This window comes from Balaenoptera musculus, chromosome 4 (assembly GCF_009873245.2).
Source record: "Balaenoptera musculus isolate JJ_BM4_2016_0621 chromosome 4, mBalMus1.pri.v3, whole genome shotgun sequence".
In the NCBI taxonomy this organism is placed as follows: Eukaryota; Metazoa; Chordata; class Mammalia; order Artiodactyla; family Balaenopteridae; genus Balaenoptera; species Balaenoptera musculus.
This window is the reverse complement of record NC_045788.1, coordinates 30,666,547-30,738,635: the sequence shown is the minus strand read 5'-3', so window position 1 is coordinate 30,738,635 and position 72,089 is coordinate 30,666,547. Positions and strand designations below refer to the sequence as shown.

General features: G+C 36.9%; 1 protein-coding gene across 6 annotated transcripts; it reads right to left on the bottom strand.

Annotated features, from left to right (window-relative positions):
- Positions 1-18,423: 18,423 nt before the first annotated feature.
- TSC22D2 (TSC22 domain family member 2) lies at positions 18,424-68,348 on the bottom strand. 6 transcript variants are annotated; one of them, XM_036851684.1, is made up of 4 exons: positions 65,716-68,348; positions 52,809-52,880; positions 20,917-20,968; positions 18,424-19,885 (listed from the first exon to the last, which is right to left on the bottom strand). In XM_036851684.1, the coding sequence occupies exons 1-4, from the start codon at positions 67,692-67,694 to the stop codon at positions 19,625-19,627; spliced, it is 2,364 nt and encodes a 787-aa protein (XP_036707579.1). In that variant the 5' UTR covers positions 67,695-68,348; the 3' UTR covers positions 18,424-19,624. The 6 variants fall into 6 exon arrangements, 5 of the variants coding, with proteins under 5 accessions (XP_036707579.1, XP_036707580.1, XP_036707583.1 ...); XR_005019788.1 differs by lacking the exon at positions 52,809-52,880 and adding an exon at positions 41,223-41,381 and having other exon boundaries at positions 19,825-19,885; positions 65,716-67,830; XM_036851685.1 differs by lacking the exon at positions 52,809-52,880 and having other exon boundaries at positions 65,716-67,830.
- Positions 68,349-72,089: the final 3,741 nt, after the last annotated feature.

Sequence of the window (72,089 nt, the reverse complement as noted above, 5' to 3'; positions counted from 1 at the left end):
CAATGTTAACACCCGTGTTCACAGCAGCATTTTTGGCAATAAACAAAAGGTGGAAGCAACCCGAGTGTCCATCGATAAATGAATGAACAAACAAAATACGGTGTATACACACAATGGACTATTATTCATACTTTAAAAGGAAGGAAATTCTGACACATGCTACAACACTGATGAACTTTGAGGGCATTATGCTAAGTGAAATAAGCCAGTCACAAAGAGACAAATACTGTAAATGATTTCAATTATATTATGCACTTAGAGTAGTCAAGTTCATAGAGATAGACAGTAGAATGCTGGTTGCCAGGGGCTGGGGGTAGGCAGAATGTGGAGTTCCTGTTTCATGGGTATGGAGGTTTAGTCTTTCAATATGAAAAGAATTCTGTGGATGGATGGTGGTGGTGGTGGCACAGCAATGTGAATGTATTTAATGCAACTGAACCGTATACTTAAAAAACAGTTAAAATGGCCAACTTTATAATGTGTATTTTACCACACTTAAAAAGAGAAAAAGAATAGCTAATGTTAAAAGAGGTCGCAAAGGCACAATAACACAAAATCGAGGTGACCTATTCACACAAATTGGACATTAATTGAAATTCGAATAACTTTCTATGTGAGTCAATATAATTTTTTTGCTGGATAAATGTCTGCACAAGGTCATCTCACAGGGTGGGAAACTCTATCCTACAACATGTTAACTTCCCTAAAAAGATTTAAGACATACAGAGCCAGAGACAGGGCTTGAACTCAGCCCTTTGACTCAGTCTAGCACACTTTCCTTGTAACACAAAGGAAGTTTATTTTGAAATAATAACACCTGGTCCTTAGGTGTTGGACCAGGGGATAAACTGTGAGCCTGGTGCACTGTTAGGTTGGTGGTTGGCAGGGAAGCATTCGGAGGTGAAGGAGAGAGAAAGAAGAAACTCTTGGATGGTTGAGTTTCCAGGGGGAGGTCAGGGAGCTTTGAAGCAAAAGTAAAGAGCTGAGGAGAGAGAGACAGTGACCAGAAAAAATAAATACAGTCTCATTACAGTGCAATTGAGGGGGAAAAGCGAAGATCCATGCTGGAAAATTGCATAATGTAGGCCTCTTGGAAAACTGCAGTTATTTGATAGTTGTCTATTTTATTCCTGTTTTGATTGATCATTCTGGGGAACTGCAGCACGGGTGATTCAGTGATAACTGGAGACACAAGCTTAGAGGCGTTTAATCCAGAGTTAGAAGCAAGAAAGGTGAGAACAGTTTTGTTAAGTGTGAATGGGAATAGTGGAATATTTTCAGACCAAATATTATTTGAAACACTGTTTTTATGGGTGGATTGGAAGACATTTTAAATGTGGGTTTAAAATTAGCTTGGAAATTGTCTTTAAGCAGGGATTGCATAAGTTATTTTAAAAGCTGGGCCTCATTAAAAATGCATTAAGGAACAATCAGATACTGTGTGTCTGCCAATGTGATGTAGTCTGAGGCACAGAGCACCTCGTAGGAAGCTTCTAGCCAGGAACGAGGACTTGAGTCTAAGGAGGCCTCTGGAGGTGCTCTCCTAGTTACAGGAAATGGGGGAGGGGGGAGAAAAGAAAAGGTTAAATGATAACATTTGAGCTGAGATTTGCTGTAAAATACTTCAGTAAGGAAAAAAAAGTGAAAGGAATGTGCATTAGTTTCCTGTGGCTGCCATAACAAATTATCACAAACTTGGTGGCTTTAAATAACAGAGATGCTTTCTCTGTTAAGTTTGGAGGCCAAAAGTCCAAAATCAAGGTGTTGGGAAAGCTGCACTCCCCCCAAAGGCTCCCGGGGAGGAGTCATTTCCTGCCCCTTCCAGCTTCCACCGACTCCAGCTTTTCCTTGGCTTGTGGCTGCAACACTCCAATCTCGGCCTCCGTGGTCATATTGCCTCCCCTTCTTCTATGTCAAAACTCCCTGTATCTCCTTCTTATAAGGATACATGCAGTTGCATTTAGAGCCCCCTGGATAATTCAAGATAAGTACCTCCTCTCAATATCCTTAACTTAATTACATCTTTTGCCATATAAGATAATATCCACTCCTTTGCCACGTAAGGCAATATTATCTTTTATGGCAAAAGATGTGATTAGGGCTTCCCTGGTGGCGCAGTGGTTGAGAATCCGCCTGCCAATGCAGGGGACACGGGTTCTAGCCCTGGTCTGGGAAGATCCCACATGCCACAGAGCAACTAAGCCCGTGTGCCACGACTACTGAGCCTGTGTGCCACGACAACTGAACCCACGTGCCACAACTACTGAAGTCCACGTGCCTAGAGCCTGTGCTCCACAACAAGAGAAGCCACTGCAAGGAGAAGCCCGCGCAACATGACGAAGAGTAGTCCCTGCTCGCCACAACTAGAGAAAGTCTGCGTGCAGCAACAAAGACCCAACGCAGCCAAATATACATAAATTAAATAAATAAATTTAAGATGCACGCCCTTTCTTCTCTAGCTCAACAGACCAAACACAAAGTAGTTCTCTGAAAGTAGAATCAGAGGACTTTAGAATTAATTAAAAAAAAAAAGAAAAGGTGATTAAGTTAAGGATATTAGAATGCGGGCATATCTTTTGCAGGGCCACCATTCAGCCCACAAAATCTTGATAATCACTAAATTTTATTTACTTATTTATCCAATGTTATTGAGGAAAAATTGATATAATTATACATATTTAAAGTGTAGAACATGATGATTTGATATACCTGTACATTGTGGAATGATTACAAGATCAAGAAAATGAACACATCCATTGCTTCACGTAGTTAACTCTTTTTTCTTTTTTTTTGTGGAGAGAATGCTAAAGATCTACTCTCATCAATTTTCAGTTTTAAGGTATATAATACTGTATTGTTAACTATAGTCACCATGCTGTACATTAGATTCTCAGAACTTATTCATCTTGACAATTGAGAAATTTGAGTAATGGGCCTATACAGGTTTTAGTTTTGGATAAACTTGTAAATTTTCAAAATTAAAAAAAATTGGATTTCTACCAATGGCAATGATGGAGTAACTGAGACCGGATTATGAAACAACTGTTTCCAAACACTGGACAAAAAACAATGCAAAACTGTGATTCCCTGACAGGAGGAAAACAAATGAGATGAGCCCTACAATCACCCTAGATTTCTGCATAGAGGTCATTTCTAGGTCACTGCACAGGGAGGGAAAACTCAAATAGGGCACAGCAGTGTCACTGAACTGAGAAGACTGAGATGGGAGTTTGGGAAAGCCGAGGAGGTTGGAATTTACAGGGCAGAGTGCTGCAGAGGAAGGAGCTGAATGGAGACATAGCTCCAGAAAATTGCATAGGGTTCCCAGTGAGTATATTGCTCAATACCCAATTGTACATGTATGTGTAGGGCAAAATTATATGGAACTAGGCAAAGAAGCACCAGAGGGTTGAAAGATGGATGTCTCAGAGCTTATTTGAATTCCAATCAGCCAGAGTGTGAAATCCTCAGTGAACACCCAGGCCTTCTGTAGAGTCCACACAGGAGTCACACCTTAAAAGCGGGGGCTAAACTAGCTCCAGAGGAAAAGCTACTCTTGGGCTGCCCTTTCAAAAGGTTAAAAATCAGCCTCAGAAAGATTAAGCTTATCCTCAGCTTGCATAACTAACTGTCAGAACAAAGTTTGACACTCTTTTAAGGAAGTCAACAAAATTCAGTAATCAAGAATGTAAAATTTACAATGTCTAGCATCTAGTCAAATATTACTAGATGTGAAAAAGGAGGAAAATGTGACCCTTAATTAGGAGAAAAATAAGTAAATAGAAACAAACCCAGGGCTTCCCTGGTGGCACAGTGGTTAAGAATCCACCTGCCAATGCAGGGGACACGGGTTCGAGCCCTGGTCCGGGAAGATCCCACATGCCGCAGAGCAACTAAGCCCATGCGCCGCAAATACTGAAGCCTGCGCGCCTAGAGCCCATGCTCCCCAACGAGAGACGCCACTGCAATGAGAAGCCCGCGCACGGCAACGAAGAGTAGCCCCGCTCACGCACAACTAGAGAAAGCCCGCACGCAGCAACGAAGACCCAATGCAGCCAAAAATAAAGAAATTAAAAAAAAAAACGTGTATTAAAAAAAAAAAAAGAGAATCAAACCCAGAAAGGATGAACAATGGAAATAACAGGCAAGCACTTTAGCTATTACAAATATGCACAAGGATTGGCGAGAATGTTAATATAATGAAGAGGGAAATAGAAAATATAAAGGGCTTTTTTTTTTTTTAAAAAAAGGACGTCTACAAAAAAAGTCACAGCTAACAATATACTTAATCATGAAAGACTGAAAGTTCCTCCCCTATGATCAGAAATAAGACAAAGATATCCTCTTCTCTTCAACATTTTACTAGATGTTCTGGTCAGTGCAATAAATGAAATAATATTAATTAATTAATTAATTAATTAATTAATTAATGGCATTCGGACTGTAAAAGAAGAAGTAAAACTGTCTGTATTTGCAGATGACATAGGCCTGTATGTAGAAAATCCTAAGAAACCCACCCACCTCCCAAACACATACACACACACTGCTAAAACTAATAAATGAGTTCAACAAGGTTACAAGGTATAAGATCAATAAACAAAAATTAATTATATTTCTGTATAGTAGAGAGCAATCTGAAATTGATCTTGAAAAAAATTCCATTCACAAAAGCCTCAGAAAAAGTAATTAGGAATAAATTTTTCAAGAGAAGCGTAAGAATTGTACACTGAGAAGTACAAAATATTGGTAAGATGAAGATTTAAATAAATGGAGAGGAATTCCATGTTCGTAGATGGTATTTCTCCCTAACTTGATCTACATGTTTAATAAATCCCATCAAAATCTCCTCAGACTTTTTTTTTGCGTAGAAATTGACAAACTGATTCTGAAATTTAAATGGAAATGTGAAGAACTCAGAATAGCCAAAATGATTTAAAAAAAAAAAAGAAGAAATTTGAGAACTTAAATTATCCTATTTTAAAACTTGCAAACAACAAGGTCCTATTGTATAGCACAGAGAACTATATTTACTATCCTATGATAAACCATAATGGAAAAGAATATATATGTAAAAAGAATGTATACATATGCATAATTGAATCGTTTTGCTGTACAGTTCAATTAATACATTATAAACCAACAATACAAGGATGGCCTTTGGAAAAAAAAAAAAAACTTGCTATAAAGCTACAGAAATCGAGAGTGCAGTACTTGCACAAAGATAGACATATAGATCGATGGAACAGAATTAAGGGTTATATTTACATTGTAAGGGTTTTACATCTATAGTCAACCAATTTTTGACTAAGATGCTGAGATTCTATAGGGAAAGGATAATGTTTTCAATTGGAATCCATATGCAAAAGGGTAAATTCAAGCTGTTACCTCTTACTATATACAAAAATTAAATCAAAATGGATCACTGACCTAAATATAAAAGCTGAATATATAAAAATTCTAGAAGAGAACAAAGGAGAAAATCTTCATGACTATGGGGTAGGCAAAGATTTCTTAGATTAGACTGAAAGAACATGAACCATAAAAGAAAATTTTGATAAACTGTACTTCATCAAATTAAAATGTTCTGCTCAAAATGAAAAGACAAGTCACAGGCTGAGAGAAAGTATTTGCAATACCTATATCTAACAAAAGATTGTATACAGAATATACAAAGATATCTTACAACTTAAATGATAAGAAATCAAACAAACTAGTAAAAATGGGCAAAAGATTTGCAGAGATACTTCACAAAAGATATATTCATGGCCAATAAACACATGAAAAGATGCTCAGCATCATTAGTTATAAGGGAAATGCAAATTAAAATCACAATGAAATACCACTACAAACTTCTCTGAAGTCTAAAATTAAAGAGTGACAGTACTAAGTCCTTGCAAGGATGTGGAGAACTGCAACGCTCAGTGAGAAAGTAAAACATGTAAACACTTTGGAAAACATTTTGCCGTTTTAAAAATCAAGCGAACTATATATTCACCATATGAATCATTCCTGGGTATTTATCCAAGAGAAATGGAAACAATATATCCATACGAAGACTTGGACACAAATGTTCATGCAGCTTTATTCATAACAGCTCCAAATAGGAAGCAGCCCAATTTTTCATTATCACTGAGTGGACGCACTGTGGTGTATGCACTCAGTGATGCGAAGGAATGAATTACTGATAGAGCAATACATATGAATTTCCAAAAGTACTGCAATGAGCAAAAGAAGCCAGGTTCAAAAGATTAATTCTGCATAATTCCATTTATATGAAGCTTAACATAAGGGAAATCTAAAATTTCAAAAAACCAAAAACAAAACAAAACAACAACAACAACAAAAACAACCTTCCTAAAACCCAGACAACAAGAAAGAGCCCAGGGGCAGGAGATGGGTAGGACTCAACTGCAAAGGGACAGGAAGGGATTTTTATGGTGAGAGAACCACTCTTCATCTTGACTGTGGTTGTAGTTACATGACGATGTATACTTGTCAAAACTCATCAAACTCTTTATTTAAAAGGGTGTATTTTATTGTACAGGTTACACTTCAGTATAGTTGGTTAAAAGGTGTTAAAGTTAGAACTATTTTAAATGCTTTGAGTAGTCTCCCGGGAGCACCGAGATTCCCGCTATTTGTGCTTTTTTATCCACTCAGATTTTCACCTGGAGGCAGGTGGTTGTGTAGCTAAGTGGAATAGAGGGGAAGGGGTTCAAATAAAAGAAATATAGCCTTTTGATATCTTATCATTAGAATATCAATATATTCAGAGCATAAAGGAAATCTGGGCTTTGGTGTTAGGGAACTGAGTTTCTGTTCTAATAACACATCTTATAGCTATAGTTAATAATACTGTACTGCATATTTGCAAGTTACTAAGAGAGTAGTAGATCTTAAAAGTCATCATCACAAGAATAAAAATTTTGTAACTATGTATGGTGATGGGTGTTAACTGGACTTATTATGGTGGTAATTTTGCAATATATACAAATACCGAATCAGTGAAATATAATGTTATATATCAATTACAGCTCAATTAAAAATAAATAAATAAAAAGAATCACATAAAAAGGTATTTTATGATGTTTGACTCCCACCATAAATAAATGAAGATGACTATTTACCATATCTGTGCTAGGTTTGATAGTTACTACTTACAAAATGCTTCTTTGTTGAAGAAGAGTATATTTAGTCTGATCCCATTTATGTTTAAAAAACCCCACAAAATGTGTGTATGCATATGTATCTTAATTATATGCAGAGAAAACTGTTAGCAGTTTCATAGGTTAAAATTTATCTTATTGTTTAATTCTGCATGATTATGTGTAGCATGAATACGTACAAACCAAGCAAGAAGAAATCAGAGCAAAAGGCAGTCTTCTCCCATTATCAGCCTCTAATAAGTCCCAGGCAAGTATTTCAACAGACTTTTTAGAAGGTCACATAAGGGAAAATTCCTCAGAAGTCAAGAAATGTGGAGTAGCACAAGTGTATACTTACTTAGTTGTAAAACAAACACAGAAACAAAACTCTACTTTTTACCCTTTTGAACCTTAGTATCCTACTTTTTTTTTTTTTTTTTACAGTGAAATGACTTTATACCCACAGCTCAGACGTCCTCTTATCCACATGATGTGAAGGCAAAGGACTCAAGAAATTGTTGGCCAATACCATTCTTTTTTTTTTAATTTGAATTTTTGAATTGCATTTAATTTATTTATATATATATATATTTTATACAGCAGGTTGCCAATACCATTCTTATTCTGAAGAAATTTTCATGCAACTGGACAAAGATATACGGAGAAACAATTTTGATTATAGGAAAAAATTGAGTGCCATCTAATTGTTCATTAACAGGGGAATGCCATGGTATGGCTTATACAATACTACGCAATCACTTAAAAGAATAAAGATGATCTCTGTGCTGTTATGGAAGGATGTCCGTGATTACTGTAGATTTGTAGAAAGCAAGTTGAAGAAGAGTATATTTAGTATGATCCCATTTACGGTAAAAAACACCACAAAATGTGTGTATGCATATGCCTCTTAATTATATGCAGAGAAAACTGTTAGCAAAGATTAACTCTGCAGAGTGGGGTTGAGGATGAGTACGGAGAGGATATTTTGGCTCTTTTTTTTTTTAAAGGTAAGCTTCTTCATTGGAATTTTTTTTAATGAGTATGTGCTACTTAAGAAAATGCACACTTCAAACAAATAAACAATAGTCAGCACCCCTCCGCTGCACTGAGGCTGAAGAAATCAGCTATCAGTAAGCCGATTGCAGAGTGGTTGGTATTCTATGGATGGTGACTTACCTTTCTTCATCCAAGGAGGATATATCGTCATATATTGTTCAATTTACCCATCCCACATGGCCATCTTTTGAATCACAGATGCTGTGATCACAGACCTGCCTCAATGAAATCAAATAGATGAATCAATGAATAGGAATAATTTGTGTAAATCTTTAACATAATTCGTTCTAGATAATTTTTTTCTTCCTGTGACCTCTAACTCACTTGAGTACAATGGGGAGAAAAACATGGGATATGGTTTTGTTCCAGAGCCTGGAATCTAGTTCTACCACTAACCAGATCTGAGATCTTGGGCAGATTCCAACCTCTCTGGATTCTCTAAACCTGTTTCCCTATCTGTCAAATGAGAAAAATATTTGCTTTCCCAAAACTTACGAGGATAGTTGTGAGGATCTAACGAGATAAAGGGGGAAAAAGATTTTGGAGAAGGTGGTTTAACTTATCTAGGTGACCTCTATTATCATAGGTGCTATTCCCAGGTCCTAAAAATCACCCAATCTTTTCCTAGAGCTTTTGGTCAAGAAGTGATGAGGAAAGAGAGCATGGCTTAGAAGGAGGAAAAAATGAAAACGAGAGTAAGCATTTACTGCATACTCACTATGGGCCAGGTCCCAGTTAAGCGATGTACATATTTCATCTTGTTTTATCCTCACAACACACCTATGACTTGGTATCTCAGGCTACATTTACAGATCAGAAAACTCAAGAAGAAAGAATGTGTAACCTAAGTGCGAACCCTCATTCATTCATCCATTTAGTAATAGTATCAGGTACCAGGAGTACAACTGTGAATAAAAAAGCAGGAGTCCCTGCTCTCGCAGATCTTACCTTTGAGGGCAACCGGGTTTGAAGGTCCCCAGCTATCAAAGGCAAAGGAGGGATTCTCATTCAGTCAGCTTCTGGCTCTAAGCAATGGCACCCTCCTGCCCCACGTTTTTTGGACTATTTACTTTAAGTCCCATATGTTGGTCCCAGAACCCTGATGTCTTTTCTCCTCCTCCCCCTGAGACTCCTCACCCTGTGCCAACATTCTTGAATATCCAGCGGTAGAAGCCTCTATTAACTGGTTTTTTTCTCCCAAGGTGTGATCATCTGAGCAGAGGAAACCTCCAGGAAAACTGCATTCCCAGATGAGTCAGCTGTCATCACAGCCGTTACCTAATGCTGAACTGGATGGGTTCAGGAAGCTGAAGGCAGGGAAAAAGCCAAGACTCACAGGTTTGGAACTCAAGGCCGCTGGAAGTCAGGGGCTGGCCGTGTTTCTGCAGCTGGTGCTGTTTTCACTTGTTCATTCTCTCTGGAGAGCAGGACAGGGTAGACTTCAAGAGTCCAATTTAAAACAAGGCTGATATTCCTGGGAAGAGGTTCCTTCTCAATCTTTCCCAATGAGTGTTTACCAAGGACAGTCAACAGGGGGCAAGGTGGGGTGGGGAGAGGGGAGAGGAAGGTGGGTTGAAGAAAGGTGGATGGGAGGAGTGGTTACTAGGAGGTTCTTAAGCTCAGGTCTCAACACTGAAGCCTTTTCTTGGGTCCGGGGCAAGACCATAAAAATGATAAAGAAGCTGATCTTCGAGAAGAGTCAAGACACGGTTAACAAAGGCGATAAATAGAGCACTTGGGTACCAGTGTTGCTGACCTTCATTGCCTTGCTTAGAAGTAGTGCTGCATAAGCTAAGTGTTACCCATCCCATGCTGTGTTTCTTAGGAAATTTCCTGGCTTGTTGTCAGCTTGTAAGAGGAGTATCTCCAGTCTCCATTTGGCAGAGACTAAGCACACAATAATCCACTGCTTGTTTGCGTAACTCTTTACCCCCTGGATCCTCAGGGCACCCTGACCTGCTTTTTCTGGCCACTGATGTTGCTTCTGAACCAGCCCCGACTCTGCCCAGATATGGGCTTCCTTCCCGCATTCCCTCAAGGTACTCTTGACTCAGAAGTTACTTCCAGACTCAGCTGTAAACAGACAAGTCTTCAGGTTGCCATTTCCCATCCTCAACTTTTTGGGGTTATTATTTCCTGGTTTCTCCCTACCAACACCTGAAATATACCATCCCAAATCAACTCACTTTATTTTCTCTTCCTTCTTCTCAGAATAAAATATCTGAGGAAGTCTTCCTCAATCACTCCTTATTTATCTTTATTCCTTTCTAGACACTCAGCTTATTATTTTGAAAACTGAGAAATAAAAGCAAAGAATTAAGTCCCTGCAATCCTTATATGAACTGTACCTCAGGGTCACTGAGTAACTGAAAAGGGCAATTTTCTCTTTAGAGAAGTGTTTTGCTAATGAGTGAGAAGGAATGAGAGAATTAATAGGCTAATGGGTCTAGGTAATGCTTATCAAGGCCACCAAAATCACAAAATAGAGACAGCCAGACATTATGTGATGGAAGTATACACCACCACTGATGAATTAATCTTGACAAAATGTGAACCCAAATCTGATTAAGCTCCTAGAGCTTACTAATTTACCGGAAATACGGGGGTAGATGTCTCTACAAGAATGCAATCAGGAAAACTCGGACTTGGGGAAAGCTATTGGACAAAAAACTCTGATTTTTAAAGAATTTCAAGAGTCTGTACGTTAAAAGAGACTTAAAAGGCATGCCAACCAATTGCAATGTATGGACATTATTTTGATTAGAATTCAAACAAATGCACTATGAAAAAATTTAAGACAAGTGGGGAAAACATAGACATTAACTCTATTTTTAATGATATTAATGAATTATTGTTAATTTTGTAGTGGGATAATAGTATTATGGTTATTTCTTTTTAAAAAGAAACCTTATATTTTAGAAATGTTGTATTTTAGAAATATGTTAAGTGTTATGATATCTTGAATTTCTTTCAATATAATCCAGAGGATCATGGGGGAAATGGGTGCAAGTGTAAATAATACAAGATTAGATAACTGTTTAAGCTGGGTGATAGGTACGTAGGAATTCATTATACTCTTTACTTTTGTACATAATTGAAAATTTCCACAACAAGATGATAAAAAAATGTAAGATAAACCACTGGAAGAATGGACATAGAATGTATAACTCCCAACCATTAGAGGAGATTAAAAAATGAATAAGAAAACCATCAATTAAAAGACAGGAAAAGGGAAAAAAGAGGGGGGGAATCTAAAAAGCATTTCAAGGAGAAAACACAAAACAAGATGGCAGAAATATATCCAAATGCGCCAATAATGATAATAGATGGGCTCACATAATTAATCTATTAAAAGATGGATTGGGGACTTCCCTGGTGGTCCAGTGGTTAGGACTCCACGCTTCCACTGCAGGGGGCCCCGGCTTGATCCCTGGTCGGGGAACTAAGATCCTGCAAGCTGCGCAGAGCAGGCCCCGCCTCCCCTGCCAAAAAAAAAAAAAAAAAAAGATAGATTGGGTTAAAAAAAATACAGCCATATATATATATACAAGAGAAACGCCTAAAAAAATACAAAGGGGGAAAACGAAGAGGTAGAAAACTATCTGCTAGACTAAACAAGTGATAAGAAACTGAAATTAGGTCAAACAGTTCAATAAGATAAGAATGAAACATATTGACTGGAATGACGGTAGTAGAAAAGTGACCGTTGGTGACTATGACAAGAATGGTTGGGGTCACAATGGGGACCCCAACCAGATTGCATGTGACATGTGGTGAGCAGAAGAGAAAGTAGAAAGGCAGAAGGAACAGAAAAAGCAAGTGGAGGGGGCACGTTCCCAGCCTGCGTGCGTACTGATGAGACGAAGCCAGAAGAGAGAGCCAAGTAGAAGGAATGGGAGAGAGGGGGAAAGACGATCGTGGGGAGGAGAGAAGGCTGAAGATGATAAGATCCAGAGTACCACAGGAGACTTTAGCAACGACAAGAAGAAAACACCTTCTATTTGATTTTATTTCTAATTTATTAATTTGTCGTTACACAAACAATACATGAATGCATACTCCAAAACATCAGACATTACAGGTAAAGCTAATGCACTCCACCAAACTACTGTGAACAGTTTGGTTAGTACCCTTCCAGAGCTTCTCTGTACATTTTTATAATACACAATTAGGTACTTAAGATGTACACTATACAGTATTTGTGTATGTGAATGGATGTGGTATGTTTTTTAACATCAATGGTATCTCGTGGATTTCATGTATTGTCCTTCCATTTTCCCTTAAACTTTAAAAAAATTTAACATTGTATCTTAGAGATCATCTCATGTCAGTGCATGTAGGACTCTCCTTTTTCATTGATGCCTAGTATTTTATAACATGTACCATGCTCCGTCCCCTTGATGCATATTTTGGTTTTTCCAGTTTTATATTATTACAACCAACGGTACAACAGTCATCATTATACAAGCCACCTTGTGAACAAAAATGTGTAAAGTGTGTTTCATTAGAAATTGGAGTTATTGGGTCACAGGGCATGTGAATTTAAAATTGTAATGGATACCACTCAGCTGCCTTTAAAAGTGGCCACGCTAATTTATATGCTCACCAGCAATGTAGGATTCCTGTTTCCCCACACTCTTGATTCATATTTATTTTAAATACTTGCCAATTGGATCTGAGATAGTCTCTTGTGTTTTAATGTGCATTTCCCTTATTTTGCTAAAGTTGGGCATCTCTTCATAACCTATTTGTAAAACTTTTTGCTCACGTGCGTTTTCACAAGGATATTTCTAAAAGGAGTATGTGACCAAAAAGCATAAGGCTCACTGCTAGTCTGGCTTGAATTTAATTTTTGTGAGTTAGAGATCTAAAATTGTTTTTCCCAAATGGTTATGTGGTCTTAATACTATTTGTTGAATAATCCATTCTTCCCTTATTGATTTGAAATATCACTTTCATCATTTACTCAATATATACTTGTGTTTGTTTCTGGATTCTCAGCTTTATCAGATTTAATTTTGGCATCAGGTACCTGAGTTATTCTTAACTTGGTTCATTGAACGGTAGCTGATTTTATCAGCCAAGATAATGAATGTATTCCTTATGAGACAGTCGATGATGTAATTCATGACACACAAATTCTATTCAATTAAATCAGTTCTGTTATCTACAAACGGAGTATTAAGAAATGTGTAAACTTCTCTTTCAGATTAGTTCTTTTTTTTTAGGGGACACCTCACAGGCTAAATATAGAGATGGAATCCTTTTTACCAGCTCCCCTCTTTCTAGAAGTATTTGATGTTAAAGCTTGTTGGTGATTTAAAGTTTTTTCCTGGCAATGTCAAATGGTATCACGTGGCATGGCAATATTTACTGTTCATTTATAAGAACCTTTCATTCAACAAATGATCTGAGGTCCACAAACTGTGACATATACTTTGAAAAAAACAATGTGACACTCTAGCTTTTACTTTCACATTGGACCATGAGCTCCTGGAGTGCACAAATCATGTCTCATTCATCTTTCTATCCCCAAACATCCAGTACAGGGTGCAGCACCTGAATTGAAATAGAATTGAATTGCATTTCAACAATGTTTCTATAAAATAAAAAATAAATCTCAAGCTTCTCAAAAACAAAGCCTTTACTTTAGGGGCATCACAAAATTATACATATTTATTATTTTCTGTCCATCTGCCATCTGATTAAATTATATATATATATATATATTTTTTCTTTTTTAAAAGGAGGAACGCTAGATTTAGACACTGACCTGATAATTCATGCCCAAGTGTGAGAAAAATGTTCCCTTGCTGTTCGTGGACTTCCTCAGGTATAATCTATGTATAGATATGTTGCTTGCCTGTTAAATGACAGTAAGAACTGTGATCTGGAAAACATTTTGGATTGCAGTGGGCAAGCATATTTTACAGTTGTTATACAGAAATATCTCAGGCATGCAAAAGAAGGAAATAAAGAAGGTAAACTCAACTTTTTTTTATAGGAAAGTAGAAGAGTGACATTTGCCGTATTTTAAAATTCAGTTATTTTTATGATTTGAGTTAGCACACCTTTTCCTTCCTTCTTTCAAAGGGGTAGCTTTGGCTTTCGTGGGTAATGCCTTAGCCCATAAACTTCACTGCTCTGTTTTACAGCTCAACACAAGACATTAGCCCATGGGAAAATTCCCCAAACTACTTAAACTATCAGTTCCCCTGGTGAGGAGAAGGAAAAATAAAGCTAACTCACCACCCAAGTATGTTGAACAAATTCTGTGACCAAGTAAATCGTGCCAGTGCAAAATATCAACTCCTTACCTTACCATTACCAATCCTGAAAGACTGTCTTACTTTTATTTTTGATGATTCTCTTAAAAAAAAAGGATGTCTCTGACCTTTAACTTACTTTGTATAGTGCCTCACTTAGCATTTTTATTTGTGAACACAGCATGTCAGCCTAATTGTAGACCACTAAGGAAATCGTTAAACTACACTTTACAGTAATCTCTCTACTGACGAAAGGAATACTTGCATTTAAAGAACAGATTTTACCATTAAAAATTCTGTGAATTGGTAGAGAAATACATGAAACAGGAATGCATACTGGAATGTCAAAAAGGGAAAAATAGGATGCAAATACACATCACTAAATAATACACTATTAGTATTGCTAGAAAACAAAAACATGGATTACTAGGCAGGAGGAAGTGGGAGAAAAGGTCCAGTTTTGCTTACGCAGGGGGCTTATAGGACAGAAAGAAACCTTCTGAACTGTGTCAAAGAATGAAAGGTTAAAGCCTAGCAAAACCTGTTCTGACGGGCTGTCAATATCTGCAGTGGGGCTAGAACCCTTATTATCCTTTCTCGGGAGGAAGGGCTAGCTCTGAGGGGCAGACTTTGAATTCATGCTTCTGGGCCATTCTAACCCTAGTCCACTACAAAAGGACTAAATTTGGTTTACCTTTAGGGCTGGATTTACACAGAGGCATAAAGGGACAGCTAAGGCTCCTCTAGTCTACCCCTTTGCTAAATTCTTGAAATTCCTTTAACAGGAAACAAAGGCTTTCGTTTCATAGAGATATATGGCTGTTGGAAGGAAAAGTCTTGAACTTTCTAAGACTTGGAGCTCTCTGATCTTTCCTTGGAGCAAGAAATAACAGGCACCTGATGCTGGGAATGGAATGTTCACCGTGGAGAGAAAAATGGTACAGAAGAACTCAAGACAAACTTCCTTCACGAACCAAGATTGCCTATATAATTTTGCCTAGCCATCATTTCTGTTCTGGATTATTATTGTCTCTCCTAAATTATTTCTCAGTTTCTAGTTTTAGCTCTCCAACTACCTCTCATGTGCCACTGGAATGATTAATTTTTCTGAAATGCAATTCAGATTACAATCCCATTGCTTAAAATCATTCAATAAATCATCCCTGTTTTCCAAATTGATGCCAAACTACTCAGGTGAGTGAGACAGTCATTGCCTGCGTGCCTCCTGTGGAACAGTTCTGTGGCTTCTCAAGGAGCTTTGCTTATGCTCTCCTATAAGCCTTTGAGCACTGTTTTACTTTTGTGACCTTCAAGACTCAGGTGTCACCTCCTTGAAGAAACCTTCCCTAACAAAGCCATCCTTGACTGCGTATAACAAGTCTTTATTATTGCATCATATCTATTAGTTTGTCTATATCCTTAATTAAACTCTGAAACTTGAGGGCTGGGCTTTGTCCTTTTAAAGGATTATTGAAGAGAATTGAGTCATGTCACTAAGTGCCTGCCACTGAGCTATAAAGCTTCCTTTAAAATACGTGACTTCAGATCATCTTAAAAATTTGTTTCCAGAAAATTAGGTGATATTTTATTTCTGGTTCTACAAGGATGAATTCTCATGAACAGGTATTTTGGTTACTCTAATCGGAAGGATACTGCGCCCACCCTCCCCACTTCCCGTTTTTATAAAGGTCCAGAAGTGACTATGGTTTGGATCTTGGAGAAATACCCTGATCTCTGACCTGTGACAATTCTTTGTGAATAATGGCAGTTTTTTGTTTTTTTTTTTAACATCTTTATAGGAGTATAATTGCTTTACAATGGTGAATGGCAGTTTTAATTACCCATCGCTGAGGGCTTGATGGTAAAGCATTCCCGTTTTTATACTTATTTATGCTTAGCTCAGAACATTGGAAATATCCAGCTATTTTTGAACGAAAAATTATGAGTTAGAGTAACCATATATTTAGTATCTCACAATCCCTCTATTTCTTGGGGGGAGGGAGGTGTATATCAAGCTATAAAATCACATTGTAGCTACTTGAAATGATTTTTCTTTGGGGAAAATTACGTTTGTACTGAAGACACATTGCCATATCAGAAACAACATTTTCTACCTATGATTTTGTGGTTGGTTGAAGTAAACCAACAGAACACTTATGTGACACCTTGGTCTATGAGCATTTCACCAAGAAAATTACAGATGGCATTCATACAAGACTGTGCTCCTAAATTGGCATCTCAATAAATTAATATTCCAGCTAACTAGAGACCCTAAATATCTGAGGAAAAACTGAAATTTACTTAAGATCCTCAACTAATCATTTGGAGGAATGCTTGATGTTGTTTTCAAATATACAGTATATCTGATGCTGAAAAACACATAGCTTTCCCACCCTTAAGTTTGTCCCTGACTTTGGATTGGGGGCATGCCTCATGAGAGTAGGTTTGGATGTACAGGCTTCCTTTCACAGCTATTTTTGGGGGTGTACGGGGGGGATGGGTCATACAAGAGAAGGGGGGGGGGAGTTGGGAAAGCAGAGGACAGGCACTACTACTATAGTTTTGCATTTTTTGAAGAACATGGCACCAGTAGTTGAGTATCTTCTCATGTCATTAAGTTGAAAAGTTTATTATTTAAGGCTCGATACATTTTGCCATCTTACTTCCTAGAAGTTCACAGGAAAGCTTGCCTTTCTACATTAGGTCCTGCTATTTAAAGGACAAATAATTTGTTAAATATTAACTTATATTTCTTAGGTTACTAGAGGGTGAACCTTTAGAAACTGCCGTTTATTTCTTCTGTGAACTATTCATGTTCTCTCTTCTATCGTGATTTTTTTTTTAATGTAGAAGTAGTAATAATTGCTTTTAATTACCATTTAAAGCATATTAATCATTTCCTTTGTGACTATTACTTTAGCACTTATAATGTGTTTTTCTACCCCCAACACCAAAATTCATATTTTCACATAAACCCCAACCTTTTCTAATACGTTTTTTTCCACCTGTATTAAATATCACACTGTTCGCACTTGAGGGGTGCACCCGGTGAGCTTTTTGGTTAACATTCCAACGTGGAAGTTTCACTTTCTAGCTCACCTGGGATGGCTCTATTAAAAAATCTTACTCCATATCTTTAGGTTGCTTCTTCAAGCCTAAGTACTTAGTTCCTTTAGTTATTTCTATTAACATTAAAATTGCGTTTTTAGTGAATATATCCTGCAGCATAACTAGAATATAAAGTAATTGGAAATCCCATGTACACTCTGATTTTATGCATTTAGTTTGTGATTTATTTAAGTTTTAACTTTAGATAGATAAAGAACACTTACTTATCTTCTTTTAATGCAAAGACCTAACTATTGATTCTTATTAACTCCTGATTAGCTAGCTGGCTATAGATACAGAGCATGTTAATTTCTACAGGCACCTTTCTGAATTCAAGTAAAAGTTCTGGTAGACAAGGATTTCCTACTTAAATGTCATTGACATAATATGAATATTGAGTACAAATATTGCTCACCATTCTTGCATTCTTTAAATTATTTTACTTTGAAAATTTAAGAACCATCATTAAGTCATTAATAACATAGGTTTTCACTGAAGGAATATTTGGAACTCTGAAAATACAAATCTAATCAAATTAAATTTTGAACACATATAGAGCCAAATATTTCAACAAAACTGCAGTTTAATTTCAGAAAATGTGTTAAAATATATATTTATACATCAATTTCTGACATAGACTTAATGTGTTAGTATACACAAAATGATGCTTTCTCTTGAAACTGTATTTATGAAATGTACATTTTAATTTAAATACTCAGTATACACTGCACTTAATCTGCATGTTGCATTTATTAAATACATTAAAATCTGCAATGTAACAAAACGTTTTCTGCATACGAAATTCAAAACACCATTTTAAATGAACAAAAAGATGGCTCACTTCATTATTTTTTTTTTTTTTTTTACAACTAGTGTATAGTACACTAGCTCAGCTCCACCATACTACCTGTTCGTTCTTTTTTATTTGACATTGTTCACAGACTAGTACATATTACAATAAGAGTGCTGGATAAAAACATGAGGTACGAAAGTGGTTCAAAGATTATAGGTCATGCAGATCATGCTAGACAGCAAAGAAAATTGTGACCGAGAGAACACTAAATAAAAATACATAAAGAATGTGCATTATAAAAAAAAAAAAAACAGAAACAAAACAAAACAAAAAAAAACCTCCATTACACAGCTTTGCTTCTTTGGTTACAAAGTAGGTTGAACAATTTCACAGCTTTTTATTCCCACCCGAAAAAAAAGTCAGACGAAATGTCAAAAAGCAGAGGAATCGTGGCAATTTCTCTATTAGAAAGTAGAAACAAATGAACAAAGTTTTCTTCATCAAAATAGCCCAATTATTTATTATATCACAATAACTGGTGACTACCTGTACAGTTGCACTATGTTCTTCATACTTACACTATACAAAATTTACATTCAAGCTGGGTCTTTACTACTGAAAATAAATACCGAAGGTAAATTGCCATTAGTGTTAGAAATATGCCAGGATTCTTTTGTTCAATTATTGCCTAAACGTTTCATCTATTAAATGCAATCCTGTCTTTCAATTCCTTTACTGATACTTATAATTATTCAAAAAAATTAAAAAAGTTCTGTGACATTGTTCATGTACATTATGAAAATAGCAGCCCTGTAATAAATAAAACACAAATAAATGAAAACTTATGTAGGCAAATGTTACTGATATTGAAAGAAAAGTGGCTCTTTAGATGAACTGTTATTTATAATGCGATAGGAAGGCTCAGGGTAAATCCGTGGATAATAGGAAACATGGGAGAGCCACCAAAGCTCTTAAAAGACCCCACTCGTGCGCACCAGGTAAAACGCTAACTTTGCTCTCTTTAATACACCCCATCTATTATTCTCCCTGTGTACTGATGACATAAACTGGACATCAACAGCACTGCATGACATCTCAAAGAGAGGAAAAGCTCTTGCAGAATGATTGTCTAATACTGAAAAGGCCAAACACACAACTGAAGCATGGCTACTTGCTTTCGTATAAAGTGGAAAGAACACCAGTGGCACACAAGGATAGATTGCTTTCAGTTTTTTTCTTAATGAGGCAAGAAAGCTTTATGCTGAGGACACATTCGGCTGCTGCGGAGGCTGCGTTGGCTGCGGAGGCTGTGCTATCACTGCTTGCTGTTGAGAAGTGCTACCAGCATTGGCCTGTTGGGCTGGGAGTTGGGATAACTGATCATTGTTTGAAAGAGATTTTAACAGTGCATTTTCTCGTTCAAGTAAAGAGTTTCTTTCAACTAATTCTTTTATTTGTTCCTTTAGAACTTCCACTTCTTCTCTTACTGCATACATCAAATGGCTTTTCACCAGATCCTGTGAAGAACAAAATTAGGAACGTCAAAAAGAGTGAAAGGGAAAGGAGTTGCTATTTGGTTCTAGCCTACCTGGTGCCTTATAAACATTAGGCAGTTTTATATTTATATAGTTTTACATAGTTTATATTTATACTATAAATATAGTTTATTTAAACTACATTTATACAGTTTTCCTGCTCTTGCTTTTAATGTTTCTACTGTTTCTTGACTGACACTAAGGAAGGTGGGGTGGAAAAATCTAGTTCCCAACTAGGGCAGCAAGCCCAGGATTTTATTTTCAAAGTTTGGAGTGATTTCAAAAAATACCAGCTCCTTAAATTGTCAATTAATATAAGCTTAGAATTAAAAAAAAAAGTTTAAAATCATATATTCAGACGTCAGATGAAGAGAACAAAGGATATTAAACTGTCTGATAATAAACTAGTTATAGTACTGCTTTAAGAGATGAAGTGACCTGCAATTTCCAACTTTAAAACCTCAGGATTAAAAAAAAAAATAGTTTGAGACCAATGGCCTTTATTTATAATCTATCTATGGTTTTAATAACTTGAATCAAACTATTTTAAATAATATGAGTGGAATATCTTTAAGAAAACCAAAAAATTGATAGTAATAGCAGAAATCAGAATCAGAATCAACAGAAACAAGTCTGTTAATTAAAGCTGAGTGAAACAGTCACTGTAAATAACCAAAGGATGGAAAAGACTTCCAGCTGAAGTTTTCATTTTACTAGTCTTCTGTCTCTAAATTATTTTTGATGCTGAGATATTTAGGGGATCAAATGCATGTTGATTATGTATATTCCCCAAAAATGGCATGAAATGTAACATGTTCAAGGGGCACAGGGGAAATATCTATTCCACTGGTTATTTCTAGACTAAAAATTCTCAACATTCTAGCATTTTCAACCAAATCTCATTATCAAACACTACGCTTTGGTCATCTTGGTTTAAAGGAATTAGGTATGTGCTTCTTAGAACTGGTAGCCCCAACACCCTCTGAAACGAGAGGACGTAAAGCTCTACTTACCATCGCTTGTTCTATTTTGTTGTCAATGGCTACGCCACCTCCCCCAGATGCACTGGAAAAAATTAGAATATTTCATCAAGTTATTCTAAAAAATGTAAGCTCCCTTCCAACTCTTAAAATAATCAAAAACAACTGTGTTTTACTTAAAACCAAAAATAGTAATTTAAAGTAGATTATTAGTCTAGTCTCACAATTTCATGCTCAGAGCTCTCGTTTTGAAAATGATCTCAATAAACAGATGGCTTGTAAAAATCTTTGTAGTTTCAATATTTCGAATTTGCCAGTGACATATATATGCTACTTTAAAAAGTAACTCCCAATTCTATTCAGGAGTTCTCAATTCCGTGAACTTAAGATACATTTTGAATGAACAGTACCCTCTCCACATCTCTTCATTTACCAACTATATATTCTAATTGCCTTTCATGTGGAAATTCCAGTGGTTACTTATTGCATTAAATTCAGATGATGATTTTTCTACTATAGATTTTATATTTTAATGTCTGGTTTTTAAATTTTAAAAACTGGCTTATAAAAACGATTCAGAGGGCTTTTGGGCAAGCAGTACTTGCAGGGTTGGTTAACAAGGAGCTCAACATTCTGGCAGACCTGTATGCTTTGACTGTAGTTTACTAGCTGGCAAAAATCACCTTACTAAGGTATGTGGTTTAGACCAATTTTTCCTAGAAAAAATTGGAAATAGTCTAGCTGGTAAGTACATCCCAAGTTTAAATATCACCTTAGCATTTCTGTGATAATGACACAGGAGGTTGAATAATTGTTCTCTTTGGCAGTTTATATTTTTCCATGTATATAGCAAGGATCTAATATCCTTTTCTTGGTGTTTTTGTAAACTTTAAAGAATAGTTATTAGATTTTCTTTTAAATATAAATCGGATATGTTAATCTACTGTATCAATACAAAAGAGGTCTTTAAACCATTTTTATACAAAACTTTTACTACATACTCTTCATTTAGTATGTAGTGCTAAATTTAGGTGCTAATATATCTGAAGACTATTTTGCTTTAGATGATGTGGACCCTCAATGTTCTATCAGACTGAACCTCAGAAATATCCTGTCTGATGTAGTGGTGTCTTTTTTTATTATAATCTAAGTAGATCTGGTTATAATCCTGGTTCTGCTACTCAGTAATCAACTATTTAACTTCCCTGGACCTCAGTTTCCTAATCTGTAAAATGAAGGGGCTGGTGTCAATGCCTCAGTGGACTTTGAACTTTTAAATCCTGAGTCAATGTGTGGAAAACACTAAGCTTGTTTATCTGAGCATTAACCACATTAATTACAGATACTACTTCACTTCTTGCTGCTGTTGCTAAGATGAAAAGGGGCTTCTGTATACCTAATAACTGGAAAGGATATATAGATCATTAATAAATACTTATATATGTTAGGCTTTAAATGCTTGTAGAGAGCAAAGTATGGCTTCACGTAACTATAAACTACAGAACTGTATAAACTTTAATGTAAAGTTCAGTTCAGACACCATATAGATAAATTCACCAAACACTGGTCATAATTTGGCAAAAAAGATAGTGATAGGCATTTAGATTAGAATTTGCCTGAGAATCCTAGATTATACTTTATTTTTTACTTCTTTGTCAAGGAAAAAATCAAATAGTTTTAGTCATTTCATGACTTAAATACATTCAATTCTTTTATTAACACATCAGTTTTAAATAGAATATCTTAAATGCTAACTTTAACACCAGTTTTACATATTAATGAGCAAACAAAACAAAAAACCCAAATAAACCTCAAAAACCTTAAAAAAAGGTTTATTTCTTCTTCTTCTTTTTTGATAATTAAAACAAAACCTAGTCAGTTTCCAAACCATTCCCTCAGCTAAGGAACAATAATTAGCATCCTATTCTTTGCTGATATAATAACCTCTAGTCCTGACTCAGATCTCTTTTACTGCTACGGAGGAACAGGTTTGTAAAGTATAAATGGATCATGTTGAAGATATGTGTCTCTTAAAAGGTATTACTATTCCAATTTTGTTAAACACTGTACTTTAACAGAATCAAATCATTCACAGATACAATTACTATCACTATAGTCACCTTTGGCCACTCTGAACGCTGTTATCAGGAATCCTACAACCTACTGCAGAGGTTCTCAAACTTTAGCATGTACCAGAGTCATCTACATGTTTTATTAAAACACAGATTGCTGGGCTCCACCTTTCAGATTCAGTTGGTCTGGGGTCGGGCCCAGGAACTTGCATTTCTAACAAGTTTCCCGGTGATGCCAATTCTGCTGCCAGACAAATCATACTTTGAGAACCACTGGCTTAGAGATGAAAATTAGAAGAGAAATAATAAAAAAACACCTAACTCTACTTAAAAAATTTCTTAGCCTTGTATGCAAAACCCTTTACGACCTTGACCTCAGCCTTCTATGGTCTCCTTTCCTCTCATACCCCAGCTGGTATACTGTGTTATGGTCTTTCATAGCTATTTGCAGTCTGTGGAACATATGTCCTCTCAGGTTTCCGTGGCTTTGCAGAAACTGCTCCCTCAGCTGGAAACGCTCACAGTTCCAATTCACCTGGCTATCTTTAACTTGTTCCTTAAGATGCTCAGCGCTGCCTCTTCTGCAACACCTTCTGATTTCCTAAAGTAGAACCAAATATTCCATCCCTTTTGTGGTCCACTAAAATCATCACAAACTTTTTATAGTGCATAACCAGGAAATTCTGGCTCCTCCATATACCCACTGTGAATTCTAGGAAATTATTTAACCTTTCTAGACCTCGTTTTTTTTTTTTTTTTTTTTAAATCTAAAATAAGGATTATATATCCGAATCCACAAAACTCCTGTGAGGATTAAGTGAGTTTAAATAATACTACCACTGTTAACTCTATTAGACTGAGCTCCTTGAGGGAGGTGGATTATCTTATTCACCTCTGTGAAGAAGTGAACAGTGCTTGGCACATAGGAGCTCAAATGCATACTGAAAGAGTCAATATGGTAGTAATTGGATTAGAAACGATTACTGGTTCATGTTAGGAAGCCATTACATTTTTTTGAGTTTGAATAAATCAGTAGCTCTCCATGTGTGGTCCGGTCCCTGGACCAGGAGCCATCAGCCTCATCTGGGTACTTGTTAGAAATGTAAGTATTCGGGGTCCACTCAGACCTACTGAATTAGATACTTTTGAGGTGGGACCCAAGAAATCTATTTTAATAACTCCTCCAGGTAATTTGAAAGAAACTAAAGTTTGAGAACCACTGCTTTAAATAGCCTGATTTTTAATAAAGATACCAATATGGTAGTTTTAAATATAAACAAATAAGAGTGTATTCTATTTCAAGATCCCAGAACATGGTTTAAGATTACTGTTTCAATGAGGGAAACAAGTTTTCTGTTGTGGTCAAAGTCAACATAGTGGTTTGGGCTTTATGCTCTTTTAAAATGAGAACGATCAGCCAAAGCAGAATGAATAATTTTCTTTCATTTGTTTCCCTGACCTAAAGTTATAGTATTAGGCCTTGTTTTCTTTCTTATTATTGTATTCACCACACTATAACTAGATGCTTAACCTGTTTCCGCACTTAAGTTCCTTAAGGGAAGGCTTCCTAAGACTTTGTAACTATTCTGTTAAACTACAGAGTGCTATATAAAAAGGGGTAATTTTTAAAAATAAAGAAACTTTCTGTTACTATGGGTCTCTCTTTTAGAATAAAATCGTAACTGGATTAGCATTTACTAGATGAATAAAAAACTGGGGGTATGGAGGGAACGGACAGAAATACAGAACTATGGGAAAAAAAAGAATGACTAAATGACTTTTTATATAATGAATTTTCATCTACTGGAACTGCGGCTCCTGAAAGAACCAAATGAGCTTGAATTTAGTGTTTAAATAAAGTAAATTACAATCACATTCCTAAGAAAAGTAAAACTTAAAAGTATCAATGGTACACCAAGCTAGATTGGATTTCCATGCTGCTCATCTTTTAGTTCATCCCAACTGGCTCCCCACCACAGCTTTTCTTCCCAGGCCTGCTTACTCTCATCACAATAGATTACTTGCAATCTCACTGAGAAGACAAGAGGCCAGATAGGAACCTCTGCTCCGGCATCGCAAGTTTCTTACATTTGCATCCTTCTTAAAAGGCTAACTGTTTCATCCATGCTCTCAGCTCAGTGACTCTGCAAATCATCCCGTCTTGCCTCTCTAAAAATTAAAACCAGTGAGGGCACAGTTAGGCTAACTTGATCTCACATTTAAGAAAAATTTTTTATGAGAAATCAACTTTTTTCTTTATTAATGTGGACAGAGACATCATGGCTACTGTTTAAGATAAAAATAGTGCAAATTTCTTCTCTATTACATTTTGGCTACGTTGTCTTTCTTCTCCTTTCTCCTCATGGCCACAACCGCACAGCATGTGGGATCTTAGTTCCCTGAGCAGGGATCCAACCTGTGCCCCCTGCAGTGGAAGCGCTGAGTCTTAACCACTGGACCGCCAGGGAAGTCCCACAAATGCTTATTAACAGAGCAACAGGGTAGAGGGAAAGAACACAAACGACTGCCCACTTCACGGCAGCACACACCGCTTAAGTGAGTCTTTACTACAAGCCTGAGCAACACTCTCACTTTACAGTTGAGGAAACTGAAGCCAAGTAACTTATTCAGACACAACCCTAGGGAGAGGATTAAAACCTAACCTAATTAATGTCAAAACATATGCTTTTCCTATCATAACAGTCAGAGTGTGAAAGGAAGAAAGCAACTATCTATAATGACCTCAAAGAAATCCAGCATTGTGTACATTGTGAAAAGTGCTTTAACCAAGCACCAAATGTTAGTTGTCAAACCATAACCGTGGATCCAAAGATTAAACTATGTTCATAATATGCCATTTATCTTATCTAGCATATTCCTAGAAGAGGTTCAGCTCTGAGAAAAGACTTCTTAGAAAAGGGACTTGCTCAGTGATCTTTAGACAGCCAGTATAGTTCACCTATTGGCTAAGGACTAAAACGTTCTTTTGGTTTGTTAGAAAGATGAAGATATCTTAAGATTATATGGATCTATATGCAGAATATTATAAAAAAAAATTTACCTTGCTTTACTCCAAGACCCTCCTAACTTTCTCTGTTGAATCACAACACAATTAAAAATCCACTACAGGAATCCCCCAAATTACAAAATAAAATGTTTTGTGATGAGAACTTATTTGAGTTGGCAAATCTCGTATATCAATACTTATGTTAATGCTCCCTTACCCAAACCAGGTAAAATCAATTCTTCTTAAACTTACAAGTTGAAGCTACAATCTTTCTTGGAGGCCAGTCCTCAGGAATCAGGTACTGTTTCCAGTAAATCATCTACAACCTTAATCCCCTTGCCCTGCTGCAATAAGCTCTATAACATCATTAGTGCTAAAAATGCTTTAATTCTAATCTGGGCAACATTTTGCCTCTTCTCTAAGAAATGTATGTTTTGCTTTTTAGAAAGAAACTGTTAAGTCACTGATTGCAAAAAAATAAATCTAATGAATCTACAGCTCAGCAAGCCTATCAAGGTTAAAAAGAAAAAAATCCATCACCCTTCTGTAAGATGAATTTAAAAAACATTTACACTTTAACACAATTTAAGAGCAAATAACAATCCTCCTTCCAAAAAAGAGCCTAAATAGATAAAAATCATGTAGACAATCTCTGGCCAAATGCAAACCTCTGTGGTTAAGAATAAAACTATTAGACAAAGTTAACAGTAAATTAAGCTAAGAACTCAAAATTGTACATATTCTAATTATTAACCGTAAGTTCTACCAATGTAAAAACAACCTGTTTAATTTCATGATTTAAAAACTCACAAAAAGGCCCCATGGAGATTTTTATTATCAGTAACACAAAATAAGTGATTTTTGTGGATGATAAAAGCTATTATTCATGCTAAACAAGCAGGGAAAATGGCTACTCACAAAACTAAATGTTATTATTTGCTCAAGTAACCAATCTTACTGTGAAAAAAGCTTTTACCAAGGAACTACTAAAAACTGAGCTAAATACTTATATAAAGATTGATATTTGTTTTTATCATCTATAAAAACTTTGCTCACCAATGCCCTCAGCATATTTCACATTCATCTAATTAATTTCAGGTCAAAATCCTGACCAGAAAAGAATATTTAAAAAGAGGAAAAAAGGACACATGCTGTGGATTATACCAATGTCAATTTCCTGGCTTCAGGTATTATACTATAGCCATGCAAGATGTTATCACTGGGGGAGAACTGGGTAAAGGGGTACATGAGACCTCTCTGCACTTTTTTTTTTTTGCAACTTATTAATCTATAATTACTCAAAATAAAACTTTTAAAAAATATACATATACATGGTAAAGAATAAATTCAGAGAGTATACACAAAAAAGTATACCATCAATACAAAGTCCCTCTCCTACCTCAGACCCCCTTTGTCCAGAGTCAACCATATCATCTGTATTAATGACCTTAAAAAAGCCTATTTAGGAAGAATTTCTTTACTATTTTGGAGAGGAGTAGGAGAGGACTTTCTAACTATATGCCTCAAAATATATATATAAAGCATCTTAGGGCTTCCCTGGTGGCGCAGTGGTTGAGAGTCTGCCTGCCAATGACGGGGACACGGGTTCGAGCCCCGGTCTGGGAAGATCCCACATGCCGCGGAGCAACTAGGCCTGTGAGCCACAATTGCTGAGCCTGCGCGTCTGGAGCCTGTGCTCCGCAACAAGAGAGGCCGCGACAGTGAGAGGCCCGCGCACCGCGATGAAGAGTGACCCCCGCTTGCCACAACTAGAGAAAGCCCTCGCACAGAAACGAAGACCCGGGCTTCCCTGGTGGCGCAGTGGTTGAGAATCCGCCTGCCGATGCAGGAGACACAGGTTCGAGCCCTGGGCCGGGAGGATGCCACATGCCACGGAGCAACTGGGCCCGTGAGCCACAACTACTGAGCCTGCGCGTCTGGAGCCTGTGCTCCGCAACAAGAGAGGCCGCGATAATGAGAGGCCCGCGCACCGCGATGAAGAGTGGCCCCCACTTGCCACAAGTAGAGAAAGCCCTCGCACAGAAACGAAGACCCAACACAGCCATAAATAAATAAATAAAAATTAAAAAAAAAAAAAAAAAGAAACTGTAGGAGGATAAATGTTTGTGTAAAAAAAAAAAAGAAACGAAGACCCAACACAGCCATAAATAAATAAATAAATAAATAAAAATTAAAAAAAAAAAAAAGAAACTGTAGGAGGATAAATGTTTGTGTAAAAAAAAAAGAAACGAAGACCCAACACAGCCATAAATAAATAAATAAATAAATAAAAAAAAAAAAAAAAAAAAGAAACTGTAGGAGGATAAATGTTTGTGTAAAAAAAAAAAAGAAACGAAGACCCAACACAGCCATAAATAAAATAAAATAAATAAATAATTAAAAAAAAATAAAAAAGCATCTTTAATAATTTCCCTAAAATATAAAGTACTTCTAGGAATCTGCAAGACAAGAAGCCCAAATAGAAACACGGGTAGAATTCACATGAACATTCACAAGACATGAAAAAATACTCAACATCTCATTCATAATAAAAATAGAGATTAAAACTATAATGTGATATTATTTCCCTAAACAGACTGGCAAACATACTAAAATTTAATACATAGTTAGTGAGGCTGTGGGAAAATGGGCCTTCTCTTCAGTGCTGGTGCAAAGTGGTATAATGGTATAACCCTTATAGAGAGCAATTTGGTTATATCTAATAAATTTTACACACAACACACCATTCACTCTTTGAGCCAGCAATCCTAAAAGTGGGAATTTATCCTATAGATATTTTTGCATACATAGGAAATAATGTATTTACAAAACTACTCATTACAACACTTGATAACAGCAGGCTTTTGATTAGCAATAGGGAAGGGGTTAAATAAATCACAGTATAGTCATCCATTCAATTTAATACTAGCCATTTATTAAAAAATACCTACAAGGATGCTTTTCTGTGTACTGAGATGGAAACAATGTATCTTGAAGATCCTTAAAGGTAAAGGTACAGATGTGTGTATATTATCATTTGTGTGAAGAGGGAGATAACAGACACTGTATTTGCTTGTATATACAATAAAGAGACTAGAAGGACACATACACTAAGAAAGTGCTTATCTGTTTAGTTAAGTGCTTATCTGGAAGGCAGGCAGAAGGGGAACAGGGATAGAAGACTACTTTCTCTACACTTTGAAGAATACTGAAAAACACATTCCAAAATGAAAATGACTCATGAAGGAGTTATTTCCCTGTACAGTGTGAACTCAAGACATGAACAAATGGCAGACAGGAAACAAGAAAGGAAGAAAGGGAAGAGGATCAACAACTCCACTTGTACTTGGAACTATTTCCTTCTGAAAGATTAGGTACTATGTTTAACATACAAAATAACAATCAATATAAATAACATTTCTGATTTGTAAAATTTATTTCCTTAGCTTAGGGTGAATTAAAATCACTTAAAAATATGGTGTAAATAATGTTTATAACTCCCAGTATAGTTATTTCTGTTCAAAGTGACGCTAGTAAGTAAACAGTAAAAGTCTCTCCAATAAATATCTAAGATACAATAGGCTACATAACCTTACACAATGTTGCATTAAAAATGAATTCCAAAGAAGGTACAGATAAGATTAATACTAAGTTTACCTTCTTCTTCCAGATCTCTTTACACTTCAAAGTTATGATATTTTGGCAGAATTATTTTAGTATTTGGTAGTAAAATTCTGATATAATTATGTTTTTTTTTTTTTCTTGAAGAGCTACTCTAAGGAAACAACTTAAAAACTAGCCAAACTAAACATTTTTTTTCTGTTCAAACAGTCAAGATGGAAGATGTAAAAATTTAGTCTGGAAAAACTGGAGACTTATACAAAAGTAAAATAGCACAGCAATTTTACCATTACAGGCCAAACAGTCCAATAAACTCAGGAAGTTTGTTTAATATTCTATTACCTCAAGTTAAATACTTAAATGTAATAAGAACATGGAATCATATCTACTTAAGATAAATGAGCTTATACACTAGTTAGTTATTTCTTATTAGACTAACATTAGGCAAGCTTTGACACAACGAAAAAGTTATTTCCTTCCTCTGAGTCAGATTGAAAAACAAAAGGGTGTGAGAAAGGGGTAGGAGGAGGGGGTGGCATTTTCCCCAATGCTGGAGTGCTTACATTTAGAGCAGACTCTCTTGAAAGAGATTTCATTTTACTGTTTACACAGCAGCAACAGGTAATTTGATGATAGCATAATTATGGGGGAGTGAAGGATACATAACCAAGGGGCTTAAGTCCAAATTAAAAATTTGACACTATAGTCTTGGCTACTTTAATTTACTTCCTGGAGACTGGGAAAACAGTATTATGATTGACAATTATCTAGACTGAGATGTACACTGGTACCTGAGAGTAAAAAAAAGGAGAGGGATTAGAAAGGAATTTTGCCAACTGATGTCTAGTTCAGAATAACTGACAAAAACCTAAATAACATAGTTATATTGAAAAGTAATATAGTGGATGTATTGATAGTTTCATATATTCATTCTAGATATTCTAAAACCACTCCTTTAGTCTGCTGGGATAGAAGCTGATGGTTAACCAACTTCTAAAAACATCAGAATTTATGGGACCTCCCTGATGGTACAGTGGTTAAGACTCCACCCTTCCAATGCAGGGGGCGAGGGTTCGATTCCTGGTCAGGGAATTAAGAACTCACATGCCACACGGCACAGCCAAAAAATAAAATTAAAAATAAATAAATAAAACATCAGAATTTAGCGATTAAAGTACTGTATACTTTAGTAAAAGATCTATGGTTTTCAATACTATTTTAAGGACTATCTGTCCTACGAACTACAAAAGTTTAATAGAAGAGAAAAATTCAATGAAAATTCTTAATATGAATGAAGACATTAAAAACACATGAGTTCAAATTTCTCCAGCTGTGTTAGGAAAAGGATAAAGATTAAGAAAAAGCCTTCCAGGGAAAAGACTATGTTTAACAGCCATTTTGTAGTTAAGATGAGTTCTCCTTTAAAAGGTTAACAATATAGTATTCCTTCCCTTTGACTATGAGGAAATCACAGCACTTTCACCACCTAAGGAAATGTTCATGGTGTAAGTATATAAAAATGAACAAAACTGGAGAAAGAACATAATAAAATAGAATGTCAAGGGACACCAAGGGGGGAAAGTGGCGGGGGGTGGTGGTGGTGGTGGGATGAATTGGGAGATTGGGATTGACATGTATACACTGCTGTGTATAAAATGGATAACTAATAAGAACCTGCTGCATAAAAAAATAAGTAAAATAAAATTCAAAGAGAAAAAAGAATGTCAAGGGAAATAAAAACAAAAACGTAAAGCTCTTAAGATTTGCATTTCATTTCAGAGACCAACAAGCACTGAATAAATTTTCACTTGGCAGTGGGCCTATTATAAAAACAACCTATGTAGCTAAATTCATCTAACATTTCTAAAGTAACGCAGAATTCTTCAGCAATGACATACAAATGGGCCAAAGGGGGGAAAAATCAGGAACTAGTTTACTATAAATTTCTAATGCTAACCTTTACATTATCCCACCCCACTTCCTCCCAGTTCCAAACGCCTGCTCAACTTTTGAACTGGGTAGCCTAAACTCCTTTACGACCCTCCATGGTTTACTTTTACTCTCTTTGTTCACACTGTTTCTCACTCTCTAAGTACTTCTGTGGAAACTCTAGCATTCTTTTATAGATTTCAGCTCAAATATTTTCTCTTCGGTAAAGGCTTCTCTAACCCTTCCAGAAGTAGTATAGTGAGTCACGCTCCACACTACACTTATGGCACTAACCACACAGGCTATGTTTTAACAGTTGCATCTGTCTCCTACCAGACAAAGCTCTACTGGCTGTACAAAATCTACCGTGAGGCTGGCAGCCATTTAATAAAGAATGCCACAGATACTTGGACTCAAAAACTGGATACTTGGAATTTGAGTCCTAAATATATACTTGCTACTCTGGGCCCCCCTCCCCTTTTTTTTTTTAGCTATAACATGAGGTAGCTGTATTAGATCAAAGCCACTTCCTACACTTAATGGCAAAACTGACTTTTTCCAAGCACTCCTTGGTATTTAATAAACATGGGTAATGCTATTATTTTAACTAAACTCAACAAATAATTGGGGAAACATTCCTTAATCTCATTCTTCATTTTCAGTCTGAAACTACACTTGCCATATGTTCTTGCTGCCTAATATTAACATCTAATCCATATATCTAGGTAATCCAAATTCCTTTGGAAGTAACAGGTCATAAATCCTGAACAAACTTTTGCCTTTTATTTCCTAATAGCCAAATCTCAGTAACATTTACCTTTCTAGGTGACACTTTTGCTAAAAAAAAAAAAAAAAAGTTCCAATCTGTCGCCTCTGCACACGCCCAATACTCAACAAATACTGGGTGGAAGAACATGAAGTTAGATAGTGTCCACCAGTGGGAAGATCACTAGATGTGGAATTAGCAAATACACATTGCAACTTGGCCTCACCTCAGATTTGCTGTGTCCAGAGGTAAGTTATTCTCATTGGGCTTTTTTTCTTTCATCATTAGTTTTAGAGACTTTTTATGAAACTTAGTGTAACCACTCAAATGTGGTGTTTTGTGTATGTGTGTGTGTGTGGGGGGGGGGGCAGGGTAGTGAGAAGGAAGGATAGTAACACTCAAGACAGGTCTTAAAAAAGTTACCTAGGCAAGCAAAGGGGAATAAGGGATAGCAGGACACTGCCAAATGCTTGGTCACAGGGATTAAGCAAGGGAAAATGAAAGTTTTTATAACTGAAGCACCGAGAGTCTGTGAGAAATCAGAGGGATGATAAATGAAAGAGACTCATCTATAACAAAGAAAATGCCAAGGATGACTGCAGTTTTTAGCATGGAGCAACTAAGGAGTGGGGAAATGGTTAATGTGTCACAGGAAGATGGTTAGATTTCTTGAGGGATGGGGAGTGAGTGGCAGAGAAACCTGAGATGAAAATGAGAAATTTGAAGTTACATTTGGGACTTTTGAATTTTGAGACATCTGGGCTATAGATCATGGTGGAGAAATAAAGAAAGAAGGTTGAGAAATAAGGAATGGTTGCTAGCAATAGGCATCTAGAACTCTAATCGCTGGTGACGAGTCTAGATTTGAGAGTTATCAGAATGTGGTAGGTAGCTCAAATTGTGAGAGATGAGTTTGGTTAAAGAGTAAAGACAAATAAGGGCCAAACACTGGAGGAGACTAGCAGGTAAAGAGTTGTAGAAGATGGGATGGGAAGAAACTACCCTTTCTTGGGAAAGCTAATTATTTCTTTTGCTGAATGGCCTCACATTTGCCTCTTCTTTCTCAAGCATTCCACGTTCTATTTTTTTTCAACTCAGCAGCTATTCTTGAACAAATCCTCTCAATCCCATTTCCATGATGAGGCCTAACCAAATGAGTCAAAATGAGACTATCCCCTTGAATATTAAATGCCAAATACCAGTGAAGAGCACACAGATAATTTTTGCTCATGTTATAGCTAATCTCTTCATTTATGTCCATTTCTTGAAGATGCAGAGATATTATTTAAAATAGCTTTAAAGAAAAAACATAATTCTATGGACAATATACTTGACAAAGCAAAATTAGCCACTAGAGTTATCTGACTAAAACCCAGCTTTTGTTCCTAGGTTAATAATTAATCTTTCTTTGCCACCTTATGTCCCTTCCTAATCTGTCCCCAAAGTCCAAGGATAGTAATAAATGAAAATGGAGGTTATCAAGGAACTGTTTCAAAGTAGGGATAAACCCAGAAGAATAAAAGTATCATGAGGTTTTTTTAAAGAGATAGTTGCTTCATTAAGGGACAGCACCAAAGCATGGTCATTACCCTTCAATAAAATGAAGAGAATATTCTATCAGGGAAAAAATCTGGTCTATTTTACTTTTAATAAATCAATGAATGTTTTTGCATTTGCGATGTTTTAAAAATTTAGCTTGGTTTGGGTTTGAGCAAAGAATTAAATTGCTGATCTTCAACAAATACAAGAAAAGTATTGTGAAGAAATGCCCTAAAGAGTTAAAACTGTCTAGGTTATCACTTTACTACCACTTGGCCTAACTCTCTTTTGCTCTCTACTTCACTGTGGGGGTGAGACAGCTTACCTCTCAGCAGCTGCCGAAACAAAAGGCTGAATTCTAAAAGAGTAATAAAGTGGTTTAAGAATACAGGCTTTAGAATTAGACAAGCTGGTTTTAAAATCCCAACTCCACTACCTACTAATGAAGTGATCCTACCAAGTTAACATACTGAAACCATTTTCCTCATCTGTAAAATGGGGTCACGGTTGTACTACTTTAAAGGATTACTGTGAGGATTATATGAGACTTTTTACAATAGTACACTTAAAAAATTTTTGTTCCTTCTATTGTTTGGATCAATTTGGATTTTGACACTATATAAGGTCTACTATCCCAGTGTATCTTGGATTACAAATGAAGCAGTGACGTACAAATAAAAATTATGATTAGTATTAAGAAACAACCTTTGTATTTATGTCTCACCCAAATAAAGAAATAATCCTAGTTATGCTTTAAATTTACTTGATTTCTTTGTACTCAATCAAATGTTAAAGATTCAATGCAGTCACAAAATATATGCTAATAAAAATTGTTTGACTTGAGATTTAAACTTACATCTATTTATTAAACACAGCATTCTGTGGATTGAACATTAGTAAAATTCTTATTGATCCTCGATAGAATCTCAAAATTTCATTGTTCAGAATATAAATAACCTTAACCTACTGGGGGAAATTTTTCCAAAGGCCACTGAGATATAACTGAATTGGTTTAATTCAACATAAAAACTTCCAAAAAACTGTTTAGCTAAAACTATCTCATGCCTTTCTTTAGTGTTACATGACATTACAACAATAAATATTACTAAAAACAACTCAAAGGAGTGGGATAAAGTGTTGTTTTGCTTCTAAACCACATTTACTCTAGTTGAGAATCACTGCTTTAGAATTACCTAACTCAAAAAGGAATTCTGGTATAGGACAATAAAGAAAAGTATAAAGTAGCAGTATTATAAAATCAAAAGGGTTATAAGGTTTTTTTACTCAAGGAGAACTGTACTCAGATACATACATTTTCAGTGGCAAAAAGTTTTTAACAGCTAACTACTTTTTCTCACTTCTTTCTTTCTTTATTTTGTTTTTTGGCCACTCGGCTTGAGGGATCTTAGTTCCCTAACCAGGGATTGAACCCGGGCCCCCCGGCAGTGAAAGCACCAAGTCCTAACTACTGGACCACCAAGGAATTCCCTACTTTTTCTCATTTCAATCTAAATCCACATCCTTGAATTATTCTAGGCAATAACAATTCTGTAAGATAGACATGGTTAATGGCAGAACTTCACAATAGTTTGTAGGCATCAATTTACATAAAAATTTTATGATGATTTCTAGACTTACATCATGACTTGAAATTTGTTAAATCAATTTAGATTCTAGAGATAAGAATGAAATGAAATGGGATGCTTTACCAACATAATCTTTGCTCTCTTCCTTTCTTGCCAACAGGCCCCATCCCTCTGACTCTTCCATAAATAATTCTGTTTTTGTTGTTTTCACTGAATGTTCTTCTCCCTTGAATTAAACCTTAAAGGCAGGAGTTGTGTCCATCTCAAGGGTCTACTTATTGCAACACTCTGCATATAATTGATACTGAACATTTAATTGAAGAAAAAGATGGAATAAAACATACAGTATTTAATACATTATCTAATTATATTTTGTAAATTCAACATGTCAAGTTGAGCTTACTGTGCCAGGAAAAAGAGTTCAGAAATTAACCAGCTACTTAAACTATTAGAAACTAATTAAGGGTATCACTGGAACACAGTGAAAATGGGAAGACTTCCTGAGAATTTGTTTTTTTCCTCTCCCTGACAAACTCAGCTTAAATAAAAAGCCGATAAACCTTTTTGTGATGAAAGCATCTGATTGACTGTTTCTCACTGAGAAGGAAGAAAGTATAACATTTTTTTATATAATATAGGCAACTGAAGTAAGTAGAGAAACTAAGTTTGAGGAAAAGAAAAGTCAGAGCTCTATGGATTTTCAGGTTACTTCTGACAAAATTATGCCACTGAAACTTCGTTCCATGTATGGAACATGGTGATGACAAAGTCATAGTAGACTTTGTGGAAAATAAAGCGGACTTTAAAACCTCAATGATCTTTCGGATAAAAATCTTGACAAACGTCTTTTTACATTAGAATCATGGATTCAGGGGAAAATCTTTTTGTAAATCTAGTGAAGGCTTAATTGTATAATCACACTTCATAAATATCCATCTACGGGGTATTCCCCAGTATCATTCTCTATAGACAGACAGAACTGAATCTAAAGGGAAAAAGTAAAAGAAACCAACAGTTATCCTGAAAGTGGAAAGAGGAGGCCAAAGACTTGCTGGTTTGGTCAAGTCACAGAAAGAAGACAACTCAAACTGTCATGTCTTTAAGCATGTGTCATGAACAAGTAAACTTCTAAGTGAACTACATCCAGGATTCTGAAGAAATTCAGATGTACTTCACTCTTTTTACACTGGTGGATCAAAGCACATATAAAGGAGTCCCATGAAACTCCTACATCATCACTAGAATCAATAATTTCGAAGAGGGGAAACATCCTTGCGATCTCTAAGATGTTAAGCAATGTCTCCTTGTCCATTTTGAAAAAGAGCTTTAGAACTAAAACCGATGACTTAAGGCCATGAACTAGAACCCATATTCTTGATTATAGCAGATATGAAAACTAACAGAACTAACTAGAGAATATGCTCGGTTCAATGTTTCCATAGACTGTACTGCAGCTTACATTTTTACATGAACCTAATCTCTTTCCTAAATCTTTAAGTGATGGCAAGATATTTTTCTGCTTTACATTTTAGATTCTCTGCTGTACAGGAAGGGTTTATAAAAGGTTTAAACATGAAATGGAAAAACAAAGAAGACCAAGATGCTAAGATAAACATCACTGGAGGTGTTCAAAGGCTAGATGACAACTTGGAAGGTGTGTTGCAGACATGATTCAAGTATGAGACAAGTGGTTGGAATAAATGACCATTAAATTCCCCTCCAACTCAGATTTATAATTCTAGACTCAGAAGATAAACTCGGAGGTGGTATCAAATAAAAGGGCTTTGGCTCTGGAGTCATACCCAGGTTTGAATCCCAACTCCATCATTTTTACGATATGACCTCACACAAGTTATTTAGCCTCTCCAAAGGATAATAATAGGACCAGATGCTAGGATTCAGTGAGATAACACATGAATGTCTGGCACATGGTAAACACTTAATACGTTAACTATGTCATCTGTATTAGTAAGGTATAGCAGCCTAAATCTAAGTGTCATAAAATACTCAAAGAATATTGCCTTAGGAGTTAGGTGATTTACTTTTTACAGCTGACTCTTGCTTTTTAAGGAAATACACTATCAAATAAACATAATCCCAGAGTTTACAGTTTAATGAAAGAGACAGACAAGTTAGAGGTGTGATAAATGCTCAGACAGGGCAAGATTATAGAGGGTGTTTTGGGAGCATATAATCAAGATCTAGGGTCAAGGAAAAATGTTTAGTAGAGGAAGTGCCACAGTTGGGTGGAGAAGAAAAGGATACACACACACAAATGTTCCAAGTAAAAAGAACAGCAGGTACAGTTAGCCACGTTAGAAAACTCAAATAATGAACGCCAGTTAGAAGTTTGTTGCAATTCCAATTAAGAAAGGACTGTGCCCTGAATAGATGATGAGAGAGATGAATATGCTGAAGAAATACTCAGGAGGTAGACATGGCAGCACTTTGTCATTAACTGGTTATGAAAGATCAGATAGCTATGAAAGTTGGCTGTGAAAAATCAGGGAAATTTGAACGTAAGGACAGATGCACAGGTGATGAGTTTGAGTGCCAAGTGCATATACATGGCTTCCTACAGCATATAGAGGACATCCAAAGCCATCTATATGCTCTTAGCATGATGAAGAATGGGTCTGGACACCATCCTGAGTATACCAATAATACTTAAAAGGACAAAAAGAAAGGAAAAGTCTGCCAAGGGGACTGAGAAGAAACAACCAGAGAGGTAGGAAGAAAAACTGGAAAGGACGGTTTCACAGATGTCGAAGTATCAGTCCAAAATTCAAAGCTTATATATATCAGTATAAGCTTTGTACAAATGGACAAATATTTGGAACACTAAAAACTATTTAAAAGCTACTTAACCATGATTGCAACTATTAATATCCATGCATATGTGCTCAAAGTCTGGAAGGGAATATGTAAACACTGAGACAGCAATTGTGTTAAAACATGGATTAGGTGTAATTGTTCTTATTCTATTTCCCAAACTTCCATAGCTTAATTTTGAAAGGGTACATATATTACTACTAAAAAAGCTGGGGTGCAAATATATTATCTGAAAGGGGACTTTTAATATAGGATTCTCATATTCTGATGACCTATTTTGTTTGTATATTTTCAATCAAGTTTATACTTGACCTGCAGTCTATTTCAATTTAACTGAAGAAAAAAAATTCTTATAGTTTTACTTGTCTTTGTTTTAAGCAGTACTATTATTGTAGATTTACCTTTAAGCCATATTTAGACTCAGGAACTTTATTATAAACACTTAAAAATAGGGAAAAGGTTATAAGGTTTGGAGCTCATCTGAGGATAAAATTCAACCAATGAAAAGGATTTGCACAAAGTAGGTGCTCAATAAAAAAATCCATTTTTTTCCCCCCCGCCCCAAATAAATTTTGCTGCAAAAATGTTTTAAAAGTAGGCATAAAAGAGGTTTCTTTATAGAATTATTCACAACTAAGGGCAAATGTGATGTGGCTTAGTAGGGGGTTTTACATGTGATTCATGTCCCTATCCCAAGAAACATTCGCGGCTTGAAGTAGCTTTTTAAAATGCTTCCAGTGTTTGCTATTTATAAATCCTAAATATTAAAGGGTGAATTCCTTAATGGTTACACTTAGTACAATACTATTCTAGTAAGTACTAAAACTCTTCTAATACATATATACTTGTTTATAATTATAAGCATTAAATTTTTTTTAAGCATTAAACTTGAATGCAGGTTATTTTATAATACAATAAATGATTTTAGATAGTAAGCAACTTACCAAATTTATTTTTTGGCAAGTGATTTAAAAGATGGTTTTATAATGAGGATGACCCATTGCTATTAATACTTAAGTTCAAAGGAAATCAAATTTATGTATTCACATCTTCATACAACATGAAATTTTCCCTTATCTTATCCTTCAAGTTTTCCAGGGTTACTCTCTATACCTGCATACCAATTGAGAGCCCAGGCTCCACTTAGAAAGCTAGATCTGAATCCTAGTTCTACCACTTAATGGCTATGTGACCCGAGAAAGTTACTTAATCTCTCTAGGCTTTCAATTTTCTTCTCTATAAACTGAGGCTATTGATAGTATCTATACTACTGCTGTGAACATTAAATGAGATAACATGTCAAAAATACTTACTATGGTATCATGCTAAGTATTTTTACTTAGCAGTCACTGACACACAGTAACCACTAAGTAGCAAAAAAAACAACTACTCTGTGGAGAAATCCAATCAACACTTGAGCACAGAGACAGACAGAATGCAATTTCTAAACTAAAAGCAATTAGGCTCTCATTTGTTCTATCAGTCTAATGGTCACTTACAATAAACTAGCCTTGGAAAAATTTCAGTAGGAGTTAACAGATCAGTGTATTCATTAAAAACTTTCTTCATAAGTCACATACTTGGGTGTCTAACAAGGCTTGTCCCTTAGACACAAACATTCACTAGCAATGTTACTCAACTGTTTTTGAAAACCTGGCAAATGCTCTGAACTTTTCACTGAAAACATACATAAAGTTCTATCCAAAATTCCACAGGCTTCAGGATCCCCTGAAGGCCACCCACTGACTACTAAATATGGATATCCTACTAAAGAAATTAGAACATACTTTCCTAACTACCAAAGTTATACAGATATATTGTAGAAAATAAAAAAATAAAAATGAAAAATATATATAGAATATGGGACAACAGTTTTGTTGTATTTCCTTCCAGACTACCATTGATTGTTATTGCTGGTTTAAGAACCTTAAGTTTATATACAGAATATGATCAACACGAAGTCATGGAATACTATTATCTGAAACAATTTAGAATATTATTTAAAAGACAGAACAGGTATGTGTGTGTGTATAAGAGAATAACATATCTCTGGTTAAGAATAAGGTCAGAAATAGATATTGTAGCCTATTTAGATTATACTTTCAAATAACTTTGATAGACTTGTAGGATATGTGCACCATATTTTAATGAAAATATTAATTCTAATATTTTCTGTATAACCTTGGAAGTATAACTTAACCCAGATTCTTTTTCTTCATACACAACATATGATGATCATCAGATTGAAGATTATGATATCCTAATCTAAACTGTATTATTCTGAGAGTCCCCCTACAAAATACAGCTGTGTAAAACAAAGCAAAATAAGAAAGTATACAAAACAAATTTGAAAATTTTTGCTTTCTAAGCAGAATACAGTTCTGAAAGGAAATGTTTTTTCAGGGCACACAAAAAATGTATATTGACTTCAAATATACCATTTTCATTTGATATTGTCATCTTAGGTGTTCTCAACTAGGAATTGAGAACATTTCTTTGGCTTTTATTTTTAGAGACAGCAGGAAAAACGCCTTTTATTGAGAAAAATAAAATCCCACAAGTAATAAAACTATTTAAATTATATTTCATGGAGAAAACGGATGAAAATTTTTTTATAAAAATAAAAGATTAATATATTATTTCTCAAATATCTCTTGGGATATTAACTAGAAGGTATATGGGGCCCCTAACTATATTGTAAGCATCTACAGCAGATGCAATAGCAATATTTAAATAATCTTACTATAATATAGGATGTCACTTTATTTTTTAAACTGATTATTAAACACCACTGCAAAGACAGGGTCTTGAGCCTCATGAGACTCTGAAAGAATTACATACTCCAAGTATTTAAAATTCCAAGTTTTAACTTATATATTTAATACTATACTCTTAAGTTATACAATGTGCTCAGTTTGTTCATAAATATTCATCTCAATACAATAACATCAGGTATAATACATAAAATCTAATCCATTAAGTCTTACCAATTTATGACCTGATGAGACACTCTTGTGGACAACATTCAGTCCTTAGAAGCTAGAATAACCCTCCAACCATGTGAGGGCATCACAACTTTTAAACTTTCGGCTTTCGATCATTATTATGTCACATTCCTCCTCCGATGCTGAATTCTAAAAAAAATTCTAGCAAAGAGTTTAAGTAAATAAGTGTTTTAATCAAATAGCCTTTAGAAATCTTTTATAGCAAAGTTGTATGTTTTACCATGATTACACAACTGATATTTTGTACTTATTTTTTTTAATGTAAAATAATTTCATATTTGATATGGATACTTCAAACTTTAAATAACATGGACTTTCAGGCCATCAGAATACTTGTTAGTAGAGAGTCAAGTAGAAATGGAACCAATCAAAGGTTTAAGATCATGATCCAGAAATTATGATTTAACACCATAACTTGGTATAGACAGCTTTGTAGTCCTGCAGAATGGCACTTGAGTTCTACTGTTTGGTCCACATCCATATATGAATTTCTAGACTTATACAGCACAGGTGGCTGGATCAGTAATAATCTATATCAATTCATTTAAATGCTCAAGACAGCATTCAATTTTTATACCTAAATCCTAGTCTATCTCTATCATCCCCGATTTTAAAATTACAGAACATGATGGAAAGAATGAAATTTTATTATGTGTTTTATATAATAGATATAACAATGTATCCTATTCAGGAGTAATCCTACTGCTCATCTGCATATGGGCATGGAAGAAAATTGGGGGTGGGAGGATTTAATAATGGTAAAACTTACTTCCTTAAGAATATAATCTTACATTTATTAAATTTTTTAAAAAAGCTTTCAATTGGGTACCTATTTTAATCGCTGGAAGGTAATATTAATAATATTTTCTGTTTGATAAGAATGCTGATTTATATTTTTCGTTGCCAGTAATCCACAGAAAAGGCAACCCACATATTTATGGGCATATTTTTACCTACACTAACCCCCTAAATAAAATGGCATAATGGGGTAAGGGGGAGGGGGAAAGGAGGAGGCCCTTATTCAAGAAGATTAACATGTGCAAAGCTATAGAAAACTCAAAGACAGCATTGTAAAGGAAACTCTGCAGCCATCTCTCCAGAGATATTTGACCCAAATACAGGGGGATGGAGTTACGTTGTTATAGATTTTAACTTTTAATGGAAATTTTCTATTAAATACACACGGTCATTTAAAAGTCTTCTATACAATCTGAAGATCTATTAGAATTTTTCCAATTTACAAATATAATCTTTCCAAACGTAATCTCACAACACATTTGACTTCAATAAAACCACACAACTACATTATAAGGCTGTGCTTTGAAAAGACAGTAATCACCTGGTGAAGGTAAAAATCCATATTTATTAGGGTAAATAATAGTTTAAGGTTGTGGTCGTTTCATCAACATTATTACCAAAATGTTTTTAGAAAGTTTTTATGCAACTCGTCTCCTATCAACCAAAATACTACCATAATTTAAAAAACAAAAGAAGTTACTTTAATGATTTACTCTTTTGAGGGACAAGTCTCATGAGAAGATACAATACTTATTTAGCAAAGTAAATGCTTCCTGAGATATATCTATCAGTAATGCTGGTAATTTGCTTGTCTGTAAGGCTTTGATGAACTGGTCATTTAAAAGGCAGACTACTCGGTCCTTTGTTAAAGGACCTGCCAACAACAAGCACTGTTATGATAAATGCCTGGAAAAAGAAATCTTTGGAAGACAGAATTAAACCAGCCATATAAAGCAGACTTAGTTATTTTACTGTGAAGCTTATAAAAAAGATAATTTTAAGGGTGTGTGCACCATACAAATGTATAGGAAATTTAGGACCTAAGAGCTGTATACACTGAAAGTATGTAAAACTTCTGTACCAAATTTTTCCCGAGCATGCATTTTCAAAATTAGCTGTTACCGAGTAAAAGGCTCACAACTGAAGAGTTTCAATCACTAAATTCCAACATGTAGGAAATCCTTATTAAAAATCTGAAATAAAACTGAGTAACTGAAGTGCATGTGGATGAGTAACAGAGTTAAGATTAATTAGATATCCTTTAAAATTTAACTTAAAATTAGAATTCTCCTAAAAATGAATATTTATTTAGAAAGCTGTTCTACTATATAAATCATAATCTTGAATCTCTGGCAAGATTGCTATCAAAAACAAATCTTGAACATTTCCTATAGATATCATTTCATTCTTCTTTAATTGCTGAGGAAAAAAAATCCCATTTAACTGAGAATGTGCTATTGAAAGTTCTTATAGTATAGTCCAGCAAGAACTAGGCTTAAGTTTACCATTATTTAGCTTATTTTATGGCAAACTTATATTAATAGAACAAAAGAGTGAGCACAGGGGCAAAGAGGTAGATGACTTGCAATTTCCAAGTCATTATTTGAAAACTGATATGTGAAATCAGACAAACCTATACCTAAGAGTTCCTAAAGGAACTTGCTATTTGAATGAATGTTCTTAGCTTCTTTTGGTACAAAGTTTACACTTTTGTACCAAATGTGTAAAACACATTTCTCTAAAAAGTTTACTACACTGTTTTGAGAATTCTTAGACATTATATAGATCAATGTTTGCTTCTGTAAAGGCCAGAAATGCTTATTTTTTAATGGTGAAAAGGGGAAAATGGGGCAACCCTGCATGCCCCTGATAATTACATATAGTCTTTCCATATGTATTGGAGAAATGAGGCTAGAAATATCAAAGATAAACTTATAGAAAAAAATTAGCCCAAACGTACCTAACAGAATAAGAACACTGACAAACAGTGTTCCAAGAAACTCACATATAAAAAGACATACACAATTATAGGAAACTGGTACCTGTGGTTGAGCCAAGATATAATTTAAGACAATGATCAGTTATGTTAAAAACTTAAAAAAAAGATGTTTAGCATTTTATGTATTGTATCAAATGCACCTACTGGTGGAAGATATGCAAGAATTTCATTAATGCAGCTTTGAAAAAGAGCTCTAACAAGATAGTGATAGATATTTTTAACAGATCATGTTTATTCACAAATGATTCATACTCTTCTTTCTTTCAAAAGGAGTAGAAACAGCTTATAGAGAGGATACCAAAAAAAAAAAAGGAAATTGAAATTGGGGGTGGGAGAAGATAAAAATGGAAAAACAAAGTAAGCGGAAGCAAGTTGTGTGTTACTCAAATATATGCAATAAGGTCCTGCAGGCTTTGTTAACACAGAGCTATATATTTGACTTTGAGCTCTTGTTAATAACAGTTAACATAAAAGAAATGTAACTGTTCGTAAAATTTAAAATATCATCACGTGTTACACCTAAGAGTTAACATCTAATTTCTTGAAACAAACTATGTTATGACCATCCCAGACATACATTTAGCAACATTTTCTGGACTAAGTTAGCAATATCTAAGAAACAGCTGCTGTAAATAAAGACAGAAATTTTCTGAAGATTAATGGTTAATAGTCACTGTGAATATGAGTGGGATTAGTCAGACACAATAACTCTTTTTCCCTTCCTGTTCTCCTTCTAACAGTGTGTAGGTCTAGAAAGAGAATACCTTCTTTATCTTGATATTACCACTAGTAGACATGTATTAATAGAAAGATGTTTTTGGCTTCCAGGACACAGGTTACAGCACCACTATTTCTGGGCCAAATATCACAATTAAAAACCAAAAAAAATACAATGAGCACCTTCCAAATTTTTTAGTATTTATAACCAAGGATCTTCAAACTTTGACAATAACCGGGAAACAAAACAGCATAAAAATGCTATTTCTTGAGGATATTTATCAATGAATACACATTCTAAATTATTACCACCTATTTAAATTTACTTGTCAAATGTGGAAAATATTTTAGAAGTTGTCAAGTGAAGCCTAAACACAGAAGCTAAATTCTGGTAAGCAAATGCATTTAAATGCTCTATATCCATCACAAAAATCTAATACATTTCCTGATTTGCGTGATTTAGAATATTAGTACAAGTGCACGCACAAACACAAAGAATGTCAGCTAGAATAGAATCAGTCATTTCTCTCATCTAACTACCTACCAACCCAAATATTAATGAAAACAAAATATTAAAATAATTCCACTTAGTATTTCTTTCTTCTCAATAGGCTGCCAAAACTATCTGCAGGTTTAAATACATAGAAGAGGTATGAGTTCATACTTTTAAATTGTTGAAGAACTAGAATGGAAAAAACCCCCAAACAGATGTTATATGTTTGTTCTGGTTCAATAATTTCAGGCTATATTTAAATTTCCTTCTCATCTGAACAAGTTCAGTAAGAGTCTTTTCTTAAAAAGCTTTGCTACAGAGTTCTAGATTCTTCAGGAAAAAAATAAGATGGGTTTAGCAAATTATACACACACGTTTCTGTTCTGTTCAAAGGCTTGGTTTAGTTAAAACCCATCTGGTGAAAAGTTAAAATACAACAATAACAGAGACCTTACCAACTATTTCCGCGTTTTTTAATTGTTTCTCAAATTTCATCCTGAAAATAATTATCAAGACCTCTCAGAGTAGGTAGGCTGTGGTGACTTACGTAGAGAAAATTTACTAACTAAAGAAGAAGGTGGTAAGCACATGAACAGAAGCATGTAACAGTGGATGAGCAGTTAATAATTTCTCATCACCAATTCTGAAGCCCCGTCATGTGCTGAAAATAATATCAGCACGTCAGGTGTCCCATTTCAGCTAGCCAAAGAAAAGCTAAGAGAAGAAATGCTTAGGATCCACTGAAACACCACTTCAAACAATGAGATACAGATCTATGGTTAAAAATCTGGCAGCAGACAATCCACCTTAGGCAACTATCACAATAAAACTAGGAGGATACAACAGACCATAAAGGATAGCAGTCACATACTTTGTGAACCCAAGTGGTGAGTAAAAATGTCTTCAAATTACACTACTTTTTCTCAACTCAAGATAATTAAAATCCCAATTTAATACATATGTATAAAAATCACAGTACAGAAAAAACTAGTACAAGAATACACCTCAATTTCTGTTCTAAGGGATATACCCACGTTAATATCCACATGTTCTTCTTCTCTTGCCACCCCCTACTAAACTTTGAGAAATAAGACTCCTCTTTAAAATTTCTCTAATCCCAGTAGTTGTTTTAGCTGGATTTTAGGCAGTACTCCCTTTCCTCTCTCTTCTCCCCAGCCCCTATAATACAGATTAGTTAAGCAGATGCATTTTTTCCCAGTATTTCATCCAGAACATTAGCCCTTCCTTTTCTGGTGACTATTTAAACAATCTTAAAGGAGGCTAATAGAAGTGAAGTACTTATTTATTTATATAAGACAGTAGGAAAAAAAGACAGGTGTTTCATAATTAAATGTAATCTGTGATCTTGTTTAGGCTCTTGGATCAGGTAAAAAATGGTCATGAATGACATTATTGGGACAGCTGGCAAAAATGTGAATATGAACTGTATGTTACGTATTAGATAATAGTCTAACAAATCTGAATTTGGTAATTATACTATTTTTTACATAATAGGAAACATATGTTAAAGTATTTTGGGGTTAATAGACATGCTATCTGCAAGTTACTCTTAAATGGTTCCTAAATAATATGTTAGGATGATAAAGCAAGTATGACTAAATGTTAACAAATGTTGAACTTGGTAAGATTATTGAAAATTTTAAATTTTTTCAAAACAGAGATTCAAAGATTTTCCCTTCTTTTTGGTTAGGAAATAATATTCTTAGAATCTTCTAGTGTCTAAGACCACTTATCTTCTTCAAAGTTTCTGTTGTTCTCTAAATGTAGGTAGTGCTGCCCAAGGTCCTGGCTTGACCCTTTTTCCCTACTCCGTTCCTAGGAAATGTTAGCCTTTCCTAAAGCTTGAACTCTAAAATAAAATAATAATAACATAAACAAAGAAACAAATAAATAAAAGATTCTTCTATCTCTTCTAGCCTTAACTTCTCTACCAAGCTGCAAGTCTGCAGCTAAAGCTGTACCCTGAGTATTTACTTCCACCTTGACTTTCCACTGGCTCTTCGACTCAAAACAAAATCTCATCACTATTTTCTCCTTCCCAAACCAACTATTTCACTAATACTTCCTAATGGTACCACCATTCCCTCAATTAGGTCTGACATGTTGGAGTCAAATTTGACTGCTTCCCTGTCATATCCAATCATGTTGGAGTCAAATTTGACTGCTTCCCTATCATATCCAATCAGCAGCAAAATTCTTTAATTCTAACCTTCTGATAACCATTCTTTCCTCATCTCCATTGCCTGATTCAGGCCTTCATTACCTTTCTAATATCTTTGATCTCTATCCCATCCACCATTTCTTCTCTGTTGTCTTCAAATGTTTTATGCACCAATCAAATTTAACCATCCTTATCACATATGCCCTGTACTTCCACAGTGGTTCACAGTATTTCCTCTAACTGGAAGGTGCCTTTTCCCTCGGTCCTTTCACTCTGCATGACCAAATTCTAACCAATCATTGGTTTCCCAATTTGTGGCCACCACTTAATTGTCTCTGACATGGGAATTCTTTCCTAATAGAGAATAGTTCGTTAGCCTTCCATTCCTTAAGCAAATTCACAGCTCTTTGAGGTTTTCTGAAAATCATGGGCAACAAAGACAAAACAGAAGTAAAGCAGATCAATTTCAAAACTTTTCTTACCTCTTTTTCTTTTTCCTTTAGAATTAAGTGGTGGGGCAATAAAACTCCACAAGGTAGGGATTTTGAAAGTAATTGGCTCTAAACCTCGAAGTCAAACATTCCTGGTTAATAGGATGACAGCTTTATTATTTCTAGTGATTGGCAAGACTGTTTCCCTGGGGGCCCATCTCCTTTCAGAAAGTAAGCTCAAGCCTGTCTGTTGAAACACCCACCTGGCTGTCCAGGTGGAATATAAAGAAAGAAGATTTTCTAGCTAGCTTTGTATTTAGAGTAACTATCCTACAGAAATGGAGTACAATAGGTCTGTCACCATCTTTTCCTATTCATTCTAGTTAGATAAATATTGCCTCAAATTACATTAGCTTTTGTGGCAGGCTTGTCACTTGCTAACCAATTACTAAAAAATGCAGCCAACTAGTATCTAGGTACTTTTTACTCTACCTATTCAACTGAAGTTTCAACCTCCCTGAATTTACATACACATTCTTTCACTTTCTCAACTGCTGCGCATACTTTAGACTGTTAAATTCACAAATGCTATCATCCAGTAATAGCTATGACTTCCTGCTTTAACGTCATCTGAACATTTTATAAGCATGTTCTTAGGTTTTCATCTAAATCTGAGATCCAGTCCTAAAAAGATGACAGGCCATTAAAAACTTTTCCTCTAATTTTTAGCGTCTCTGATTATCCTCTACTAGATACCCTTAACTGAAATTGGTCAAAATATAATCAGATAATAAATTATGTAAGTACTAGGTACAAATTATTAGGAAATATATTTGGTGTGGTTACATAACAGTTTGGGCTTATATCCTCAAGGTACTTAGAGTATAATTATTAGGAGAGAACATTTAACCAGTAACAATCTCTAACAAGTAACCCACCATGGTGATTCTTTAAAATTATGTAGTTCAGATCCACTATGCAGAAACATATAGATGAACCTCAAACATAATACTGGGTAAAAGAGGACAGACACAAAATACATAGTGTATGATTCCACTTACTGCAAGTTAAGATAGAGGAGGGAAATAATAGGAAGGGGGCACGAGGGGGTCATGAAGAGCTTATACTACTGTATCTTGATCTGGGTGCTAGTCACGCAGATGTGTTCAGTTTGAGCTGTACATTTATGAATGGTGGACTTTTCTGATACAAAATATACTTCAATAAAAAGATTTTTAAAAAGTCATTAGCACCGAGCATTCAAAAACTAGATTATCCAAATTCTGAAACCTGAGTTTTTACCATCTTGGGTTAACAAGTGGGTGTTAATGATGTATCCAAGCTTCCTGGAGTATGAGTGAAACAAAACAAATTGTGTCATAGGAGTAGTTTAGTTCTGATTTACTCCTAACTTCAAAAATGAAATCTCACAATGACAGGAAATATTGGATGCCTTTTCTAACACAAAATACTTGAGGTTATTTAACAAGAACATTTTAATGCAACAATTGTGAAACTAGATGTAAATAGATGTAAGTAATCACTATAAAGACTTAATTTAACTGAAATCATCAAGTATCCAGAAAAAGACATAAACTTACTCAGACATTCATTTTAAGTTAATAATTCATGTGTACTACTTTCCTTATTCATTTCTCTTTAAATATTGGTGCTATCATGAGGAAGGACAAGCTGACTCAAGGGGATGGTGCACCTAGCAACTGTTACTCTCATTTGTTAACTACATTTAAGTATTTTCTTCATAGAGGCAGAAACACTTTTAAGTGTTTATCAATAAGGATAAATCCTTACAAGCTACGTGATTTCTTCCTTTAGTCTACCTGAGGTAAAGTTTCTTCGCTCTAGTACTCCTTTACCTTACTGACCTGATATTTACAAGAGGGTAAAGTTGTTTGCTATAAATTCTTACCCTTAGCTTTTACAGACAAAGGACTCCCAATGAGAGCCTGCTCCCCAGTGATCATCAGGATAGGTTTCTAAACTAACTCTGTCGATTTAACAAAGTAATGCCAATAATGATTAAGTCTGGAAAGCTGTTTTTTAAAGAAGAAAAAACAGGAAGTCAAATTTTCAAGTTACTATTCTGAAATGCCAATAGGCTAGGCTATCACTAAAATTGGCACAGGGCTTAAAAGCTTTCTGGAGAGTAAGATAATCTCCAGAAAGCTACATTATTCATTTTAATAAACAGTCAATGCAAATAATCTGGGCTCCCTGTATTATTTTAGCTATCAGTATCTATTATTCTTATATTTGGTGATGATTTCAGCTGACTGATTCCCTGATGACTCTGCAAATGACAAATGCGGAAGACAGAAAATGATGGCACCTACAGGAAAAGGGAAAGGAAGGCTTGACAGGAGCTTCGACTTTAGTATAATAACTGAATAAAACATTGGGTACCAATGGAAAGAGAGAATATCTAAATATAGGCAGAAGCAGACTGAGGGAAAGCTTCTCAACTTGCTAACTCTAATTTAAATAGTGGAGAAAACAAAGGGGCCATTAGAGAGCTCTAAGTCAATGTGAGGAAGGTATATTAGTTACTTATATTTTGATTAAAAGTAGTCTGCTGAAAGAATTCTGGGAAAAAAAGATACCAGTCTTTCAAGTAAGGCAAAAACCAAGAATCTTCAGCTATCTAGGGCAGGTTTAATAAAAATTGGCACAGGGCTTAAAAGCTGCCCCTACTGAAAATGATTTCTAAGATTTCATAAACAGGAGCCTGAAATATGGTATATATCCACATTGATAGGCAAATTTATACCTCTTAAGTAGATAATGTAAGGAATTTATAGTCCCTTAAATCTCTGAATGGTTCTATTTAATAGAATCATCCTTGAAAAATACTGATAATTGCCAAATTATTAATAATATTAAAAAAATCTTAAATTTATAATAGTCAAAAATGAACAAGGCAGCTTGGTGAGATATTTTTCAAAGCTTAACACACATTAATCTTCAAACCCTGTCTGTGAAGAAAAAGAATAAACAGTCCCACAATACTTTATTAGCTCATAACCTATTAAAAAGTTTGCAGATACCTGCCAACTGAAGTTGTAGATGGTTAGAACTAAAAAGGCCAGCCACTACTGCTATTCTCAACTGAAAATTAATTAAGCTAGTTGAAAAGCTAAAAGGAAGCCACTAGTCAGTTTCTACTGCGTTGGGCTTGTCACCTTGGTACCAACATGCCAACTTACAGTGAAGAATGGCTGGTATAGAATATAACTTCTGATTATATTTTGGCACTAACACACTATAGACAAGTATCCAAGTATCTGTTAAAATTCTTTGGTTCTGGACAAGAGGCTCCAAGGAGAAGAGAAAATATTTTCAACCCATGAGAAACTATAGATAAAGCAGCTTGCCTGATTTCTGATACCTTAAACGTTTCTGGTATCTAAAAAAAGAAAACAGATAAGGAGTATTTAGCTGTAACAAATGATGAGCAGGCAACTTCTACGGCTGCTTTATAATGAAAAGAAATCTTTTAATTAGATCCAAATTATAAAAAATAAAGCTCAAAACTTTCTACATTGTTTTGATGAAAATGATAGGTATTATTCATATTGATGTCATGGTAGCTCATGAAAGTTAGCTATTTGAAATAAATTACCATATATCTAAAAACTATTTTATAACATTTCTAAAGAGTGCTATTTTTCCTTTTTATAAGGGAAAAGTATAAAGTACACCCCAAAGTACTCACCCTGGCTACATCTGGTAAGCCATTTGAATGATTAAAACTTCATGCTTGTTTCATGCCACAATTTACATTTATGTCTCAATTTATATTGCTACAGCTATACAATTTAAAAATTGAATTTATAAACATAGCACTATACATTTTAAAACTTCTTGTTCTACAAGTAACCATTTAAAAACATTTTTAAGTTAAGTAAGGAACATATCACCAAAAAGACAGTTTGTTAGAAAATTTCTTGAGTGATACAGTAAATCAAGCCTAAGAATTAAAACACTGTTATCATTTCTGAGCAATGTAGACCATGTCTTCACATGACATGTACATGCACATAGCAATACGCTATTCTAATGAAAGAGATGCAGTTGAGTCCAGGAGTGTTATCCAAAATATGCCAAAGGACACAAATGCGCTGCCAGGCAGAGTTAAAAGAATCTAACAAAGCTTTGTGTAAGTTTTAAAAACATTGTTTGCACTCAACTTCTATTAATTAGACACAGAATGATGGAGTGCTAATAATATTCAGCAAAATAAATGAACAGAGCATATACTACTTAAAATGTGTATTAAGCAGAAAGATAAACCAAAGTATCTGTTGCCATACATGAACTCCAAGACTTCAGTCTATATTTTAAAAAATTAAAAATAAAATTTATACAACATTTCTGTGAGAAAACAAACTGTTTTAGGGGTTTATAAAACAGTAATGCAGATCTGGTGAATTCTAGCAAACAAGCCTAAGGTTAAATTTTCTTGCCGAGAATTAAACAATGACTACTACTTTGATACCTTAGTCTTTTCCCTCCTCCAATTTCTTAATATGAAATAACATTTTGCTTTGAGTCACTACGGCTTTTACAGAGAAATCATATAAAATGGCACAAAATTAAAATAACTGTAGGTAGTTTATTTTATAAAATATGTTTTTACATTAAATACACATGGGTAAGGGGATATTTCATGTAATAAAATCCAATAGAAAAAGTCCTTCAAAAAACACACTTTTAAGTGCAGTAAAAAGGAAAGTATGTCTATATTCTATTTAAAATATAGTTTGTCCTTTTGGTTTATTTTGCTGCTTTGTCCCATGCTAGATACCATGTGATTTTCCCCCCTCCTAAAATAATAAAGATCAGTTTTAATGATGAGAAACCATTACAGTGCAAAGCAGTTCATGCATACACTTTTGCATGTATGCATTCCATATGAAAGTATTCATACCTATCCCAGAGGTTCTTTGATTCCTGAATCGTGTTCAAATGGAACGCTTGGAAGAAAGCAGTTGAAGGATTCCTGTGAGATCCAAGAATCAAATGGAAAAGCAGTTGAGAAAGTACAGTAAAATCACTACTTTTCAAAAAAAGATGGAAAACTAATGAGAACCTACTGTATGGCACAGGGAACTCTACTCAATGCTCTGTGGTGACCTAAACGGGAAGGAAATCCAAAAAAGAGGGGATATATGTACACGTATAGCTGATCCACTTTGCTGTACAGTAGAAACTAACACAACATTGTAAAGCAACTATACTCCAATAAAAATTAAAAAAATAAAATAAACTCATTTCCCAAAAAATTAAAAAAAGACTTTAGATTTCTAATACAATGCAACTGCTTTAATAAAAGGAAAAAAAAACCCCACATAAGCTTGATTAAAAACATTTCGAAAGAAATTTAAAAACTGGACAAAATCCAGCAGACCCTAACAACAATTCAGGATCACAGTTCTAAAAAAAAAGGCGTATTGTGACCACCTAGAGGGGTGGGATGGGGAGGGTGGGAGGGAGGGAGATGCAAGAGGGAAGAGATATGGGAACATATTGTATGTGTATAACTGATTCACTTTGTTATAAAGCAGAAGCTAACACACCATTGTAAGGCAATTATACTTCAATAAAGATGTTTAAAAAAAAAAAAGGCGTAATACAGATAAAATGAAATACTAACTAGCACCCAGTTGTGTGTGTGTATATACATTTACATACATACGAATGTGACCAGTTCATAGCCTAAATCAACAACTACTCTGTATCAATGCCTTTATAAATTTAACAAAGCTGTTCTCAGGTACAGTATTCATGTAAAATTAGTTAAACAATAGCTTCATGATATGAAAATTCTTCATAGGACCTATTTGACAGGATTTGATGGTGACCAATGAGTCCTTTTCTGGGTTGGACTTGACACAATTTCCACCTTCAGAATTCATTTATTTATGGGTGGTTTCTCTGGGTTAAGGCAAAAAATGGCGCTGCAATTGCAGGGCCGCCTTCTAACTTCTTGCATTTGTACAGTGCCCCTTTAAGGGGTAAGAGCTTATACACCATTACCACCATCCATTTCTACTCTTCCCTGGAGACACATTCCCTAGGGCTATAACTATAGAATCTTAATGGGGCAAGCTCTCAGCATGCTGGTTTCACCTCACATCTCAGAAGTTCTCAGGAGACTAACCTTTTGACAAATCTGCTCTCTAACAGTTCTGTCTCCACCTCAGCATATTTCCATGGTCTCCGCCACTCCCAACCCATACAATAGGGAGTCAACAAAAACTTGCCACATCACTTCTAAAATTCCTGACTGGTGCTGTAGCAGAATAACAGTAGCAAGCTAAGAATATAAGTGCTTATTATATACCACTATATATAGCACTATTCTAAGTGCTTTACATTTATTAACTCAATACTACAACAGCCCTAAGAGCTAGGTGCTATTATTATTCCCATCTCACAGATAAGGAAACTGGGTCAGACAGAAGTAACTTGCCCAATGTCACAGAGCTAGTTAAGTGGCAATCTGGTCCCAGGGTTTATGCTCTTAAACCACTATGCTAAGCATATAACAGAGTTAAATTTTAACCTCTCTAGGTCTGTCTCCATCAGTTAAATGGTGATATTACCATCTAGCCTTGCAGGGTAATAGGTAACTAGTGCTCCTGGCATTTAGTCAATGCTCAATAAATGACAGTTATTATCTTTATCGTCAAAATGAGGTTCAGATACAACATGGCAATTCTGAGACCCTAACTAGTGCCTTAGGAGAGTCTGCAGTATTATTAGTACAATAAGAAAACTATTTCCAACTTCAACTGGAATAGCAATCAAGTATCAATGATCATCAAATAAAATACTCACTCAACAGAATTCCATGATTTCAAAACTCATAGGACATCAAGACATATATTATCAGGACTTCCCTGGTGGCGCAGTGGTTAAGAATCCGCCTGCCAATGCAGGGGACACGGGTTTGAGCCCTGGTCCGGGAAGATCCCACATGCTGCGGAGCAACTAAGCCCGTGCGCCACAACTACTGAGCCTGCGCTCTAGAGCCCACGAGCCACAACTACTGAGCCCGAGTTCAACTACTGAAGCCCATGCGCCTAGAGACCATGCTCAGCAACAAGAGAAGACACTGCAATGAGAAGGCCATGCACCGCAATGAAGAGTAGCCCCGGCTCGCCACTAGACAAAGCCCGCGCACAGCAATGAAGACACAACACAGCCAAAAATAAATAAATACATAAACAAACAAACAAAACTTAAAAGACACATACTGGGGACTTCCCTGGTGGCGCAGTGGTTAAGAATCTGCCTGCCAATGCAGGGGACACGGGTTCGAGCCCTGGTCTGGGAAGATCCCACATGCCACGGAGCAACTAAGCCCGTGCACCACAACTACTGAAGCCTGCGTGCCTAGAGCCTGTGCTCCGCAACAAAGAGTAGCCCCCGCTCGCCACAACTAGAGAAAGCCTGCATGGAGCAACGAAGACCCAACACAGCCAAAAATAAATAAATAAATAAAATTTTAAGAAGACATACATTAATCTACTGAATTGTAAAAAAAAAATATTTTCTAGAAGGCATTTTAAATTTTAACCAGTAGGGTATCTTTTAGACGATCCAAATCTGGGAAAGGCAGATAGACACTAGATGCCAGTATGTCACCAAAGCAACTGTTTGATTAATTAGGAGTCTTCAGTGTGTGTACTTCTTTTTGCTTCCCCTACTTCAACTCCTTTCTGTTCTTTTAACTGTTTCTCTACTTTTCTCCTGACTAGGTCTAAGGCAATTAAAGGCACTGATTGGACCTACGAATATCAAGAAAGAATTAAGAGGTTGCTAACTATGGTTTATTTAACAGCTTGTATCCTCTCAAGATATATTTGCCAGGCCCCTTTTTTTCACTGTACTTAGAAAATCAGTCTGCCGAATTAAATGAAAGCCAACTAAACCAACTGAAAACTCAATTTGGCATTTTTACCAGGCTCACCCAAGACCATATGGGAATAAGTCTGCTATTCACACAGGTCTGTTTGGAGACTTTGGGTTTAAAATAAACAGAGTGACACAAAGAGGAAGATAGTAAATACAAGAAAATAACAAAGAGTAAACTTGGAAGTTATTCTGCAAGTCTAGAATTCAAAATTCATTAAAGAACATTTACAATATATTTTTAAGGGAGATATTCTTTAGAAGAACTTCAGATCCCCTGATTTTGGAAAAATATATACATATATATTTAATTTGAATCAAATTCAAATGCCAAATAAATTGGTTTTAAATAAAGTCACATGACTTTAGTTATGAAACTCCAGAATTTTTACAGCATAGATACTAATAACGAAATGTTTCTCATAGGTCAAATGTAGAAGTGAAAAGAGAACATATCTGCAGTTAGTCGTGTATCTTGGGGGTGAGAAAAATAACTGTGAAATAAAACACAGTACTATAAACGGACTTAAAGTCTTTAGAACATGTCAACAAATACACTTAGGTTGCAAAAACTGGCAGTTAACAATTCCGTTTTACATATATATTCAAAATGAATAAGCCATATGGAGTTATACAATCTATGTAGTATAAAAAATTTTAAATACTTGAGATTCCAAGGATAAACATTTAGATAGTCTTATTATAAAATATGAAATTTTTCGTTTCTGGAATACTTAAGCTGGGATGTTATCCATAAACTGATTTTTCACAAATAGCAACAATTAGTCTCAAAACATTGATTAGCAGCACAGATTAAAGGAGTCACGTCTGTGAAACCTAGTTGATCAAGAACTTCAAAAGAGCCATCTGTAAATACTGAAGGGCCTGATCATCAAAGACTTCTCTGTTTTGGAATGGCATAAAATTGAGGAAATTAAGAGTTCATGGAAAACACTGTTAATGGGGATAATTTCAAGTTTACAGTCTATGAAATCTGAAGGCACCAAGAGGCAAATGATATTAAAAATGTGTTAGAAATATTGAATTTTATGCAGCTTTGGTCACAAATTCTCTTCTGCTCAAGAAATAAAATTTAAAATTTGAAACAGTTCTCTAACAACATATTTGATGTCAATGTAAGCTACTAAACTAAAGCCAATCAAGCACTTCTTAGGAAGACTCACCTAAAACACTGTTTTCCTATTTGTAGAAAATTTTCAAAACCAACGAACAAAATACTTCTTTTCTCTCTGACTTTATATACTGAACAGTCTGTCATGATAATCACCAAGTACATGAAAGTAGTACATGAGAAAGTAACTTAAATGTGACATATGTCTACCTGCTAAACTAAGATACTATCTGTGTAGGGTAACTATAATAGCGAGGAAAAACATACGTATATATTCTACCTCAAAACTAAGCTAAAAAACTGTTGAAGCTTAAGGAATGAGGTACATGAGCCCTCCCTCAGCAAATACCTCCTCCTTCTCTTATGTCAAAACTCAACTTCAGAAATCTCTAAATAGAAACCAGGGAAATACAGTAAGCCGAGGAATAAGGGCCATCTCCAACATTATCATCTACGGATTTTAAATGATTTAAAAAATATCCTTTAGGTAAAGGGTTACAACACAACAGATCAGGGCAACAGAAGCTTTTCCTGCATCCTATCTTACAGTCAGGAAAGTAATAAAACAAAACTAACTCCAGGAATATCCAAGAGCACTGGCTTTGGAGTCAGAAGGCCTGAATCTGACCTTAGGCCTTGTGTGACTTAATAGCTGTGTGACTCAAATCCTCAGCGCCTCAGTTTCCTTAATCCATAAAAAAGGGGAGAAAAACACTCATTACAGTTACTGAAAAGATAAAATGAGATTATGTATACATACGGTCTAAAACAATTAAGCCTGGTCTGTGTTTAACATAGGGTTATGATTTCCAAATATGCTGTATAAAGATCAACTTTTGGTACAGTATCTTAACATATACCAAATATTTCATCATTATTAAGGTACTACTGAGGCAAACAGAATTCATAAACTTAGAGCCAGGTATACCAAGCTATTTAGTACATTCCATTGGAGAATTCCACCTCTGGGATTCAGAGCTCCCCCAGGATTTCCTTATACACAACTGTACCACAAGATTTTAATTAAAAATACAATAATCACTAAAAAGCGTATTGAAACGGTTCCAAGATACATACTACTTTAACAATAAAAGCTTCAAGAAACACCTTAACAGCAACCATAGACTTAAATGATAAAAATTTCCATTTCTCTCCGTGACATTTAAACCCTTCACTCTGATCACTGTCAAATTAATCACATCATGTTCCAAATCTGACATATTCTCACTCTTCCATATTGTTACACAAAACTGCCTTCTCCTTCTACTTGGAAAATCATCTGCTTCTCTCATCAGTGACCTAATCTGAATGACTCTTAAGATTCAACTCTAGAGTTAGCTTCAGAAGAAAGCAAAAGTAATAATGGGTTGCTCCTGAGGACAGAAATTGGGTGGCTGGAGGACAGAGGTAGCAGAATGGCTTTCAATTTATATTCATATATTTTGAATTTTGAACTGTATAAATGTATTGCCTATGCAGAGAGTAAGTTAATTTTAAACAGAAATCAGTCTAATTACTTCCTCCCCACACAAATCTGACCTGATGTCCTAAATTGCTCCCATTAATAACTTAAATTTACTCCATCACAGCCTGTAATGTATATCAAAGTATGCAACTTCAAATCGTAATTATTTTCATATAGCCGGAGATCTTGGAGGGAAGGATAGTTTTATTTCTGTATCCCAGTACTTACTACTCAGAAACCACAAAGAAAGCTGAATGATTCACATATTGCCACTTGAAATGTTTTCCTGGGCATTCAACCTACTTAAGGAGTATTTGCAAACTTCATTTTTTGTCACACAATAGTCTGGGGGCAGGAAAAGGGTTTGACCAAGAGGAAGGTTTAAGTTGGCAGCTCTCTCATGAAACATGTCTGTGTATGGACTCATACTCAGGGAATCTTAAAATCTGACCAAAGGCTCAAATTCTAATTTTACCAATGAGGAAAACCAAAAAAGTTAAATGACTTGACCAAAGAAATCAGCTAAATGGTGGAAGAGCCAGGATTAGAACACAATTTGCTGTACCACTTAACTACATCACGAGTTTTCTGGCCTGAAACAATGTCTCCTTTTCTGTGATTATATCCATGCCATCCAATTACATTTTTGGATCAAAACTAAACACTCTTGGTATGGTTTCTAGCATGTCAAGAGTTGATCTGGGAAAACAGTGTAGACACTGAAACATTGATGTTTCTGTGATGTATGTTTGCCATACATACTGCTTTAGGTTATGCATGATTGTTCACAAATCACTTGCATACCTCATTTAATCCTCTCAAACTCTCCAAGGTAGGTATTATCCCCATTTTTCATATGGGAAAACAAGGCTTAGAGGGCTAAATAACTAGCTCAAGGTCAAATGTCTCAAGTATGAGGCACAGTTGAATTTCAGCCCAGGCATGCCTGACTCCACTGTCTATAATGGTTACTCATATGATATGCTATAGTACATAATTAAACACACTATTGATTTATCTGATCAGGAGCCCCCTCTCCTTTTTTTGCTTTTGTTTTGTTTTCAAAAGTTAGGTAGACCATATAACATGGATTTGTTCTGGTTTAACTTACAAAACCTGTTAGTAAAACTGAATTCTAATTCTACTTAAGAAATTAGTCGGCCTTAAACTTTGTTTTGGGTATCTTTCATGCACAGATTAAACAATTTACTTGTGTAATAATGAAGATGGATAGCCTAAACCTTTACAAAGAACATTTAAAACACACCAGCATTATTTATAATAATTGACACATTAATCGTAGTTTCTCTTCTATACGTCAATACTCTTTAGTCAAATTATAGTAAGAGCTTATAGGAAAGGAGGCTTTAAGTAATTTAACATTCAGACTTCACTTATTTGTCTTGCCTACTCTGATGAGTATAAATTATCAAGACATTTACTAATCGTCTATGTCCGAGGTGAACACTATTAAAATTATTAACTCAATCATCTACAGAATTTTCACGTAACTGTCCATATATAAATGTACAACTTAAAGAATGTGAGTTCATTCTTTTTAACAAAGGGTAGCTTGAGTACAAAGATATAAAACTAAATACTTTAATCTGATTTGGGGCTTTACATTTGAGAGATAAGCAATCTAGAGTAGCATATATGAAATTGAACTCACCTGATTTAAAAGTAGAAATGATGCACAGACTTTTTAGAGGTAAAGCAGATAATCAATATACCTTTAATATTACCAGCCAAGTTTGAAGTGTATACATTATATTATGAAAGTCACCTAATGATGTATAGGAATGATACAAATTGGTTACTGTTCCTAAATCTTTATGGAGGAGTCCCAATTTTTACCCTAAGCAATGCCAGATTAAGAATATAACAAATATTGAGTAATCTCAATCTGGTATGTTCAAGAATTGCTGTGGGAGGGCTTCCCTGGTGGTGCAGTGGTTGGGAGTCCACCTGCCAATGCAGGGGACGCGGGTTCGAGCCCTGGTCTGGGAGGATTGCACATGCCGCGGAGCAGCTGGGCCCCTGCGCCACAGCTGCTGAGGCTGTGCTCTGGAGCCCTCAGGCCACAGCTACTGAGTCCGTGTGTCCCAACTGCTGAGGCCCGCTCACCTGGAGCCCGTGTTCCGCGACGGGACAGGCCACCGCGGTGCACCGTGGTGAGGAGTGGCCTCTGCTCGCAGCAGCTGGAGAGGGCCCCAGCGCAGCAACCAAGACCCAATGCAGCCCAAAAAAACCAACAGAATTGCTGTGGGAAAGGCCTAAATTATACCAATGATTCAGGCATGCATATTCTTTGTGATGCGGTAATTTGTGTTACACCATTTAAAAGAACAGCTTCAAATCACAAGTCTACTGGTTTAGTATAAAGAAAAAACAAACTTAAAGGATTTATTCCAATTCAGGAAATTCGCTACACAGACCCCTTAAATACTGTCATCAATTAAGATTTATTAAAAATCTGCTCTTCCCATTAATAAAAAATTACTTAGAAACATCATGGTTCAGGCTACATTTAACCAGACATACCTGTTTTTGTAAAGCCTCTCTTGTATTTCGAGAGTAATGCAATTAAGAAATAAATGGTATCTGTTTGGAAGAGGAAATACATACTGGTCTAAAACAATTATTAAAAGAAGGAATTAGACCACTATTCCTCACTAGTAACATGTGTTCCTATTCCTTCTGAGACCATATTTCATGTCATTTCACTACCTTTACTTCTGTGTTGGTTACCTGCCATTACTCCCTACTCCCACAACCCCCCAGCTTCTACCATTTCGGGAGAGAAAAGTCAAGATCCTTTTACACTCCCCTATCAACCATTCCTCAGGGAAGAGATTCACTGGTTTCTTTACCATCTGATTGGTGGGGCTGCTCTTTGTTACTAGAGGACTCTATAGAGTATGACTGCTTCCAACCTCCTTCAGTGCTGAGAAAGACTAAACTCTATTCTAAATTACCAAGTACCAGATTCATAAATCCAGTATCATGTTTTATCATTTCCAAATTAGTGCTATCAGAATTCTCAAAGAACAAATAGATTGGTATTACATTTATTCTCATAAAGAAGAAAGCATATATCCCACTACCAATACTGTGAAAAAACAAAAATGACTTCTCATAAAGGCAGTTTAGTTCAAGATACATACCCTCCAGCCCTTACAAGAAAAAGACAGTATTAATAAATTAGTTACTTGGAGTGTGTCTTACCCACACACATAAAAACCCTTATATTTTCTAAAAAGTTAACCAATGTTCAGCCTATACAATTTAGTTCACACAAAATTTTAAACAAAGGTGTATCACTGTGAATAAAAAAGGCCATGCTCCCACTTATACAACTCTTGGTTTTAGGAATTTCAGGCTCTTTTGGATCATCGGCCTTTCTGGAAATCTATGATAATTTCCTTAACTTAGAGCCAGGTTTATGACTAAAGCATATCAACATGGCACTCTGATGAATGCATCAGTATCATTTTTATACTAAATAATGATGTCACTCATACACAGGAGATACTACACTTTGATTACAAAATCCTTACTAACTTAGATAGGCCTAAGATGGTACCTGGCGTGTGATTTAAGCATCAACTGTAAAGCTGCAAGACAAAATTACCTCCACACTTCAATACTGATAAAGAACCATAAGCTCCCAAAGAAATACAGATTCAAGTTAAGGAGCTTTCATTTTTAAAGACTAAATGCAGTAAGACTTTTTCAGAGTTCTAAGAAGTTCCCTATAGATTTTTGAAACAAAGTAAGAGTGACAGTTCTGCCTCCTGATATACATTTACATAATCCTCTCTTAAACGTCAAGTTAAAAGAAAAAAAACTCCATTAAAAGAAGTGTGTATATATGTATATCTCATACATATGTCTATATAGATATATATAAAGTGTACAAGCACAATCTATATTTATAGCACATACCATGACACACCACTTAACACTCACAACTTATAATATTTTATCAGCAATCATTAGCAAACTACACAAATAAAACTATTAACAAGATATAAAGATATCTGCCACTAGAGGATCCTTACAATCAGGTTTTCAACAGTCTTTTGGTTGCAGTTGACAGTCCACAATTGCAGCCATTCATAAGAGTTCCTGGCATGTGGCCTACAGAGTTCACATTGGTCAGCTATCTATGGAAAATGATCTGTACCGTGTTCCTTTTCCAAAAGGGCCAGTAATATTTTGCACCTCCCCCTATTTACCAAATAGGAGTCTGTTAAGCGTGTAGGTAGTTTAAACAAATTTTGTAACGTTCACTGTAAAAGTGTCTATGCATTTTTTAATGAACTATATCTTCAACCATTATTATATCCTCCAGTTTACACAAAATCAATTTGAAGAATCTCAACAACTGACCATAAACTAGAATGATATATAAACTTCATGCTAATTAATACCATATGGTCAATTGGCAATGTTAACTCAGAAATTTAACACTTTAATTATTTTGTATACACAACCATCAGCCCTTTTAAAGGTATGATAGTATATAAGGTCTGATTCTTTAAAATAAATGGTCTCAGAATGAGCCAATACAGATCCTTGTATTAAGTGACGGAAACAAAATCACAAGATAGAGTGCTTAATATATCAACTTAAACCACCCGATCTTTTTGTTAATCTTCCATTTTCCTTCCTTTTCTCAACAAAATAGACTGTGTTTACTAATGTCTTAATGGTTTTTTAAAAGGTAAACATCTTTTTTTACAAATATTTTCTAAGGATCTGAAATTTGTCAGCCTATTAATAATTACTCAAGACCTCTCACTCCAATATGCTTTATTTTACATCTGAATGACTGCAAATAAAATTGTATGAAGATTTTAATTTAAGAAGGCAACCTAAAATCACATTAAAATCATGATTTTGTTAGTACTATCTCCTCAAAAGTAGTCATCTCAGTAATTTAAACATACGCCTGGAAAAACTGTTACTTAATTTCAAGAATACAACTTTAAAAATGCCCTCTCTTTTACAAAGGCTTTCCATTAAAAAACAAATTTAAAAAGACCCCAAAATGATTTCTACTTAATGGATTTATTCCTTCACCAGGTGTGTTGGTCCAGTGACAAAAACAGTCAAATGTGTAAGACTACAACTTGGAAACTGGCATGTTAAATTAGAAACCAATGAAAAAGTTATAACAAAAATTAGAAATGCACATTTGATAAGCAATGAAGATTTTAAAAGACTGGGTGGGGGAGGGAAGCGCCACATTTAAAATAGGACTATACACACATGAAAACCCCTGCACTGGATTAACTGTTACAATTGATAAGAACACTGATACAGTAGTATCTGTAGTTCAAATAGTCACAAATTTGGAAATGAGATTCTTGAAATTCAACTCTTTTAATAAAGTAAGAGAAGAAATAAATGCATTTTTGAGGTCATACCCTAAAGAATACATCCCAGAGTTTCCATTTATCAACAGATCTCTCTGCTTCATACCATATCGTCACCAAAAAGTTCTGGGGAATGTAATTACAAATGCTGTAAACTGAGAGGTGTGAAGAGGAGAGAAAACACATCCTTCATTCATAGGTGTGCAGGTGTTTTTGGGGTAGTGAGGGGTTGAGAAAACCAGTCATCATTTCTTGAAGAGATACAGTGTGAACAGGAACAGAGAGGTAGTAAGCAAATGGTTATTTATGAACCCATCACAAAAAACTGGCTTCTGGCAGCTAGAAACGGGAAGATGCCTGTTGACTATTACCATGTTGACTATTACCAAAGGTGAACAAATAAACTCAAGTGGCATTTCAGGTGTGCCCCTACGTGTGAGAAGTGAAATATGGCAGAAAATGTAAAGAGGGATTTTTGAGTGGCTTGTGGAATCAGTGTCTTTACTTGGTAGTCCCATCCATATAAAATTTCTCCATGACTAGCTAGCTGAGCTCACTCATGGACACGTGGTACTCTCTAAGAGTTCTCAAATGGAAGAAAGACTCCCCACAAACAAGTCACCTACAAAAAAAAGATGAACTTTGAATTACAAAAGGCAAAGAAGATGAATTTCAGTGAGCATTTTTCAAACCAACAGAAGTATATAACAAAAATACAAGGCTAATTCGAAATGAAAAAGAAAAGAATGTGAAGGAACTCAGAAGAAAATAGGAAGAAAAAGCTTTAACAGCTCTCATTGTAGTCTACATACCAATTATTCAAGAAATCTATAAAAATAGTTCTGCTCTTTCAACACATCTAAAATTAACCTCTCTCAAAACAAAAACCTCAGAAAATAAATTTCTAACTGTAAAGTACCTGAAACTTTCTCTGTAATTTTTAAATGTAATATCTGGTAATAAGTCAGTTTTTAAACATTTGTATTATACACACTACATCAAATTTTCATGTGACATTTCCTCAAAACCACTTAAAATCCTCATTAAACCATAACCAAACATCAACTGTACTGGAACTGGTATAGCAATACACCAATTTTCCCTTAAACTATTTAAAAGCATCCCCCCTAAATACAGGGAGCCAATTGTTAACATTTATACTTTTACTATAAAATTACTCTAATTTCAAGAACTACAGCTTTCACTACTGTCAAGAGTCTCCTACCTCCCTTGCCTGTAGTAAAAAGATTGATGGAAGATAAGAACATCTTTCCAATACACTTTTTGCTTTAAAAAAAAAAAAAAAAAAAAAGCATCTTAAAGAAGTCACTGGGACGCCTCCTGACCTTCTATCCTCTTTTACTAAAGGGCTGAAGAAGATACGATCTTCAAAGCCGGATCTGACATCTCACCATTCTCTCTCCAGCCTTTCCAGATACACTGGAGGAGATACCTTACGTGGTTCTTTCTCTACTAGAGGGCTTTCTGGTTTTCCAGAATGGGAAACGTTTAATTTTATCTCTCAGTCTCAAAACTCACACTGACAAAACACTCTGCCATTAAGTGTTCAAGTGTGATTGATATCTAATAAAGGGACAACCCTACACGGCATAACCTACTAGCCACCACTTCTAAATTGAGAGGATTAAACTAAAATCCGCCCTTTTGAATCAACGATGTTGCATTCCTATCCAATTTAGTGCTTCTAAACAACTGTGACGCCAATTCTCTCCTTACACATCTTTTTTAACATCAGTAATCTAAAATTAATGTCTTTTCAAGAACCGATGAATCAATTTTACTAAACACAAACTAACTTTTATATTTAGAAACATTAAGGGCCTCAAATTGAGAAAAGAATCTCCCACAGTTGCATCCTAAACTACAATGTCCGGTCAAGCATTCCCATCAAATATTTCAAATAAAATTTCCATACCTGTCTTCATCACCATCAACAGGAATAGCTATGCTGAATACAGAGGTGGAGAGACTGTTCATAGGTGTTAACTGAAGGGGGTTTGCCAGGGCATCTGCAACAGGAGGCTTCACAACAGGCTTAGTTTCAGCAATGAGAGAAAGTGGTGGTTGAGGTAGGGGTTCGGATTTTCTTCTAGTATCGTCAACTTGCCCGACTAAAGGCTGGGTCTGAGTCTGAAACTGGCTTAGGTCAGACTGCGGTAGACTCGTCGGTGCACTGGCCGTGCCTGGCGCTAAGGGCAGCCCCACGTGCTGGATGATGCTGCCGCTCCTGCTGACCGGAGGATGGCTGCTCAGCTGCTGCGCCTGGGCCAAGGGCGCGGGTACATTTGGCATAGTAACAGAAGTGGTAGACACACTAGGCACGCTGGGAGCGGGCGCGGCTGCAGGCACGTTCGGAACTCCGGGCACCACGGCGTGAGGGCCGCCGGGCACTGCCGATGGCGTGCCGCTGCCGCCCATCTGCGGCGGAGGCGCGGGCTGCGGCTGCCCGGCCCCGGCGGGAACCAGGCCCGACTGCGCCGCGCCTCCCACGGCAGCCGGGGGCACTCCGGCCGGCTGACCGGGGGCGGCCGGTCCGCCCTGCGCGAGGCCCGGCCCCGGGGCCACGGCTTCGCCAGGCAGGGAGGCCGCGCCCATAATCTGCGCGCCCGTGGAGGAGGCGTTCTGGCCGGGGCCCGCGGGGAGGCCGGCCGACGCGGCGGGGCCCGCTCCGGCGCCCGCGGACGAGGGCTGCGCCGGGCTGGGCGGCTGCAGGCCGGCCATGTGCGGCTGCAGGTACTCACTCTGGCCGGCGGGCTGGACGGGCAGCAGATGGCCCGGCGGAATCTGAGCCTGGGGATACGCGAACTGCTGGGGCGGCGGCGCGGCAGAAGCGCCCACGGCCGGGCCGGGCTGCGGAGGCAGGGCCAGGCCGGGCTGCGCCAGGGTTACATTCGTCAGCGGCAGGCCCTGTCCGTTGGGCCCCGAGGGGACGGAGCCAGGCGCGGCGCCCTGGGGCTGGCTGGGCGGCGGGGCTGCCATCATCTGCGGCGGCCCGGCCGCGGCTCCCGGGAACGGCGGCAGCGGAGCCGAGCTCGGAGCCACAGCCCCACCTACGGGCGGCGGCTGCGGCTGCGGCTGCCCAACGCCAAAACTCTGCGGCGGGGCCGGGGCGGGCTGGCTCATTTTCTCCGACGGGGGTAGCTGTGACACAGCAGTCAAGGAACTGTCAGTTCCCGAGTCGGGTCCGTGCGCCCCCGGCATGGAGGCCACCACCACCACCACGGACCCTCCGGTGGCGCCCAGGCCGCTGTCCCGATCCGCAGTCTGATCAAAAGTATTGCTGTGCCTAATGCAATCCCCGGACCGCGTCAGGACGCTGCTGTCGGAATCCCGCTCATAGTATTCCATGCACGTCCATCGGCCGCGTCTATACGGCTCCCCGCTGCCGTGGTCCAGCTTGATCACGCGGAAACGGGAACTACAAGTGGTGGGGGGCTGCGAGGGGGCGGCAGTCCCTGGCCCGGCGGAGGGGCCCGCGACCGGGGGGGCTCCGGGGGCCCCCGGGGAGGGGGCCGAGGTGGCGGCCGCCGCTAGGGTACTGGCCAGCGCCCCAGCCACGCTGCGGGCCGAAGCGGCTCCTCCTCCGTTGGCGGGAGTGGCCGCCGCGGCCGCCAGCTGTCCGTCCAGGACGAGGTTGGGGGAGACGGTACCGGGAGTCTCCGCATCCCCAACATTGTTGAGCGTCTCTTCGGAGGAGCTGCGCTCGCAGACCTCCTCGGGGCCGTAATCCGTGGCCCGAGAAACGTCGAATATCTCGGAGGAGACGTCCTCTGTGCGTGACTCGTCCGGATCGTCCAGGCTCTCGGTGTCCTCGGTGATGCTAGTGGCCACCTGGGCCGTGGTGACACTGGTGATCTGGAAGCAGCTCTTCTTCTTGGCCGGCATCTTGGACATGGTGAGGAAGGCTGGAGGGCAGAGAGGCACGCCGGCTCCTCTGCGATCTTGCCGGAAACCAGGAAGGGCAGAGCAGGGCCCCCAAAGACAAAGTCCGCGTCCGCGCTGGGGTCTGAGGCCCGCCGCTGTAAGAGTCACGGGTTGATCCGTGCGTCGGCCGCTCCGCGAGACATCCTCCTCCCGTTTCCTTCTCCGTGTCGGTCTCTTCAGCTCTGCCCCCGTCTCACTCGCGCGGCGGCTCCTCCTTCCTTCTCGCCTCCCGCAGTCGCGGCACCTCAATTCAATCCCCCCAGTGGCGGCGAAAGCGCGATCCCAGGGGCGGGCCGGCTGCTTCCTCCTCGCGTCTCCAGGCCGCCGTGGTCAGTCCAGCTCGGCGCTCCGCGCGGTCAGCAGGCCTAGGCTGGGGGGTGGGAGTGGGAGGGCGAAAGGGAGGAGGCGGCGGCGGCGGCGTGAGGGGCGGTGCTGTCCCGCTCCTCGAGCCAGTGCCGGCGTCAGCTCTGGGCTCTCGGACGCCGAGAGGGAAGAAGGAGGAGTGGCGAGTCCGGAGCCAGGGATTCCTGATTCAGCCGGGAGCCGCGGGCGGGCGGCGGAGCTTCGGTGCGGCCGGGCGGCCCTCCCTCCCCGGCTCTAGCCGGAGCTCAGCCCCAGGGACATGTCGACTGTCTCTGGCGGAAACCCGCTCCGGGGGAGGGGAAAGCCGGCTCGGTCCTCCCCTTACAGGGGGAGCCACCCCCGCGGGCGGGCGGCGGCGGCGGTCTCGGCCTCCCCTCGCGGCTCTTGAGAGAATGAGGGGTGGCGGCCGGCGGGCCGGCAAGCGGCGGCGCTCTGGCTGTGTGAGGTAGCGGCGGTAGCTTCTTCGGCTCCTCCTCGGTGCGACCGGTTCGCAGGCTCTGGAGAAACTGAAATTCAAACTGCTGAAGCGGCGGCTGCAGCTCCCTCCCCTCAGCCAAGATGGGGCTGAAATGGCCGCGCCAGGGATGCTGGGAGGAGCAGCAACCCCGCTACCGCCGCCGCTGCCGACTAAAATGCCGCCGCTGCCGCAGCCACCGCCAGCGCCGCAGCCGCCGCCGTTCCGTGACGCACCGGCGTCGTGACGTCACCGCCCCGCCCCCTCCGGTTTCCTGCGGAGTTTCGCGTGGAGGCTGGGGGGGGGGCGATGGGCGGGGCTAAAGGTTAAAAAAGGGGAGCGGTTTTTTTTTTAATTTAAAAATTTTTTAAATTTAAATTTTGCGCTATAGGTCTTTAAGAGTTGAAGAACTAAAGACTCTTAAATTCCAAGGCTAGAAGAACTTACAGCCGCGCCAATCGAATGGTTTTATATCGGTTTATTCCGAGACACTGGAAGACTGGAGGTCATGTGCTTGCTGTGTCTAATGTTTAGCAAAATCTTAGTGAAACAAGGCGATAGGAATGGGGGTTGGGGGGTTTAGCTGGGATAAGGAGGGAGACGGCTGGAGGAACCGAATCACTTAAAAAAGTCTTTCCTGATAATAAATGTTATCCACTATAGTCAGAGGAGTGAAACGTTGAGAGAAATGGGGATGATTAACCAAGAATAGCAAGCCAGATTGAGTCAGAAAAAGGATCTTATAGCCAGAAATTCTGTCTCCAACAATGGCATCAGGAGATGGTTTCTTGCCCAGGGTGAGGTCAGTTTAAAAAAAGATTGGAGGTTACCAACATATTCCTAATTTTCCTGAGTTTGTTGTGATTCCAGCATCGAAGAGTTCATTTAAACATCTTGAGATTGTTTTTACTTTCAGCATGAAATCAGCTTATGGGCTCCATAAATGTAGAACCTACTGCGTTAAATAGTTGTAGCTCTTTCTTTTGTTTATTCTAAAACTCCTAGTTGGAGCCAGAGTGTTAGATGTTTTGGATTGGGCCATGAACAATCAGAACAAGTTAGAAAGCACCCTTTCCTGTCCAGAAAGCAGCTATGAAAGTACTGGAGAATTTATCATGTAGTTGCCTTCTGGTGAAAGAAACTGGTAAGGCCATTCTTTTAAACAGTTAAAAAAAAAAAAGAGGAAGGCGGCTCTTGAACTTTGACATACTAATACATCATTTAGGTAAAATCTAAAATGTCTTGATGGAATTCAAAATTTCATATCTATTACAGCTTTAGCTGTCATACCATGATGACTGACATAAATCAGTTAATCACTGTACTCAGTTCTCTAATCTTTGAAGAATAGAAATACTTTTTATCCCAAAGGATGTTTTGGTAATTAAAATTTACAGAGAATTTTTTAGGTCCTTAGTTGTAAATAATATACAGAGATTTGTCGTTTAACTTTAGTAGAACCCATGTCCTCCATACCCAAGTGACTGAGGTCAGGATGTGAAATAAGACCACATAATAACATCCCTGTTTCTTAAGGGGGTGGGAGAGAGTAACATTATGCTGCTATTGTGGCAGAGATAGCTAATGGAATGTTTCAGTTCTAAATCTGTAATTTCAGTAATTGTTAGAGACAGTTTTCCATCAGTAAGTTAGATCAACTGGTTACATCCAATATGAATTTATAAAAACTTAATTTCATTTTGGATTGATTTCCTAGATTGTTAAAAGGGGTGACCATTGGGTGACGTTGACTGTGCGGCTTTTAGAAAAATAAGTATTGTATGCCTGCTTGTCCCATTACATTATTTTATAACATCAACTTCTTGATTACTTGTTATGATACTCTTAAATCCCACATTTAAAGGAATCATCTTAAAGTAATCTGTAAGACCGTTTCTCCTTAAAGAACATGTAAAGTATTTATTATGAAATGAAAATGATGGCAAAGATAATTTAGAACACATAAGTAATGGGCTATATTTCTGGTAAGGATGGGGTTAAAGATGTTAAAAGACATCTAGCAAAAAAATAAGATTTATAAAGTTAAAATGTTTTATTTATCTGTTTAAGGATTTGTGTGTGTTTCAACTAATAAAATAGTTCTCTTGAAAGTAAGTTTTCCAAAAGCTTTAAAGGCCCTAGCTTCTTTTATACATTTGCTCTTTAAAAACGTTAGGAACTTATTGCATAAAACTTCTATTAAGAAGTGATAAGAATTCTGGTTGTTGCAAATAAGTTTGAAATCATTTTATAGAGAGCAAAAAATCATATAACTACAAAAAACTATGTAATTTCTGGTTGGTCCACAAAAAATTAAAAGCTGTCACGTAACTAATTAAAATGATAGAAAGGGCTTCCCTGGTGGCGCAGTGGTTGAGAGTCTGCCTGCCAATGCAGGGTACACGGGTTCGAGCCCTGGTCTGGGAAGATCCCACATGCCGCGGAGCAACTGGGCCCGTGAGCCACAATTACTGAGCCTGCGCGTCTGGAGCCTGTGCTCCGCAGCAAGAGAGGCCGCGATAGTGAGAGGCCCGCGCACTGCGATGAAGAGTGGCCCCCGCTTGCCGCAACTGGAGAGAGCCCTCGCACAGAAACGAAGACCCAACACAACCATAAATAAATAAATTAAAAAAAAAATGAAAATGATAGAAAGCAGGATGTACATGCAAGTATGTGTGTGTGGAGAGTTCATAATAAGTAACTCGGTAGTCTAACACACTGGAACTGGGGAGATCCGTGGAGTTCCATACCTCAAGACTAGGGGTCTTACTGCAACTATCCTGGCTTCCTGCCTGCACCCAGAAACTGTAGGTGGAAACTGTGGGAATCCTTGGTTACTGCTCAAGGACCTCCAACTTGACTGTTCTACACTTTGTTCTTCCCTCAAAGACTTAATTTGAAGCAATGTATGGGAAGCATATTTAGGAAGAACAATGCAGGGGGAAAAATGACTTAGAAACTAAGGACTATTTCTGCCGATTGGAAAAAGACAAAACAAAACAAAGCAAGAAACAACTATGGCAGCAAGATCTTTTCATCATTTGAGAGCATCCTATCCCCAAAGTCTGCTAGGTTATCATCTAACCATATCAGTTACCAGATGGAAAACTGTTTCATAGTCACAAGATCCTGGAATGTAAACTACAGAAATACTCAAGAAAACCTGACTTTTTTTTTTTTTTCAATGAATGCATATCATACTTAAATTAGTAATGGTACATTAATCCAAACACTCTGGAATAGAGTAAAGAAAATCATATTTTCAGTAGAAATGAAGCAACTGTCTAGGTTAAGAGAAGTAACCTTTAGAATTAGTACTGTCAGTCAGACGGTGACATTTATTGAGCGTTCCCTTGTGTGTATTAGGAATTGGACAGCTTGTATCCCAGCCAACAAATTTTTCTGGGATTTAGAAATAACATGTTTATTTTCTATATTTTTATCACTAAATTGTTAGAAAAATACAAAGTGGAGGACTAGTTTTCAGGTTTCAAAAAGCGTTTGCTGGAAATAAATATCAGTTGTCTGAACAGGTAGTACTGGACTTA

Coding starts and splice junctions, on each gene's coding strand:
- TSC22D2 (XM_036851684.1), bottom strand. CDS start 67,694: ATGTCCAAGATGCCGGCCAAGAAGAAGAGCTGCTTCCAGATCACCAGT. Junction 52,881..65,715: donor GTTGATGGTGATGAAGACAG/GTATGGAAATTT, acceptor TGGATCTCACAG/GAATCCTTCAACTGCTTTCT. Junction 20,969..52,808: donor TCAAAGAACCTCTGGGATAG/GTATGAATACTT, acceptor AATTTTTTCCAG/TGCATCTGGGGGAGGTGGCG.